At 44.9% G+C, this 68,556-nt stretch overlaps 1 protein-coding gene across 1 annotated transcript; it reads right to left on the bottom strand.

The window, feature by feature from the left end:
* Positions 1 to 23,722: 23,722 nt before the first annotated feature.
* On the bottom strand, positions 23,723 to 52,365 carry LOC115464417 (vomeronasal type-2 receptor 26-like). Its single transcript, XM_030194799.1, has 4 exons — positions 52,243 to 52,365; positions 37,018 to 37,245; positions 34,174 to 34,300; positions 23,723 to 24,621 (listed from the first exon to the last, which is right to left on the bottom strand). The coding sequence occupies exons 1-4, from the start codon at positions 52,363 to 52,365 to the stop codon at positions 23,723 to 23,725; spliced, it is 1,377 nt and encodes a 458-aa protein (XP_030050659.1).
* Positions 52,366 to 68,556: the final 16,191 nt, after the last annotated feature.

Here is a 68,556-nt window from a genome sequence, read left to right as displayed (position 1 = left end):
GATCTCCGGAGAAGAGCGCGCCAGCAGGCCACGTCCGAAGACAGCGGACAGGTGAGTATACTCTGGGCATTAGACCGACCCGGTAAAGGGTTGAAGAGGGGCTTGATCTCCCCCTTAGCCAGTGCCGAGTACGGACTAGGTCCCAAAACCCACTAGGCTCCGGGAAGAAACCGAACGGGAGGGTTTCTTGTGGCGTATGAAATTTGAGTGATTGGGCCTGCAGTTCCGGATCGGGCGACCGCACTCCGGTCAGGCCGACTGTTGACCCTTTTGTGTCCGGTGGAACGAGACCCCTTACTCCTCCACCATCCTTTTCCCCCTCTGTCTGTCTCCTATCCTTTGGCATTCAGGTTAGGATGGGCAGGGGTGGGTCCACTCCGTTAGATTTAATGACTGAGCACTTTAGTGAAGTGTTCGACCTGGAACAATGTAGTAGAGCCGGGATGATACAGCGATGCCAATTCATGTGGCCCGGTCTGGGGAGATTTGTCGACTGGCCACCGGAAGGCTCATTCGAATATGAGAAAGTAGCTGCAGTTCAGAATGTTGTTATAGTCGAGGGAAACCCAGGCTGTCCCGAGGATATTCCGTATGTGGAAGGGTGGGCTAATGTAGTCCGGGACCCGCCGTCATGGGCCCAGCATAAGGTCGAGAAGGCCACACTCATGGTAATAGCCCAGCGGAAGGGTCGCAAGACCAAGTTGAAGCCCCAACCCCCTAAACCCCTGACAACGCTTGCCGTCGCGAAGACAGTAGAGAAACCGAATATTGAGAGCGAGCCCAGTAGTACCCTTCCAAGACCCCCGAAGGGCACCCAAAGCAAGACCCCTTACCCCAAGAAGGCCCCTATACTGAGTACGACAGAGGCCTATGAGGAGGACCCAGCACCACCCCCTTACAGTCCGATATACCCCAACCTTGAAGACTTGGCCGAGGACCAGGGCACTGCCAAGGCCTCAGCCCCAGGGGCGGAACCCGATGAACCCTCTGAAACCAAACCTGCAGCCCCTGAAACTCTCAGGAAAAGCCAGAGAGCTACCAAACCAATAACTCAATTTCCCCAGTCGAGTCCACTGAGTACCACAACCACCAGAAGAGCAGGCCCCAGATGAGCCGGATGAGGAGCCCCTTTCAACTCCCGCCCACAGAGCAGAGCTCACTGCTCACCAGCTGGGGGTCAAAGCGAGACAAAGACTCATCGAAACAAGTTTTCTGTGAGAGTAAGTGCACATTTATTTCTATCACATAAGTATTTACAGCACACCACCACCACCACCCTCACCCCCCTCCCTCCCACCAACCCTCACCCTCCAGCATGTCCCATCACTTTCCCCATCCCCTCCCCCGTCCCCCCTACCCCTCCCACTGTGTTCCTTTGTAGCTGGTGCTGCAGGGGAAGTCTGTTCACACTCCTCTGATGGGCTGCTCCCACTGTCCTCCTCTGTATCCACACAGCAGCCTGCTGCCTCGGCTGCCCTGTGGAAGTCCGGCCACCTTGTGGGCTGCAACCTGTGCACAGGACCCAGAACGGGAACTGGTGGGATGGGTGCTGCAGCAGTGGCTGGGGAGGCGGACGATCTCAAGGTCCTCCTCTTAGCCGGTGGTTCCTGTGCACTGGAGGAAGTGGATGCATAGGCGCCCCGTATAAGAGGCTTGGGGAGGCTAAGCCTCCCCAGCCCAAACATTACCTTCCCCTGCCTCCTTAAATTCAGTGCAGGAAAGAAGTTCGTGGTCAGAACAATTACAAAACCTCCCCCTGTGTGATGAACTTCCTGCTGCCTTTCTGTTCCGGTGGCAGAGCCTCGCTGTGACTGTGAGCCTGCCTGACTGTTGCAGCACGTGACTCCACTATTTACAGTCAGTTACCGACCTAGACAGGGAGGGAGCGGAGGCAGCAGCAGATCAAGCAAGTGCTGAAGAAGTGGGTAAGTGTTGAGGGGGAGGAGTATTTGGGTTTCTTATTTATTGCTTTGCTGGAGGGAGAGGAGGGGAGGGCAAGACAGTGGGGCATACTCACGCCTGGCTGACAGTTTTGAGGCAGTGTGCTGCTCAGAAAGAAGAATTTTTGTTTCTCTGCTTCTGTGTGTACATAGCAAAAGGGTAGAAGGAGTCTTTTTTTCTAGCTAGTGGCTGGGAAGTTTCAAAGGTACTTTTAGTAAAGCTAGACTGCACAGCAGCAGTCTATCTGCAGGTCCTTTAAAGTTATACATTCAGGGTTGTTTTTCTCACTGTTTAGTTCAGTCACTTCTTGTTATTTATGGCCACTGAGGGCAATAAGGGGTTAAAAACTAGCTCTGCACAACCAGATAGTGATGGACCCTTTTGGATTTTTCTAGTATGGAATGATAAACTTTCTGACAAAGAATATTGTGGTCCAAAACCAAAACATCAAAGAAGTAAGGACACATAATATTGTGCAATCACTACCCACAGATCTGTATTCTGGAGTCTGAAAATTGCCCCATTCTTATTTTTTAGGGAAAACATTTTTAAAAATCACCAACCCAAATTCAAATTTTACCTAAAAAATCAAGATGTAGAGTGCACCCTAGCCTTACATTCTGATTCTACAAAGAGAAAAAGTCATTGTCATCAATGAGGACTATGCTTTCTGGCCAAATTTAGATCCCATGATACAGGATTCTAGAAAGAGCCCTATAATTGCTCCCACTCTATGGATTCTTGCTGCAGTGTCAGACTGGGGACAGTGAGAGGGAGGGGCTATTAAAACGGGGACAATCTCTGAGTAGTTGTAAATGAAGCCTTATAGCACTAGAATTCCAGCAATGCTCCTGATTGAACTGAAAGTGAAAGAAAGAAAGAAAGAAAGAAAGAAAGAAAGAAAGAAAGAAAGAAAGAAAGAAAGAAAGAAAGAAAGAAAGAAAGAAAGAAAGAAAATACATGCACATGTGGGCTAAATATTTATACGTTAACATGACTATATGGAGACACACCATGCATTATTTCAGCATGCTTCTGCTAAAGCTTCATTTGCATTTGATCTATCATCATTTAAATACACATGCATACTAATTTCAGTGCATACACATAAATGTCTTTTCAAACCACTAAGGCATAAATACATAAGCATTGTCCTAGTGGGACAGACAAAAGCTCTGTCAAGCTACTCAAGCCCAGTATGTTTCCAACAGTGGCAAGTCCAGGTGACAAGTATCTGTCAGTACCCAAAATAGTAAATGGATTCCATCCTGCTTATTCCAGTTTGTGTATAGTGTTTGCAGTGGAGAGATTGTGTGTTGGCCTTACTGAGGTGGCACCAAAACATCAGAAAGGGTTTACAGCGTAAATCATGACACATTACCTCTTGAAGGATCTACATATGGTTGTTAATAAAAGGAGCTCATTGGGAACACTATCCACCCTAAAAGGGTGATTTGTGGCTCTACATGAGAATTGTGATATTATGATCCCTTGTTTCATATTGTTGACGGTCTGCATTTTCCCTATGGGTGCTATATTGGTGTATTAGGTTCTGCCCAGTGTAATATTTATGGTACAGTAAGGTTCTGAGTGTGTTTTTGCACAAAGTTGTGCATAGTGTTTTGCAGTTGAGCGATTGTGGTTAGTATATGCTTTGAGCAACCACTTTATTCTTTGACATATGAGATATATCTAATATCTAAATTTAATAAAAGGTATTAACTGTGACTATTTTATTTTTACTTATTTTTTTTTTGGGAATGCTGAAGAAACATTAAAGGAGCAATTCTGGGCCTGAAGGATGAAGTATTACAACGAGAAGTGTCAAAAAGGAGCGAGGACAATCTGGATATGCTGTTCTCAGACCTGATGCAGAGTGCCATTCGTTGGGCTGGAGAAGAAAAGGGGTTGACTCCGTTCGAGGCTGCCCCGAAGAGAATTTTGCAAAAAACTCGAGAGGATGCTGGGGATTATAGCAGGTCTGAGGAATCGACTGCTGGTGTGATGATGCAACAGATGGCCAGCATGTTCGCTCGGTTGTGTGAGCAACAAGAAGAATGGAGCAGGCAGAGACGGGAAAGGGGTGGTGCGAGATTCACAGGCTCCAGAGGAGGGTATGCAGGGTTTAATCCACCCAGAACTAGTTTGGGTGAGTTGATATGTTTCTGCTGCCAAGAACTGGGACATATCGCTCGTAACTGTCAAAGTGAGAGGGTGAATCATTCTTACCAGACAGGAAAACAAGATCCGACTGAGAAACCAGGCACCAGTGGGAGCTTCTCAAGAGGTGCGGCAGGCCGTGATGAACAAGTGGGTCCTGATCGAGGTGATAAAACCAAGCCTGCTGTAGGGATGCAAAAACATCTGAGTGGTGATCAAATAAGTGATGACAAACTCTTTGGAGAAGAGGCAATTGGATCGAGTCCGATCCTGAAAGTTAAGATTGGAGATGTGGAGACGCTGTGTACGGTGGACACAGGCTCAAATTTGTCAACCATACTCACGAGCTTCTTTTACAAAGAGTTCGATAATACGGATCGACTTAGGGATGCTAGTCGGTTGACTCTTGTTGCTGTTAATGGCACAGAACTTCCAGTACTCGGTTACATTGAGGCAGATGTCCAATGCTTGGGGCAGCTCGTGCCGAGAAGATGTATTTTTTTGGTGAAGGATAATTTCCATGAGGGCCGTGTTGAGAACAATACCATTCAAGGGATACTGGGAATGAACGTCCTGCAACATTTGGAGGGCTTGTTTAAAGATCTCTCCTGTTTCACGTTAGAACCAGTGAGAATTTCAGGAATCCTGTCAAAAATTTCCCAAAGGCGAATCTCCAAGACTGGTGAAGCGGAAGGGCTGGTGAAGCTCCAAGGAAGAGTGAATCAGGTGGTGCCAGCCATGTCAGAGAAAATATTGCTGGGGAAGTGCCAGCAAATTCGTGGTGTTGCGGGCCCAATATTAGTGTCCGCTTCAGGAAGGATCAACTTGCCAGAGAAGATTTTAGTAGCAAACACATTGGTTACTCCTCACCATGGGAATGTGCTGGTGAGGATGATAAATGTTGGAGTGCGGGACTTAGTGATTCCCTGTCAGGCTCAGATTGCAGAAGTTCACAAGCCCACGCTGATCGTTCCTGAACGTGAACTGAGTGAATTTGAGGAAATGGAAGGTGATTGGGAGGAAGAGCTTCCAAAGGTAAAAGTGGATTGGGACCAACAGTCTAGGAAGTTAAAAGAACTGCTATGGAAGCATAGATCTGTGTTTTCGTCCTGCGATACTGATATAGGATATTCAAGTTTGGTTTCGCATAGAATCAATACCGGGGACACTAATCCAATTAGACAACCTTTCCGGCGAATCTCCCCACACATTTTTAGTCAGTTTAAAGCCCATGTGAATGATCTAGTGCACCAAGGGATTTTGCGAAAGAGCCAAAGCCCCTGGGCTTCTCCGGCAGTGGTAATCAGGAAGAAAGATGGGAGTATCTGCTTCTGCTGCGACTATAGGAAGCTGAATGCGGTGACTATCAGAGACGTTTATCCCTTGCCTAGAATAGATGAGTCCCTGGATACGCTAGGGAACTCTAAATGGTTTACCTCTCTGGACATGACTTCGGGATATTTTCAGATGGGGATGTTTCCCGGGGATATGGAGAAAACAGCAGTCACCACACCCTTAGGACTTTTTGAGTGGACTCGAATGCCATTTGGGTTGTGCAACGCTCCTGCCAGCTTCCAACAATTAATGGAGATGGTTTTCGAGGTCCTTCTGCTGTACCTGGATGACATTCTGGTCTATTCGCCAAACTTTGATCAACATCTTGAGAGGTTGGAGCTGGTGTTCGAAAGGATGCGAAAACACGGATTGAAGTTGAAACCGGCCAAGTGCAAACTTGTCTGTCGGGAAGTAAGATTTCTTGGGTATATCGTGTCCCAGCTTGGTGTGTCAGCAGATACGGAGAAAGTGAGGGCACTACGGGAATGGAAGGTCCCTACCAGCAAGACAGAAGTACGGAGTTTCCTAGGTTTTGCTAGTTTCTACAGAAGATTCGTGAAGAATTTCGCACAGACAGTGGCACCATTACACGCTCTGACAGGGAAGTCTACTCCTGAAGGGTTCAGTTTTAATTGGTCGGAAGATTGCCAACAAGCATTTGAGACGCTCAAGGAAATAATGTCCACTGCTCCGGTTCTAGCGTACCCTGTGTTCACTGAACCATTCATACTTTCCACTGATGCGAGTAACAGAGGCCTAGGTGCGATCCTCAGTCAGGTGCAAGATGGAGTGGAGAGAGTTATTGCTTTCGCCAGCAGAGGATTGAGGAAGTCGGAACGCAATGAGAGCAACTATTCGGCGTTCAAATTAGAGTTACTGGCACTTAAGTGGGCCTGTACAGAGAAATTCAGAGAATATTTGATCTATAAGAAGTTTGTGGTACGCACTGATCATAACCCTCTTAAATATCTGGATACTGGGAAGGTACATGCTGTGGAACAACGTTGGCTGGCACAGCTTGCAGAATTGGATTTCTCTGTTGAGTACAAACTGGGCAAAAACAACCTTGTGGTAGATGTACTTTCCAGACTACCGTGCACTGAAGAGCCTGAAGAAATTGAGGAAGACACTGGTAAAGATTTTCTGAAGTTGACTTGCTCATGGCTGTCGGTGCAAAGAAACAGGAAGAGAGCAAATCCTTGGAAGGAGTCTAATCAATGTGGAAAAGTGCAAATGTCTGTGCCAGATTCTGATGTCAGGAGGGCACAAAATGAGGATGAGACTTTGAAGAGTGTTATGACCTGGCTAGAGGAGGGCTGTTCACCAGAATCCGAAGAACTAAATTCTCTCGAGAAGAGGCTGCTCTGGAGGCACCGGGATCGGCTTCTAATTAAGGATGGTGTATTGTTTAGAAGGTACGAAGCTTGTCGATTTGGACATGACGAATTGCAAGTTGTGGTACCTGAGGCTTTGAAGAAGCAGCAATTGGAAATCTATCATGATCGTATGGGGCATTACGCTGCTGAGACCACATTCAAGAACCTACGAAGAACCCATTTTTGGGTATGAATGAAGAGAGATGTTGAACAGTGGGTTCAAAACTGTCAAAGATGTTGCTTCTCTAAAGACCTATTCCTGAGACAGAAGACAGAACTCAGTTGTTTTAATGTAATTAAACCTCAGGAAGTATTGGCGATAGACTTTACAATGTTAGAAAGGGACAGCAGGGGCTTCAAAAATGTGCTTGTGATGACGGACATGTTCTCCAGGTTCGTTGTGGCAGTCCCTACCAAGAATCAGACGGCGAAGACCACAGCCAAAGTCCTGGTGAATCATTGGTTTGCTGTGTATGGATTGCCGGAGAGACTGCACTCTCATCAAGGAGCCGCATTCGAGTCCCTCATTCTTAAGAACTTGTGCCAATGGTACGGCATTAAAAAGACACAGACTACTCCATATCATCCCCAGGGACACGGAAGATGCGAACGGTACAATCGGACACTACATCAGATACTTCGCATGTTCCCGGAGGAAAAGAAGAGGTGCTGGTCCCAATTTTTACCAGAGGTAAACCAGATTTATAATAGCTCTATCCATCACGCTACTGGTTATACTCCAGCATTCCTATTTCTTGGGAGGGAAAGTTTGCTGCCGCATGAGTTACTGGTTCCTGAAGCAGAGGAATCGTGGGAAGATGGGATGATCGTGTCGTTATAAGATTGGCTCAGGTCACACTAAAACAGGCTGAAATTCGCTCAGGAACAGGCCAGAAAAACTTCTGAAGAACAGGGGGAACAAATTCGAAAACAGTATAACAAGAGAGCCGGAGCGGAAACACTACAAGAGGGAGATTGGGTGTTGCTTCGGAGACGTGGATTTAGTGGGAGGCACAAGATACAGGACATTTGGGAGAGGGACCCATATAAGGTTATCCAAATTTGGGGGGAGAATTCAAGTGTCCTGAAAATACAAAATGATGAATACGGAGAGAAAGTTGTTCATCGTAACTTAGTGAAAAAATGTAATTTTGTGGTGGTGGAAACAGAAGTTCCTCAGAACCCGGTGGGGGGATTCTTTCAGGAAATGAGTACACCTTGTCCTAGGGTGGAAAAGGATAAAAGTAATCTTGGGTATATTATTTTTTCAGAAGTCACATTTAGTCCTGGGGTTTTGACAAATGAATGTGAAACTGATGGAAATGTGAGAAGTTCTAATAGAATTAATAAAGGGGTGTGTCCTTCATTTCTAACTGAAAATTACATTTTAGAATAAGTTAGATATTTGGTGTTATGATAATAATGAAGTTGGGTACTTCGTATCCCGGGAAGGGAGAGCTAAGCTGGTGAATGAGGGATGGTGAATGTAAAGAATTTTGATAAATATCAGATCAAACTTCTGTTTCCCCTCATTCACACGCATTCTGAATTATTGGGATGCTGTTGGGTATATATATAAACTAGGATACGGTTGGTGTTGGGTTAATAAATGTTGTTTGCTGTTGATAAAGGTTAGAAATAATAATAAGTGATGGAGGGTAGAGTATTTCACTTTATTGGCTTAGGTGGGATTGCAGAGTGTAAGATTGGAAGCAGGGTTGGTGCTGTGAATGTGGTGTGACAAGTGACAGTGTTGTGGTGTGAATTAGATACATTGGCGATGGAAAAGTAGAGTTGTATGGAATGTCTGTTGAATTTAGGTTGTGAGTAAGTGGAAGGAATATTGGGGACAATATTCGATCTTAAAACATGGGTGAATGTAACATAGGAACAGGGAAAGGGAAAAAATATATATAATTAAGTTTTTTTTACTCACCTGTGGATGTCCGGAGGATACAGGGCAGTGAGGGGAAGTTTGAGGCATCGTTTGGGGTTGAGGCACGAGAGGAGAGGTGCAGGACTTGTGGGAACGCTGGGGGGAGAGTGCTGGCAGTGAGGAGCACTGTGGGAGGCAGTGCCAGAAGATTTGGTGCTCCGGGGACGGTTGGGCACGTCCCCGGAGGTGGGGGAAGCAGCAGCAACATTTTTGGGGCCAGTGTTGCGCTGGGATGTCGGGCAGGAGGCAGCGCCGTAATTTTCAGGGAGAGGAGCAACGCAGCGCCGTCTTTGTGGGCCAATCAGGGAAGCCGGTGCGCCAGGACAGCGCCGTCATTTTGGGGCTCCCGGGGACGAATGGTCCCTGGGGGTGAGGAAGAGAACCGGGCACCGCCGTTGTTTTTGGTGCCTTTGGGGCCGTGTTGGGAGGTTCCGGGTCTGGTTGGGGCCGGTTCGCGGGTCCAGGACGTTTGGGCATCTCCGGGAGGGAGCAGCATTGTGGTTTGGTGTCCTCCGCGATTGTGCGAGGACACCAGAGGCGGAAGGGACGCCGGAGACAGTTCGGCGAGGAGAAGAAGATGGCCAGCAAGAAGAAGACGTCGGCGCTTGTGTGCATGAGGCGGCGCGCCTCATGCACATATTGGGAACACGCGTAGCTCCGTGTAGGCCGAAGCCGGGGCCTAAATTTTGGGCCGGCTTCGGAGCTTTTTTGTTTTTACCTCCGATTTTGGACAGTGACTTTGAGGACCGGAACCGGCGGGGGTCTTCAAGTGAGAGGAAATTCGGCAATCAAGTAAGGGGGTTTTAAACCCAAAATTTAAATGAGTTTAATTTTTAATTGTGAAAATGCGGTTATTTTTAGTAAATTAGGGGTTTATCGGATTTCGACGGGGTTTTCTGTTTTGTGATCGGGGAATTTTTTGTGATTTTTCGGGTGCGTTTGTTTTGGGGTTTAATTATTTTAAATGTTAGTTTTAGTTAAAGTGTGAAAATAGGGGTCGTAAAAGGGTTAAATTTGTTTTATTCGACGCAGCGGGTTCAGAGGGAGGTGTTTGAATTTTTGGGATGTTTTAAAATTAAATTTGGGATTTTTAAAGGGGTGTTTGAGGAGAAATTAGTGGGGCAGACAATAAATTTAGGGAATGTTAAATTTGGAAATTATAGGTTAATAGGGTTCGGAGGGGTTAATGTTTATTGAAATTTTGGGGTAATTTAAAGTTTTATGTAGTTTTTGGTTAATTAAAAATATTTCCCATTTATTTCTATGGGATTGGATTAATTAAAATGGAGCTGGAGCAGTGCTGAGCAACATTCCGCCTGTCAGCGGAATGTGGAAATAGGCTGGTGACTGGCTAAGTGGGACACGGAATGGGAAGCCAGGGTCTGGTTACCTGGGAGATGGGGCTGGTTGGCAGTTGCAGAGAGTGTCTGGCAATGAAAGCGTGTGGATGTGCTGCTGTGAGTGGGAAAATCAGAGAGAAATTTTGTGGAAAGAGAAACGTGTGAGAGAGAGAGTGATAAAAGTGTCTAAATGAGAGTGAGAGTAACGGTGTGAGAGAGCTAGTGCAGTGCTTGAATGATTCTGTGATACAGAGTGGCTGTCAGACTCTCTTGCATAGCATAGGGATATAAAAACAAAATAGCTAGGCTTGGAAGTGTTAGGGATTGTTATAGTTAATTTTATTTTGTTAGATTGTAACTGGCCACAGTATTTGTTAATATGCCCTATCAGTGAAAAGGATGTTCCAGAAAGCAGGAAAGACAGAGTTTTGCCTACTTTAAGTTGCTTAAGCATGAGGTTTAGGAGGAACCTTCGACCAGACGGGACCGGCTGGTGATCAGAAACCGACAAGGGCCCCGACGCAAGAAAGACTTCTTAGAACTGCGGCAACACCAGACAGCTAAGTGAACTGGGTTAAATAGTGCGAGGAAAAAAATACAAACTTACCTGAAAAGTCTCCCGGGAGTGAAAAAGCTAGACGAACCTGAAAGAGAAAAACACAAAGAATCAAATTCTTAATAGAAATAGTCACACCCACATAAAAATGGGAGAGGATAGAAAGGGAAAAAGAAAAACATTAAGCACTTGAACTCCTGTGGTCACATGAAGGGATACATTGAAAAGTTAGGGATAATGGTATATATGTACTTATCTGAATTTCTTTCATGGTGTTGATATTGGAAAAGAATTCTGAAACAGAAAGAGTGACAAAAGGGTTAAAAGGATATTAGTTTATTAAATGTTTTTTAAAAACGCATGCACTTCAAATGGTATAGATTAAGCTACAAAAATTATTTGACAACCCTTAGATTTAAAAATATGTTTATATAAGCAAATAAATTCAAATCTTATTAATTTTCATTAGTAAGACTGGTTTCTTCCAACATCAGGATAAATCCAATTTTAGTTTCTTTTCCCCTTCCACTCTTCGGGGGTGGAAGGTTAGGTTAGTGACCTGTAAGGCTCCCAGTTTCAGTGGTGTGAGCTCAGAATTAGGACAGGACTACAACTACAGCAAATCTGATTTCACACATTCCTACTGAAATTCAGGGGGTCCACTACATATACATGAGTCAAAAATAAATAAATAAATAAGTGAAGGACATTTGTGCATGTCTTGTTTTACTACTGACTTGCTACACTGCCCAGAACTGCTTTATGACCCAGGTTGCTTGCTCCTTTACTTTAATGCATGTGGGCCTCAGTGGCTACAGCACAGCACAGAGGTGTGGGAAGGAAATATGCAGACTGTGATGATGGGAAAAGAGGAGGGAGTGGGGAAGGTTCCCCAAGCTGTGAAACACTGGTAACCTACACACACTACTACTACTACTACTAATGAAATAGAGCTTACAATTTAATGAAGATAGGCAGACAGGACAAGTAAGAGGTAAGGGAACGACTAAAGTGGGGATAGTGAGTGAACGACTAAAGTGGGGATAGTGAGTAAAGGTACTGAGCAAGTGAGTAGTGGTTAGGAGTTAAAGGCAACATCATAAAGGTGTCCTTTTAGTGTACTCTTCAACACAGTCAGAGACACACATTGCTCAAACTCCAAACCCCACCTCCCTCCACCCCCCACCTCCTGTTCCCCACTTGTGTAAGACAGTGTATTGCAGCACAACAGATACCCCAGCTTCATAATGGTCAACCTACCTGAGCCCTCAGGCTGTCTTGAGGTGTCAAGGGCCCCGATCCCATGGATCCCCTCCTGGGGTAAGAGGCCGTGAATCCTGCGCTCCAAGGGGGTGAGGTTACCGGTGTCATCTGCTGGGGGGTTGGCACCAGCCTTCCTCCTCACATCCCGCCTCAGCTTGCGCCACTTGCGTTTGCAGTCTTCCACGTCTCGCCCACAATGAAAGACTGTATTCAGGCGGTCCCTAACCGCCTCCCATTCCCGCTGCTTTGTAGTGGCAGCGAGCCTCTGGCCTGTGGGAGCGAAGAGATTGGTGTGCTTTCTCTCGATCTCCTGGACCAGTAGCTCAACTTCGGCATCACTAAAATTACCCTTATGGGTCGGGGGCTGCAGTGGTGCCATGATATGAATAAGTTTCGAAAATACGGAGAAGAACGCCTAAATACTCGCCCATGTAGGAACCAGATAGGTGGGCCTGACATGTGCGTACTAATTTCGATTATGCACAAAATCCCTAAACGTCCGCACCTGCTCTAGCGATTTGGGCCGCGTGATTTCGATTATGGGTGGAGAGCTATGGGCGTTCACACCTGCATACCCTTTATTGATAGCCCTTTAAAACGCCATTCTCTGTGCTTGCACCTTCCCGGTTTTTCTTTACATTATGCGTTGGTATTTCAAAGCGCTTTAGCTTCACTTATAGTAACCTTTGTGTTTGCCACTGCTTTAGTACACCTGTTTAGTTTGGAGGTTCTTAATTTTGGCGGCGGCCACCACTTCCGTTTGCACTCTTCCACATCCCTTGAGCTGCTCCCTTACTGTCTCCCATTCTCTGTGCGTGGTTGTAGCAGCTAGTCTGTGGGAGCGAAGAGATTGGTACAATGGCACCAAAGCAAGCAAGGGTCAATTGACTGCTCCAGAAATCGAGTTACTGATCCGGGAGATAAAAGACACACCAATCATGTACACAATCTTGCAACAGAAGTTCAAGTTAAGCTCATACTTCTCAGCCACCTCTTCTCTTTCTGCTCATGATCAAGGACTCTCCATTCACTGTATGTACTGTGCATTCAACTGTTACCTCTCTTTTCACCAGGTTGTTCAGTGCAGTGGTTGTAGCAGTGATGGTTGGAGACCATCAGGGCTGTACTGTGTGGTTTTGCCATAAGTCCTCAATGCTGTGCTCCAGCTGTTGTAGCTGCTGTACTGCTTCCCGGTAGGTTCCATCCTTCTTTATGTGGTGAACCCCAGTCCCCATTTATGAAGTACCCACCCATTCTGAAGTGTGCTGGGAGGGGGAGGGGGCCTTAATATATGCAAGAAATATCTGTACCACATTATCAAACACAGTCCTACAATCCTCCATAGTTATGGGACAACAACATTTCTAACATGCAGCCTGCAAACTAGTTTCAAGGTGGCCACAGGTACTGCCTACTGAGCCCTGAAGTCATGGTGAGGGAGAGGGTTTGTGGTTACAGGCCCCAACCCAAATTACTTGCAGGTGGCTACAGCCTGGTGGCTGCAGTGGCCTAGTGGTTAGAGCATCAGCCTTGTAATCCAAAGGTTGCCAATTCAATTCCCACTGCTGCTCCTTGTGATCTTGGGCAAGTCACTTATCCCTCCATTGCCTCAGGTACAAACTTAGACCCATCCTGAGACAGCAAAATACCCAGAATACCTTGAGCCAGTGGTGTGCTGGTAAATTTTTAACAACAGGCTCTCTCCCCGGTCCACCTCGGTGCCCCCCATCCACATCTGCACCCCCCCCCCAAATCTGCACCCCCCAAAATTGCAGAGCTGGCTATAGCCGGGGGGGGGGGGGGGGGGGCAATGCATTACTCTCTCCAGGAAAAAAAAATTAAATGATCCCAGGTTCCAATCTAATTCATGTTTAATATGGGATAAAATGCAATAAATAAGTAAATAAATATAAACTTTTAACGTTCAGCACCTGATTCTCAAAGTGGACATATTCCAAATACTATAATGAAAATAAAATTATTTTTTCTACCTTTGTTGTCTGGTGACTTTGTTTCTCTGATCATGCTGGCCCAGTATCTGATTCTGCTGCTCTCTATCTGTTCCCTTGACTCCGTTTCCAGGGCTTCCTTTCCATTTATTTCTTTTCTTTCCTCCTTTCTTCTTCATTTCTGGTCCTCCGCAGACTTGACTGTACAGTGGATCCAGCTTCTGCCTATTTTCTCCATCCATGTGCAGTTTCTCTCCTCACTTCCTTTTCCCTCATCTAATCTCCTTCCTCTATCTTCCCTCCATGTCTAGCATTTCTTCTCTCTCCCTTCCCTCCCCTCCATCCATGTCCAGAATTTCTCTTGCCCTCTACTCCATCAATGTCCTGAAACTCTCTTCTCTCCCCTGCCCTCCTCTACCCATCCATGCCCAGCAATTCTCTCCCCTGCCCCCCTCTGCCCATCCATGTCCAGCAGTTCTCTCCCCTGCCTCCCTCTGCCCATCCATGCCCAGCAGTTCTCTCCCCTGCACCCCTCTGCCCATCCATGCCCAGCAATTCTCTCCCCTGCCCATCCATGCCCAGCAATTCTCTCCCCTGCCTCCCTCTGCCCATCCATGTCCAGCAATTCTCTCTCCTGCCTCCCTCTGGTCATCCATGTCCAGCACTTCTCTCCCCTGTCTCCCTCTGCCCATCCATGCCCAGCAATTCTCTCCCCTGCCTCCCTCTGCCCATCCATGCCCAGCAATTCTCTCCCTTGCCCCCCTCTGGCCATCCATGCCCAGCACTTCCCTCCCCTGCCCCCCTCTGCCCATCCATGCCCAGCAATTCTCTCCCCTGCCTCCCTCTGCCCATCCATGCCCAGCAATTCTCTCCCCTGCCCCCCTCTGCCCATCCATGTCCAGCAATTCTCCCTCCTGCCTCCCTCTGCCCATCCATGCCCAGCACTTCTCTCCCCTGCCTCCCTCTGCCCATCCATGCACAGCAATTCTTCTCCCTCCCCTCCCCTTCCGCTCCCATCCATGTCTGGTGATGTCCTTCGCCCCCACCCTCCCCTGCCGCTCCCATCGTCAGTTTCAATTACCTCCCTCGAAGCCCTGCATTATTTAAGGCCCTGCTGCCCGTCTCCAGCTGCCTTCCCTGCCTGCTTCTGAGGCGTTCACGCCCTTAGTCCCGCTGCAGAAAAAGGAAATGACATCAGAATGACGTCAGAAGGCGGGACTAAGGGCGCAAACACCTCAGAAGCAGGCAGGGAAGGCAGCAGGAGACGGGCAGCAGGGCTTTAAATAAGGCGGCGCTTCGAGGAAGGTAATTGAAAGTGACAGATGGGAGCAGCAGGGGAGGGTGGGGGCGAAGGACATCGCTAGACATGGATGGGAGCGGGAAGGGAGGTAAGCATGGCGCCCTCCTGCCATGCTTACCTCGTGCAATGGAGCCGGCTCGCCCCGAACAACAACTGGCTCGCAAGAGCTGTCAAAATTTAACAAGTGGCTCTTGCAAGCCGGTGCGAGCCGGCTCCAGCACACCACTGCCTTGAGCTACTACTTAAAAAGCTGTAATAAATAGAAAAAGATATATTTATGTGCCCTTCTGTACCTGTTGTATTATATTGCAATTGTGATGAAGTAAACATCCATCTAATGCTTTTACCATTGTTTTCCCTTTTCTCCTCAGCACTATATACCACTGCTGAATGTGAAAAGATGACCCAGCTGCTTGTAGATCCCTCATGGCCCCCACCAATGTGGTATGTCTGTGGATCACAGAGCAAACATCGTCTATGCGCTACCTAGGGATATCTGCAAATTTCTACTTGGCAGATCACAAGTGCTGGACAACAAATCTATTTACAGCACTCTGTGCTGTGGGGCTCTATGGTAAGGGGGAGGGAGAGAGGCTGGATGGCCATTTGTGTTCCTCAACAGTAATGGCCACACAGCCTCCCCCCCTGCACATACAGCCATGCAGTTTGGAATGAACAGGTGGCCTTCTGTAAGGCCACAATTATCACAGATATGCATCAAATTTCTCTTTCACACTTCACATTTCAAGCAATCCATATTGCTGCCTCCTCTCACATCAACACGAGCATTTGATAATATGTAATGCACAAGGTACAGACACACACACCCTGTTATATGCAATATACAAAACATATATATTTATTTAAAAATGGGGACACAATTCCCCCCCAAACCCTACAAATCCCCACCAACCCTACAAATCCCCCCAACCCCAAAGTCTTTCAAGGGCGGCCACGCCCTGTGTGTAATGCCCTTTGTAGCAGGGTAATGAGCAGTGCCAGAAGCACCCTCAGTGGCCTGTGGAGCTGCTCATTACCCTGCGTTATGGCTGCGAGCTCCTGCAACACCTGCTTCTGGCCATCTACCAGCTGCTGCAGGAGGCGCAGGGCTGGAGCTGGCTCAGGGGATGGAGCTGGCCCAGAGGATGGAGCTGGCCCAGGGGATGGAGCTGGCTCAGGGGATGGAGCTGCAGGTGGTGAGGGCTCCTCCATAATGGCCTCATCAATGATGAGGACCCTCTCCTCAGAGTCCTCCTCCTCCTCCTCTTCCTGCTGCTGGCCCTCCTCGTCCGCCTCCTCCTCCTGCTGCTGCTGGAGCCCTGTGTATGTAAAAGGATTATGGTTGAGATCAGCACATGCAACATGGCTTGCATAGTGCAGGAGCTGGGTGGCCTAAGAGATGCATCAGATGACATGACAGGGAACCCTGGAAGCTGCTCTGACACAAAACACACAGGACATGCTGGCAGACCACACTCATTGGTGACCAGAATGTTTGTATTATGATATGTGACAAGGGTTTGCTGACCTGTTTTTGTTCTTTGTATTGTTTGGGGAGGGGGTTTAACACATAACTTTAATATGAGGCAATGACATCCACTAAAAGTAGGACGTCAGGCAGGACTACCAGGAAACAGTATCCACCCACCCCAGAAAGGGGGGATACTAAAGTGAGGCATGCCATCTCATTCATCTCGGAGGAGATACGTTGGAAGTTGCAGCCACACTCATGGGAGGGCACCTGCAACCTGAGGCCTTGATCTGGGAGAGAGGTGTTATGACTTACTAGTTGCCTATTAGCCACATGGGTTTTGTAGTTCCTTGGTTCTGAATCTCTCTGGTGCTGCACTGCCTTCTGGGGTTTGTAGTTTATTTGCTCCTCACAGCATGTCCACATATTACTCATTATCCTTGAATGCAGACTGCAGTTAGTGCTTACATTGATGACGGAGCTCTTATATGTGTCGCAGGCAAGAAAGATCCCCAGTCTTGTCAGTCTGCTGCCGGCGCTGACCCTCCCCCACTGCCGGATCGCTCTTTAAAAATGGCCACCGAGACTTCCAGCGGTGGCCTCGCGACACTTTTGCTGAAGTCTTGGAGGCTGCCCTTGTAAGTCTCGGCATTCATTTTTAAGATCAATGCAGTAGTGCCGCGGGAGAGTCAGCACCGGCAGCGGGCAGGAAAGACTGGGGATCTTTCCTACCTGTCCCGAAGAATCCACTGGACAACCTGGGTGGTTTCCTTCTTCAGGTTTGACTGGGACCCTGTAGCTCGGGGGAGGGAGGGAGGGAGAATAGCCGGCTCGTTCTGAAGAACAACTGGCTCTTGCGAGCCGGCTCCAGCACAACACCGGACCTCACAAAAAAGGTGCTGGTACGCTGTACCGGCGCAAAATAAGCACTGATTATACCGATTTGGACGTCCATCTCTTTTGAAAATGAGCCTGATAGTCTCACAAACTATACATGTTTCTTAGTTTGGCTCCCTAGACAAACATATATTTGTGGGCCCCCTATCAGGGACCCCATCCCCAGAGGTGTAACCAGGTTTTGATGTCAGAGGGATCAAACTTTGGTAAATTAAGCACTGGTCGGTGTCGGACAGGCGGCAGTGCCGGTATTGTTGCTCAGGTGAAGAGATTGCAGCTGGCAATGATTAATACAGGCTGCCTCTGCTGCGTCCCACCTGCAAGGAAACTGGAAGTTGCATCAGGAGGCGGGAGGTATTAGAGGTCCCAGGACTGGCCAGGGCAGGCTGTCTTCTTAACGGTAAGTAAAATTATTAAAATTGTGACCATCACCTCATGAACACTCTTTCTACCTGTAGAAACTCTGTTTAAATCAGATGGGAGAGAGGAGAATCGCTGGAGGGGGCAGGGGAGAGGAGAGTCGCTGGACATGGGTGGCTGGAGAGGGGGGGCAGGGGAGAGAAGAGAGTTGGTGGACATAGGTGGATGGAGGGGAGGGCAGGGGGAGAGGAGAGTTCCTGGACATGGGTGGATGGAGGGGCAGGCAGGGGGAGAGGAGGGATGCTGGACATGGGTGGATGGAGGTGAAGGCAGGGGGGAGAGGAGGGTTGCTGGACATGGGCGGATGGAGGGGAGGGCAGTGGGAGAGGAGGGGTTGCTGGACATGGGTGGATGGAGGAGATTGAAGGGAGAGAGAAGAAATGTTGTACATGGGTGGATGGAGAGGAGGGCAGGGGGGAGAGGAGGGTTGCTGGACATGGGTGGATGGAGGGGAGGGCAGGGGGGATGAGGGCTGCTGGACATGGGTGGATGGAGGAGAGGGAAGGGAGAGAGAAGAAATGCTGGACATGGGTGTAGGGGAGGGAAGAGTGAGGAAGGAGATGAGATGAAGGCAAAGGAAGGGAGGAGAAAAACTACACATGGATGAAGAAAATAGGCAGAAGCTGGATCCACTGGACAGTCAAGTCTGCGGAGGACCCAGCTTTTACTTACGGATGTAGGGCAAGAAATGAAGAAGAAAGGCGGAAAGTAAAGAAATAAATGGAAAGGAAGCCCTGGAAATGGAGTTAAGAGGACAGATAGCAGCAGAATCAAATACTGGGCCAGCATGATCAGAAAAACAAAGTCACCAGACAACAAAGGTAATTTTTATTTTACTGTCTGGAATATGTCCAATTTGAGAATCTACATCTGCTGTCTTATTTTGCACTGGGTATACTGGAGCTGTAACAGCTTACAGAAATTATTTATAATGGAAAAAAATTATATTATTTTTGTTCTGCTATACTAGTATAATATTTTCAATGATTTCTGTTTATATGTGCCATGGCTGGTATAAGGGATGTGACTAATGTGGGTGTGGCTATAATAGGGGTGGAGTCATATGTGGTGATCCCGCCCACAATGAGTACAAGCACCTTTTTTTCTACAAAAAAAGCACTGGGTATAATCGAAACCCAATTTTGGACATCTTTCTCCGAAGTCCTTCAGAAGGACAAGGGGGCGCATCAGGGGCGTGTTCGAGGTGGGACTTGTGCGTTCCTAAGACTTGGACGTCTTTGAGCCATAATGGAACAAAGCAAAGACGTCCAGGACTAAAACTTCAATGTTTTCAGCTAAACCTGTTTTTATTACGAATAAGGCAAAAAAAGGTGCCCGAAATGACCAGATGATCCCTGGAGGGAATCACGGATGACCTCCCCTGACTCCCCCAGTGGTCACTAGCCCCCTCCCAACCCCAAAAATTGTGATTAAAAACATTACTTCCCAGCCTCTATGCCAGCCTCAGATGTCATACTCAGGTGCATTACAGCAGCATGCAGGTCCCTGGAGTAGTTTAATAGTAGGTGCAGTGCACTTCAGACAGGTGGACCCAGGCCCATACACCCACTACCTGTTACACTTGTGGAGGAAACTGTGAGCCTTCCAAAACCCACCAGAAACCCACTGTACCCACATATATTTATTTATTTATGGTTCATTTCTACCCCACATTTTCCCACAAATGCAGGTACAATGTGGCTTCCATGAATTACAAAAGTTAAAAGACACAACACATGAAGTTTACAGTAGAAAAGGATAATACGCTAGCAGCAATTAGGAAGGCTAATCAGCAGAGTTACGAATGGGATACACTTTTTCAAAAAGATACGTTTTCAGCAGCTTCTTGAAAGATGGTGGTCAGCTTGCATTTTCAGGAACAGGGGAAGAGCATTCCAAGTCTTCGGGCTGGAGTAGTGGAAAGCAGAGGCAAAAAGAAGCTTGTATTTAACACCCCTGCAAGATGGGTAAAGTAGTTGTAAAAAGGCACGGGCTGTAGATGCCCCCCTTCACCCGTAAGGGCTATGGTAGTAGTGTACAGTTGGGGGTAGTGGGTTTTGGGGGGCTCAGCACACATGGTAAGGGAGCAATGGTCAGATGTGAACCTGGGAGCATTTTATGAAGTCACTGCAGTGCCCCCTAGGGTGCCCGATTGCTATCCTGGCATATCAGGGGGACCAGTCTATTAGAAATGCTGGCTCCTCCCATGTCCAAATGGCTTGACTTTGGACGTTTTAGACTTGGATGTTTTTGTTTTTGAAAATGGCTGAAAATCAAAGATATTCAAATCACAAAACATCCAAATCGCAGGACGACCATGGTATTTTTGGACAGAAAATATGGACGTTCATCTTTTTCGAAAATGACCTTCTCCCCACTTCAGAATTTGGATGTCTTTGTAAAACATCCAAATTCTCACTTAGACGTTTCTTTTGAAAATGCCCCTCCACATATCCTTTTCCCCCCTCCCTCCAAATTATCAATGGTCTCTTGCCACCAGTTCCTGCTGCTGCTGTGCTACTTCTTTAGACGCATATAGCCCAGTGCCCCCACCATTTTTACCTGCTGTGAGATATAATGGGGGAATAATATTTTTAATTTTTGTGAGGAATAGGAACAGTGCTACTCTTTATTCCCCCTCAGTTTAATCGCTGATCATAATCCCTTTCAATATCAGACCTGCCAAGAGAAAGTAAGTTTTAAAAGGGAAATTTTCAATTCATGTTATTTCATGCTTCCACAACCTCCTCCCCTTTTCTCATCCTTCTAATGAAATACCATATTTACCCCAGTGACTGCAAGTTTGGAACAAAAGAACAGATACCAGCAGCTACCCAAAACCGACCCAGCTCAATTTGCAATATTATACATTCCCACCCAGTGATTCTTCGATTGTTCAATTGTGGGGAGTGGTTGATACATTCAAACCATAAGTACAAAAATCTGAAAATGATCTTTTCTTTGTTCTTGGTTTTCTCTTCCTAGTCTCGCCTTTCTGCCACTTCATCCCTCTTCTCACCCCTTAGTACAATTGACTGAAAGCTTGTTAACTGGTTCTGTTTCAGTTGTTAAGAGCATTTTCATAGATGTTCCAGGCTGCTGTACTATCAACTCGTTCCAAAGCTCAGTGTTTCAGATCTTGTTAACTGGTTCTGTTTCATATTTTAAGGAAATTTTCATGGATGTTGCAGGCAGCTGTACTTCAGTTCGGCCCACATCAACAATGACCTTACATTTTCTACTGTCACTCCCTATTTGAGTATGGCCTGAAGGAATGGGTAATAAGGAAAACAATTATTTTATTTTGTTCTGTTAAACTGTTCGTGAGCCCTTGTGCCCAGTCTGAGGCATAGGAAGGAGCTTGGCCAAGGCCCAGGGTGGATCAAACAGGCGCTAAGCAAACCCCAGCAACAAAGCCCCGCACACTCGGGACAAACTAGCACCACCAGAAAAGGGAGATAGACCACTCAGGCGGGCCTCACGGCTGAATGGGGACCCACTCGTATAGAGTCCAAGCGTGCAGGACTCACGGCCGAATTAGAACTGAGTCACACACTGGGGAAGGGAAAAGGAACAAATCTTTTTCTGCACGATGCGTCCATCCACAGAATGAGCCCCAAAGCTCTGCTGCAAGAAGGCCCCCTTTCTATTAAGCTAAAACATATCCAGGAATCTACACGAGAATTCAGTCACATGCTCTCAGTTTAGTAAACAAACCACTGGCCAGGTGGCTTATCTCCCAAACCTCAAGCATACCCCGCCTCCTTCCTGTACAAGCTGGCTTCAGAGACATTCCAACCTGTTCTTGAGATGTGCCTTATCTCATACATTGTTCTTGAGTGTGCCTTATCTCATACCAGCCTGTTCTTTGAGATATACAAGGAAAATCACTTTTGTCAAAGACAGATTTTAAAAATGTATTATGAAAAGCAAGTTTTAATATTTTCCATCACACCTGCTGTAAATGTCACCACATGCCACTGTTTACATGTGAGTTTAAAGCACAGAAACAGAGAAAAACAAGGCAGATGAAGTCCTTATGGCCTATCAAGTCTGCCCTTTCATAACATCTACTATCCCTTCCTCTCACCTAGAGATCCTATGTACCTGTCCCAAGCTTTGAATTCACCAAGAGCCCATTCTATGAATTCAACACCATTTCCATGAAGAAGTATTTTCTCAGGTTACTTCGGGATCTATCCCCTTTCATCTTCATCCTGTGCCACCACATTGAGGAGCTTGCTATCAACTGAGGCTCTCCTCCTGTGCACTTCTCTAAACTTCCCTAAACATCAATGGATATATGTCATCTGACCCCATCATTTTCTCCACCTTTAGTTAGCTCCTCTTGAACACAGTCCTCTGAAAATTGTAAAGGGTCTACCACACCTCCATTCCTATTTGTGTTTGTCTTCTGAAGTCCTGCTCCCTGCCCTTCAGCTTTGAATACAAACCACAAGTATTTGTTAAGTAATTCCACCTTATCTTTATCAGCTTCTAATATTTTCTCTCTTTCACCTTTGAGTCTCACAATGCCACTTTTATACTAACTCCTGTCACTAACATATCTAAAAAAAAATGTCTTGTCCCCCATTTTACTGTATTAGCTTTTTTTCCTTCAATTGTTTTCCTGACTACTTTACCAGCTTCTCTTAGATTTCTTACATATTGTCATCTGTCTTCTTCTTTTCCAGTCTCTTGTAGTCAGTGGTGTGCTGGTAAATTTTTATCAACAGGCTCTTTCCCCGGTCCACCTCTGCGCCCCCCGCCCCCTTCCCTAAATTGCAGAGCTGGCTATACCCGGGGAGAGAGTTGGGGGGGGGGGGGGCAATGCATTACTCTTTCCGGTAACATTTTTTTTTAATGCTCCCAGGTTCCTATCTAATTCATGTTTAACGTGGGATAAAGTGCCATAAATAAGTAAATAAATACATAGGAACGCTGAACCTTGAGTACCTTATTCCCATAACATGATGTCTGTTCTAGAAGCCCTTTACCAGGAGAAAAAAAATCTCTGCACCAGTAACAGGGTTAGGTGTTCCTTTATCCAGCCCCTCCAAATGACACACTGATTACGATTTATAACAAATTACTACTCTACCTGTGAAACGTTATTCCCTTATTATATTTCCTCAGTGTACATCGCTATGCAGAAGCCTGCAACATTTAAAAAAAATGTATCTTTTTTTTTACAGTATCCTCCTCACCTACCTATTACAGACGTTCTCCCCGCTTCCCTGAGCTGAAGGGTCCCTGGTGGTCTAGTGGATTCTTCAGGTGAGAGCCAGCTCCAGCACACCACTGCTTGTAGTTTATGATGGCTAATCTCTTTTCACTTTCCTTTTCACCTACTACTAACATTGATACCTTCATAAGAGACATTTTCCGCTTGACATCTTGCCGCGGACAGCATTTTTTAAGTGCTAACCATAGTGGGGGATGGCTGCTGGGGCTTATGCGGTTTCCGGCCAATATTAATCCAGAGCCTGCATAAAACAGTTGTGCAGACTCTGGCTGAATATTGACCAGGACCCACATTACTTTTAATGTGCTTTTAATGCCACCATCCCCCTCCTGGCACCCATCTTCCTCCCCACCCTCCCTTCCTCCAGAACAAGAAATATATATGCCAAACCACCCGGAAAGACACCAGAACCCAACTCTTCATCCCCCACCTCCAAATTAAATTAAAGATCCAAATCAAAGATAATTCCACAAATTTGAATTAGCATAGCTTTAACTTGCACTGAATTAAAAACAAACAAACAAACATTCATTTTAGTTGTTTTTTGTTACAGATTTCCTGCTATTCATATCGGGTCTTATTAGGATAATGCGACATTTGGACATAAAGATACATCCCAGCAGTCCAGCACTGGAAGCTTGTATGGCAAATATCTCCACTGCTACCATGTATTTTCCTCTTGTGCTCAGATATGTCGGGATAAAAGTTATCCAAACACTGCAGAACACCAGCATGCTGAAAGTAATATACTTCGCCTCATTGAAACTGTCAGGAAGATTTCTTGATAAGAATGCAGTGATGAAGCTGATAGAAGCCAGAAATCCTAGGAAACCCAGAACACAGTAAAATGCAATCATTGACCCTTCATTACATTCAATTAGTATTGCCCCAATCTCTGATTGCATATTATGATATGGGAATGGGGGAGCAGAAAACAACCAGATGAGACAGAGAATAAATTGAAAAAGAGAGCAGGAAAGTATTATAGTATAGGAGATCCTGGAACCCATCCACTTACGGAGCTTACTTCCAGGCTTGGTTGCATGAAAGGCCATAACCACAGTGATGGTTTTTGCCAAAATAGATGAGAGAGAGATTGAGAAAGTCATCCCGAAGGTAGTATGGCGGAGAATGCAAGTCATGGGCTCAGGACGGCCAATGAACATCAAGGAGCATAGAAAGCAGATCATAAGGGAGATAAGGAGGCTATAGCTGATGCCCCGGTTATTGGCTCTCACAATGGGTGTGTCTCTGTAATGAATGAAGATTCCCAGAATGATTGCGTTGATAAGAGAGAAGAAAATGCTGCTGATAGTCAAAGCCATCCCAAGAGCCTCTTCATAGGACAGGAAAATTATCAGTTTTGGTATACAAGTATCTCTCTTATGATTGGGCCAGTGGTCCTCTCGACATTTCACACAGTTGTCCATATCTGAGGAAGATGAACATTGTCTCAATATCTCATAAACAGCATTGATTTTGGGATAGTGCATGATCCTTTCATTAATTCTCTATACCTCAGACTTCGGCAGATAATGTTGCTCTATAATATCCTGAAGTTTAGAATGGTGAAGTAGTTTTGATGCACATCAACCAGCTACAAATCAGAATCAGTATGTACAGTATACGTGCACTTTGCAAAGAATAATTTCAACTAATCTCACTAAATGAAAAAAAAGCACATGGCTTCTATTGTTTCCTGTTTACCTCATTCCCTTTTCTTTCTTTCTTTCTTTCTGATTTTCAGTGTTATTGACTGGTTAGTGGGCCCAAAAAGGGGGGCACGGCCATGGGAGGGTCATGGGAGGTTTGTGAGTGTTCCTTTTATATATGTGTTTTGTTATTCAATAAAGGGGATCCATGCCTAGTTTAGACACTGAGATTTATAATAAGGTTTCGTTGGTGTAAATGGTCATGCCTAAATGTAGCTGTAGTTCCTGGTACGTTGGACCTGATTCCCATGACCGCAACCCCATTTTGGGTGCACAAGTTGGAATTTACGTTTGCCTTTTTATAGAATATGCATAGAAAGAAGCACGGGTATTTACTGCCATTTTGAAGGAATTCACTCAAGGCATTGTGCAGTAAGAATACATCAAACTTGAGCAATAGACGATTACAGCAATCTTCAAATAACAATACAAAGTATGGCATAGTATACTACTTAGAATGTCAAGAAAATATGTAATAGAACATTTTAATTGACAGTGTAGGGTATAAGCAAAGATGCCACATATAGATAGGTAAGAGAGTAAGAGGTGTTAGAAAGTAAGGCGATTAATTTAAAGAAAGGTACACATGAGCTTTGTCAAGAACAAAACCATTTGTTTTTCCAGAAGACACTGTGATCCTGTCATGAATTCAGCCGAGATGAGTTATGGTAAAATTATGTATAATCATACCTGATAATTTTCTTTCCATTAATCATAGCTGATCAATCCATAGACTGGTGGGTTGTGTCCATCTACCAGCAGGTGGAGATAGAGAGCAAACTTTTGCCTCCCTATATGTGGTCATGTGCTGCCGGAAACTCCTCAGTATGTCGATATCAAAGCTCCATCCGCAGGACTCAGCACTTAGAGAATTACACCCACGAAGGGACACTCTGCCCAGCTCACCACCGCCGAAACGGGGGAGGGGAATTAACCCAGCTCATCCCCACACAAGTGGGGGAGGGGAATCCGTCCAGCTCATCCCCGCGGAGCGGGGGAGGGACACCACACCCGCCGATGCGGGGGGATCTGGCTTATCCTGCAACCGCAACCGCGGGAGGAGCTGACTGACCCTAACACCGCCGAAGCGGGAGGGGTACAAAGCTGCCCTACAGCCGCACGAAGCGGGAGGGAGTGCCGGCAGAATTTAAGTCTCAATCCATCCCCGTAAAACGGAGGGGAGAGGAATGCAGCAGCTCACTGTAACACAAACTCGTCTTAACTCTTGAAGAATCCAAGTGAAAAAACTTGAACACGAAGTCTTTCTGAAGTAACTGAAGACTAAACTTGAACCTGAAATGCAACCAGAATAAAAACAGTACAGATATCTGGGAGGGGCTATGGATTGATCAGCTATGATTAATGGAAAGAAAATTATCAGGTATGATTATACATAATTTTACCTTCCATATCATCAAGCTGATCAATCCATAGACTGGTGGGATGTACCGAAGCAGTACTCACCCAGGGCGGGACATTGAAATCCCTGACCTCAACACTGAAGCTCCAAACCGGGCCTCCGCCCGTGCAGCCACAGTCAAACGGTAATGCTTGGAGAATGTATGAGCCGAAGCCCAAGTTGCCGCCTTGCATATCTCTTCCAAGGAGACGGATCCGGCCTCTGCCATCGAGGCCGCCTGAGCTCTCGTGGAGTGAGCCTTCAGCTGGATAGGCGGCACCTTCCCCGCGGCCACATAAGCCGCCGCAATGGCTTCCTTGACCCATCTTGCCACTGTAGGCTTAGCAGCCTGCAGACCCTTACGAGGACCTGCAAACAGGACAAACAGATGATCCGACTTCCGGAAATCATTGGTCACTTCCAAGTATCTGATGATGACTCGTCTCACATCCAGATATTTAAGAGCAGAGTACTCCTCTGGGTAGTCCTCCCTACGAAAGGAAGGGAGACAGAGCTGCTGATTCACATGGAAGCGAGAAACAATCTTGGGCAGGAAGGAAGGCACTGTGCGAATAGTCACTCCTGCCTCAGTGAACTGCAGAAAAGGCTCTCGACATGAGAGCGCCTGGAGCTCGGAAACTCTTCTGGCTGAAGTGATAGCCACCAAAAAGACTGCTTTCAACGTCAGGTCTTTCAGAGATGCCCTCGACAAGGGTTCAAAAGGCGGCTTCTGCAATGCTCTTAGCACCAGGTTGAGATTCCACGCAGGCACCACTGAGTGCAGAGGAGGGCGCAGTTGATTAACTCCCTTGAGAAAGCGCACCACATCTGGCTGCGAAGCCAGTGAAACACCCTTCAGGCGACCCCTGAAGCAAGCCAGAGCCGCTACCTGGACTTTAAGGGAACTGAGCGACAGGCCTTTCTCCAGGCCTTCTTGCAGGAACGCCAACACTGAAGAAATTGGAGCAGTGAAGGGAGAAAGTGAGCCTGCTTCACACCACGCTGCAAAGATACACCAAACCCTGGCGTAAGCAGTAGAAGTAGAGCGCTTCCTCGCTCTTAGCATAGTGGCGATGACCTTGTCTGAGAAGCCCTTCTTTCTCAGACGCTGCCGCTCAATAGCCAGGCCGTAAGACCAAAGGGGGAGGGATCCTCCATCACCACGGGACCCTGATGTAACAGGCCCTGCTCCACTGGCAGCCGCAGAGGATCGTCGACTGAGAGCCTGATCAAGTCCGCATACCAGGGACGTCTGGGCCAATCCGGACCCACCAGGATTACCCTGCCGGGATGCTTTGCCACCCGGTCTAGCACCCTGCCCAACATGGGCCAGGGCGGGAACACATAGAGAAGCTGTTGTGTCGGCCACTGTTGGAGAAGAGCATCTACTCCCAGGGATCGAGGGTCCCGTCCTCTGCTGAAAAAACGCGGCACTTGGCAATTGGCCGATGACGCCATCAGATCTAGGCTCGGCTGGCCCCAGCGCTTCGTGATGTCCAAGAACGCCTGAGCAGATAGCTGCCACTCTCCGGGCTCCAAGGTATGGCGACTGAGAAAGTCCGCCTTGACATTCATGACTCCGGCAATGTGGGCCGCTGAAAGCTGCTCCAGGTTCGCTTCCGCCCACTGGCAAAGATTCATAGCCTCCTTGGCTAGAGGGGCGCTCTTGGTACCTCCCTGGCGGTTGACATAGGCCACAGCCGTGGCATTGTCCGACAGGACCCGTACAGGCTTCAGCACCAGTACCGGGATGAACTCCAAAAGCGCCAACCGAATGGCTCTGAGTTCCAGGAGGTTGATAGACCACTTTGCCTCTGCAGGAGACCAGAGCCCCTGCGCTGTCCTTCCCAAGCAGTGGGCTCCCCAGCCCGACAAAGAGGCGTCCGTTGTGACGACAATCCACTCTGGGGTCACCAGAGGCATTCCCGCAGACAACTTGTCTGTCTGCATCCACCAGCTCAGCGCCTTGCGCACTGCTGGATCCAAGGGAAGGCGCACAGCATAATCCTCCGACATCGGAGTCCAGCGCTGCAGCAGAGAGTGTTGTAGTGGTCTCATATGAGCCCTGGCCCAGGGCACTACTTCCATCGTGGCCGTCATAGAGCCCAACAGCTGCACATAGTCCCAAGCCCGAAGAGGAGAGGCTACTAGGAACTGGTCCACCTGAGCCTGAAGTTTGACAATCCGATTGTCTGGCAGGAACACTCTGCCCACTTGGGTGTCGAATCGAACTCCCAGATACTCCAGGGACTGAGTCGGGCGCAGCTGGCTCTTCTCCCAGTTGATGATCCATCCCAGGGAGCTCAAAAGAGCAACTACCCGGTCCACAGCTTTGCCGCACTCTGCATAAGAGGGGGCTCGGATCAACCAGTCGTCCAGATAAGGATGGACTTGTACTCCTTCCTTTCGCAGGAAGGCCGCTATGACCACCATTACTTTGGAAAAGGTCCGCGGAGCAGTAGCCAACCCGAACGGGAGGGCTCTGAACTGGAAGTGTCGGCCCAGGACTGCAAAACGCAGAAAGCGTTGATGAGGAGGCCAGATGGGAATATGCAGGTACGCTTCCTTGATGTCCAAGGATGCCAGGTACTCCCCTGCCTTCACTGCCGCTATAACAGAGCGGAGAGTCTCCATGCGAAAGTGCCGCACTTTCAAGGCCCGATTGACCCCTTTGAGGTCGAGGACAGGCCGGACAGAACCTCCTTTCTTTGGTACCACAAAGTAAATGGAGTAACGCCCCTTGCCAAGCTGACTTTCTGGCACCGGAACGACCGCACCCAGGCGGATCAGATTGTCCAAAGTCTGCTGCACTGCCACAGCTTTGACCGGAGACTTGCAGGGAGAGAGTACAAACCCGTCTCTTAAGGGTCGGCAGAACTCTAGCTTGTAGCCGTCTCTGATGACTTCCAGCACCCAAGCGTCTGAAGTTATTGTGGTCCACTCGCCCAGAAACGAGGACAGCCGTCCTCCAATCTGCACTGGGGCGTGGACCAAGACCCCGTCATTGGGTACGAGACCCTGGGGGAGGACCGGAGGGAGCACCTCCGGGACGGCGGTCTCTGCGAAAGGAATGCTGCTTGGGGGAGAAATTCCTCTTAAAGGAAGAGGGGGCAGAAGAACCCGACCTGCCCGGGCGGTACCGACGGGCTTCCTGAAACCGTCCTCTGGAGGTACCGGGACGAGCACTAGCCCGAGCCCTGACCTCTGGTAACTTCTTGCCCTTAGACGTGCCGAGATCGGTCACGATTTTGTCCAGCTCGACCCCAAAGAGCAGCTTGCCTTTAAAAGGCAATCTAGCCAGGCGGGATTTAGAGTCGTGGTCAGCAGACCAATGTTTCAGCCAAAGCCACCGCCGCGCAGAGACTGTCTGAGCCATGCCTTTAGCTGAGGCTCTCAAGACATCATACAGCAAGTCTGCCAAATAGGCTAAGCCCGATTCCAGGGCTGGCCAATCAGCCCTCAAGGAATGATCCGAGGGGGAAGCCCGCTGCACCATAGTCAGGCACGCCCTGGCCACATAGGAGCCGCAAACTGAGGCCTGCAAACTTAAAGCAGCCGCCTCAAAGGACGACCTTAAGGCCGCCTCCAGTCTCCTGTCTTGGGCGTCCTTTAGGGCCGTGCCACCTTCCACCGGCAATGCCGTTTTCTTAGTCACCGCAGTGATTAAAGAATCCACGGTAGGCCACAGATAGGCCTCACGTTCACTCACAGCCAAAGGATAGAGGCGGGACATAGCCCTAGCCACTTTAAGGCTCGCTTCTGGGACATCCCATTGAGCCGAAATTAAGGTGTGCATGGCATCATGCACGTGGAAGGTTCTAGGCGGGCGCTTCGTCCCCAGCATAATGGCAGAGCCAACAGGGGCTGAGGGAGAGACGTCCTCCGGAGAGGATATCTGCAAAGTGTCCATGGCCTGTAACAACAGGTTGGGCAAATCCTCTGGGCGAAAAAGCCGCGCTGCAGAGGGGTCATCCGCTCCATCCGAGCGGGGATCCGTCTCCTCCAAGGACTCCGCAAAGGACCGTTGGGAGACCTCAGACACGCTGCCCTCATCTACATCGGAGGAGACAAATTCCTCCAAGGCCTGGGAATCAACCCGAGGGCGTTTACCTCTGGGAACCTCAACCTCTTTACCAGACGAGGGAGCGGGGGCAGCGTTGTGCATGAGGAAGGCCTGATGCAGCAGCAAAACAAACTCGGGGGAGAAACCCCCCAGACTGTGCACTTCCGCAGCCTGGGCAACAGCCCTAGGCGCGCTCTCAACCGGCGCTCGCAACAGCGGGGGAGAGACATGCTGCGCATCCAAAATGGCGTCCGGCGCGAAACTCCGCGAAGGAGCCGCGCGGGAAGAACGGCTCTTAACTTTAGCCGCTTCTGTGCCGTCGCCCAAATTAAGGGCGTTCATGGCATTAATGTCTCCAACCTCAAGGGCGGCCCAAGAAGAAGCCGTCCGAGCCGCGTGGCCGGCCAAGATGGCGGAGGCGAGGAGCGGGGGATGGGCGTTTATGGCGGGAAAAACCGCCACGCCGGAGGAATGACTGGGACATTCATCGGTCACGAAACTGTCACCCAACAAGGGCGAATCAGGCTTTAAGACCCCCGCATCCCCTCTAGAAGCGCTCAAGCGACCTGGGGAGCGACCCTTTGCGCCCTCGCCCTCCGACGCCATGTGCCACGAGGAGAAGAATCGGGGAACCCCCGCCCGCTATAAAAAGGTAAAATTACCTGCTGTCCGCTCCGAGTTGTAACGACCTGGTGTCCCAGTGAGTAGCTGCAATAGACGCTTAAATAAACGTCGAAATAAACGCCTTTAAGGCCGTTCAAAATTTTTTTTTTTTTTTTTTTTAACGGAGCCAGCGGGAGGGGGGAGAAAAGGAGGGACCTGGCACCACCAGGTTTGCACTTGCTCAAAAGAGCCCTCAACCCCAGGCACTCAACAAAACCTAAAGATTAGGCTTGGAGGCCTAGCCAGAGCTGCTGCTGTGTGTGACCACCACCTGCTGAGATAGAGAACATACTGAGGAGTTTCCGGCAGCACATGACCACATATAGGGAGGCAAAAGTTTGCTCTCTATCTCCACCTGCTGGTAGATGGACACAACCCACCAGTCTATGGATTGATCAGCTTGATGATATGGAATGAAGCTTTTAGAAGATGAGGCCTTTTTTTAATGAATTCTGGTAGTTTTGGAGTTTATTAGGTATAGTTGCGATAAATGTGACGGGGTGTTGGTAGTACAATTATTTAAATTGATCGTTGATTACATTTTTGGCTGTAAACAGCTGTGATATTTCCCTTGAATTGAGGTATATCTAGTTTTGTAAATAGATAAATTAAAAATAAATAAAGCAGAGTACTGCAGTTGACTTTAAACAGCACTGTTCAATATTACTGTTTGAGTTCTCTGGCATTAGGAGCTTCTATGACTAAGCAATGTTTGATTCAAAAGACAGTGACTGCCTCTTGCTATTGTTGACAGGGTTTCAGATCTGTTAGCATTTGTCTGCCATCTATCCTCTGATGCAGATACTCATTCTCATCGGCTTTGACTTGTTATAGACTCCAGTTGAGTTCTGAATTATCTCTGTGCATATCTTATGCTTCTTGAGTATCTATCATTTTTGCTATTAGATGGCTGCTTTATGCTTTCAAAATTATTTCCATTAAGAACATTTTCTTGTGTTATTTCCATTTTTATCCCACTAGAGCTTCATGTTATGATCCTCAAATTTAATTTCCAATGAAAAGTTAATAAACAGAAATAAAACAAAGATTAGAAAAGAAAATAAGATGACAGTTTTTGTCTTGAACTAACAATACATTTTTTTATTAGATTTCAAAGATAACCCTTCTCCTTTAGATCAGAAATAAGCAAATGTTGACAAATATCAGAATATGTAAGTGAAACACAAAAGCATTTCAATGAGTGTCTCATAAGAAGAGGATGGGGTGGATTAGGTGAGAAATAAGGAAAGCTGGGTGGGTGAGAGACAGGGAGAGAAGGCTGGGTGATAAGAGGGTGACAAAGCAGTAGAATTTTATGGTTTATAGTAAGCTAGAAAACCCAGAACTTTGTTAGGTCCTGTCTAGTGGGTGTCAAAGTACTTCATTGTGTTGACTTCAAAGGTCTTACGTTCCCTGATGCAGTGTTCTGTTTTTCTAAAGGTATTTCTCAAAGACGTGACATCCTGGTTGGCACTGTAATGTTTTATATGATGTCTACATAGATTAAGTCGCGTCTTTAGCATCTGTCTTGTTTCTCCAATATAGCACCCTTCTTCACACTTTTTGCATTGGATGAGCATATGAAGGATCCCCTAATGCTGAACGTTTTGCCCATGTGAATAACTGAGATCCTGTGCTGGTATACTGCAGGGATGCATGCCATGCTCTTCTTTTTGAGCTTGTGTTGGGAGCTTGCTTTTCACTAATTTGGTTTTTTTATTGGGTGAATGTTGGAAGTTCAGCAGTGGTGGGGCAAGGAATAGTGGCTGCAGGGGCGTAGCCAGACTTCGGCGGGTCCAGAGCCCGAGCTGAGGAGGCACATTTTAGCCCCACCCTCCCCAGCACCACTGCTCCCCCACCATTGCCGACCTCGTCGCCGCCGCTGCCACCACCAACTTTGCCCCCCTGCCGAAGACCCTTTCGATCCCCCCTCCCGACGCCAACCAGCCGTCGCCTACCTTTGCTGGCAGGGGACCCCAACCCCCGCCAGCCGAGGTCCTCTTCTTCCTGCAGAAGGCTTCCTTCTGTTTCTGATCTGCAAGGCTTCGTTCTGTGAGTCTGAAACAGGATGAAGCCTGTTGCGGGAAGAAGAGGACCTCTGCTGGCGGGGATTGGGGGTCTTCTGCCAGCAAAGGCAGGCGACGGCGGGAGGGGGGTCAAGAGGGTCATCGGCAGGGGGGTCCAGGGCCAAATCTAAAGGGGCCCAGGCCCCCCTGGCCCCACGTAGCTACATCACCGAGTGGCTGTAGATCTTTTATGGTTCTTCTCAATTTTCTTTCTAGCCCTGGAGTCTATCAATGGCTTTCTTTTCCTTGTACTGCAATAGATTTTTCCTAGGTATTTTAAAGAGAGAATATTTTTGCTAATTATTTTATGGCTATAGCCTTTTTGTTTGAAGGATTCAGTTGGGATTTTGAGGTGTTTATCCTTGTTTTATTTAAATGTGTGTGTGTGTGTGTTTGTACACATATATGCAGGAGGAATTTCTATGTTCCAGAGAACTCCCATATTTGCACTGAAATTAAATAGTTAAACTGGAAATTGAACCTGGGTCTCATAGTTCACTGTCCACCGCACCGACCAGAAGGCTACTCAATGCACTTATATGCTGTTGTGTTAGGAATGACCATAATATCTGGAGCTGTCATAGAGCCTGGTATTTGTTGTCACTGTTGAATCTTTAGATGATGGGAGTGGGTCAGTGACCACTGTGGGATTAAGGGGGAGTCATGCCTTCATCTGTCCACTGTTAGTTGATCAGTTAGGGTGCCTTTTTCAGACTTAGCTGTGACTAGAACAAGTCTAGATACAAACATATTTCTTTTCTGCCTTGGACCATTTTTTCTGTTCCATTATAGCAGAAAAATATACAGATTTAAATACCTCCCAAATATCACCCAAAACGCACCTCCCACATGCCCCCTTGCAATTTAGATGAACTGCAGAATAAAACGTCCCAATTCTGAGTTTTGAAAATTGTGATTATTTTTTGTTACATTTGTACCCCGCGCTTTTTCCCACTCATGGGATTTAGTGAGAAAAACGTCCATCTGCCGCTTTGTGCTGCTTTTGAGACATTTTTTCTCTTATGAAAATGAGCACCAGAGCAAATAACCCATAGTCATCATGCCATATGATATCACTCACCACTTTGGTTTGAGATCTCTCCCTGTGGACAGGGAATACAGTCGAAGCAGCAGATAGGCTCACTTTCCCTTGTTAATTTTCTGAAGCCAGGAGGGCAACTCTCACTGCATTTGGCTTGAGGAGGTGTCTAAATATTGAAAGAAAAATCTGGGTAATTTGATATAACAATCACACTGTTTTTTAATTTTGTTTTTATATTATTCACCTGTGATTGTTAAAATGCAGTTTTCCATTTCTGACCACCCATGGGACAACTCCTACTATCAAGCCTCTGGAATGTGAAATTCAGCTTGAAATGGAAATATCATGTGCACTGTTCTTATTTTACAGGTTACTTTTAAAATTAAGGCCCCTCCTTACTAAGCTGTTCATATTCACTCATGCTCTATCTTTCTTGCTTTCAATAATTCAGTACAGTCCCAAGTTAGAGTTCTGAACCAGCAACCTTACTTAATTTTTCTCTCATTCAGCAATAAAGGATAGTAATTATAACAGGAACACGAATTAGGCAGAGGCTAACAGCAACAGGTTATTTACATGATATTCTCCTCCTCCTCCCCTTCAACTGTCTTGGTTTAGAAATAGGGATGGACAGCACAAAAATGTCTGTTTTGTGATTCATTTCCCATATTGTTTGCATCGTTGTTTATTATGTTTTGGTTTGGGTGATGTCATTAATAGTGTGCTTGCTTTTGAGATAGTGCACTATTTGCAAAGAGGACAGACTATTTCAGAAAGAATGTAACTGTTTCCTGATAATATGTTACATGTGCAGTTGTTGACGTATGCACCACGGCGCATGTATGCACACGCTATTGTCAAATAATGTACAATCTTTCTGAAAGAGGTCCTCTAACAACTTCATCTAGCACAGCACAATGGGCTGCTCTCTCAGGGCTCCATTTAAAGTAAATAATTTCTTCCCTATTCCTCATGAGTTGCCTGTGTGAGAGTGTAGAGAGCTGCTGCATGCACAGGGCTTTTTCCCCAATTTTTCCATGGCTCATATTTTGGCTTTTCCTCATGAAGGTCTGATAATGGGATTAGCTCTGGCCTCCTTGAATATCCAGCTGGCAGCACTTGCTTGTTTCACAAGTAAGATGCAAAATTCTTCCGTAGCTGCTCACCTGGATGATGTTTATTTTTTGAAAGGAATTACTTATCTCTATCGTCCCTTGCAGATTGTTTGTATGGAATGGAATCTTAATCTGGCACGCAAATTCTTGCAGTGTGTGCTGTATGAACAGCTTACAAGATTTACACTTAAGGAACTTACTATTAAAAATAGTCTTCTGGTAGCCATTGCATTTGCCAGGAGAGTTTCTGAGGTTCAGACACTCTTGCAGGTATCCTTACTTTTTATGGAATCAGATTGGCTCAATCACTGACAGGAAAGTTTACTTCTAAAGCATACTGTGGCATTAATCAGCCCCTGAATGCCTAAGCTCCCATCAGGGCAGGACAGATACACATCTCTTTACTTCAATCTCTAGGAGGCCAAAGGAAAGAAATCCACAGGCACACCATCAATAAAAAATATAGATCAAAGGCCTTTGGGAGAGAGAACAGAGAGTCTCACATAATGGCAGTGAGGCCACCCAGAACTGTCTCAAAATCCCCCCCCCCCCCCCCCCCCCCCCCGGTCTTGTGCTCTTTTATTAAGAATGCAGTAAGTCACAAACTAACTGGTTACATCACAAATAATGGGACAGAAACTTTTAAAAAATCATTAGGTAGATTATATTCTACTTACATCTGCAAGTTCAGGGTACTTTCCAAAACTGCTTGTAGTGGTCCCAGTAAAAATCTAACATTTTATGGAATGTGGAACTATCATACATTATTTCATGCATCATCATCTGTATGCTCAGACATCTGCATGCATCGCATTCACTTCCCTGTTGTATTTAAACATGTTTATTTCTAATAAAACTTTCCCTGCATATGGTAAAGACAGCATTTAGTAATTTTCCATCTTATTTACTATACTAACATTTAACCTCTAATATTCCTCTCTATGAATGGGGGGGACCATTATTTTCAAACTTAACCTTAATATCACCCCTTCCCTCCAATCATATACCGCTTATCGCCCCACCATACATATCTCTGGTGTTTAACAGCACCCACCCCTCTCCCACGTATCCAACCCCCTCCTCTTCATATTAAAAAAAAGCACTGTGGTGGTTGAGTGGCCCCCTACCTCCCTTCCACCCCTCTCCCACATTTCCTGGTAGTCTAGTAGTCCTCTTCCTTCTCACTAAGTCCCTCCCAAAATCTCTGGTTGTGGAAGGAGGGTTAGATTAGGTAAGGTTAGGTTGGGGCATCGTCAAGCTGTGAAGTGTTTAAATAGTGTTGGGAATGGTACACGAAGTAGTCCAGGGCATGGTGGTCAGGTTGTAGAGAGAGACGTAGGTATATCTAGTGAAGGGGGTCTTTTACTAAGGTGTGCTATCATTATATTCCTAGGGGCATCTCAGCGTTTAGCAGCAACTGATTTGTTGCATGAGCTACAAACGCTAGTGCCCCTAAGTAAAAGACCCTGTCAGCCTTTACTTAGACAACTAAATCAGTTTGAAAATTGGCCGCCTTCTTTCTTATGAAGTCTCTTTTTGGCCATTTCTAATATCTTCTTCCAGAATAGTTCTTCTTCTCACCTTTCTCTAAACATATACATTCATGCTTTTATCAATTAAAACGTATTTGCAAGGTCTACTACTCTGTTATTTTTGCATCGTGTAAAATTGTGATAATCCAGTTTCACAGCTGGAGTTAAAAAAAAACATGCATGATTCAACATGGTCCAGTGCCTTCCCTCATTCTCTATTGTTTCTTAAATCTGACCTGGGTGAATGTACTCTCCCATACAATCGCCTTCTCATTGATGATGAAATTCTGCCCTTGGGAAGCATAAGGATTATAACTTCCAACAATTTCACGATGCAGTACTCCATTGGGTAAATAGACGAGATTGATAATATTGTAGCCAGTATTCAGGTCTCTGTTCTCATTAAAATAGATCTCTTCATCCAGATTGTTCTTAAAGTGGACGTTCTTCAGATAATGATGAAGCTGAAAATTAGAATTTCAATAGTAAGCTTATCTGTCAAGTTAACTGCCAAATTCAAACATATTTCTGCTTAACTTTATTATTATTATGCAATTCTATACACAGTCTACCAGATTTTAGAGACTGGATGTTGATATCTAAGTATTGGATCAAAGAAGAGCAACCAACATGATAAAGAGAAGAGAAGTCCTTTCATGTCAGGAAAGGCTACAGTGGATAGGATGGAAAAGAGACAGCTGAGGGGAGATATGCTTAATACAAAGTCCTGAATGGTGTAGAACGAGTAGAAGTGAATCGATTTTTCTTTTACTCTTAGAAGAACAAAGACTAGAAGATACTCAACGAAGTTACATGGAAATACATTTAAAACAAATAGGAGGAAATATTTTTTCACTCAAAGAATAGTTCTGGAACTCGCTGCCGGAGTATGTGGTCACAGTGGTTAGGGTATCTGGTTTAAAAAAGGTTTAGAAAAGTTCCTGGAGAAAAAGTTCATAGTCTATTATTGAGACAGACATGGAAAAGCCTCTGGTTGCTCTAGGAATGCTTGCTTGGACTATTGCTACTATTTAGGTTTCTGCCAAGTACTTGTGACCTGGATTGGCCACAGGATACTGGGCTACATGGAACATTGGTCTGACCCAGTATGGCTATTCTTATGTTTTTAGGTATCACCATAGGATATGATTTGTGTGACAAGGTGCAGAAGATCAACCTCGAATTCACTACCAAGCCACCTCTTCCTCTTCACCCTTTATCCCACTCCCTCAACCAACCAACCCAGGCCTCCTCCTCTTTTCCTGATATCACCAAGGAGGAAACCGCCCACCTTCTTTCCTCCTCGAAATGCAACACCTGTCCCTCTGATCCCATCCCCACTAACTTACTAAACACCATCTCTCCTACTGTCATCTCCACCCCCCCCATCTGTCATATCCTCAACCTCTCTCTCTCCACTGTCCCTGACTCCTTCAAGCATGCTGTAGTCACACCACTCCTCAAAAAACCATCACTAGACCCTACCTGCACTTCCAACTACCGCCCCATCTCCCTCCTACCCTTCCTCTCCAAGAACGCGCCGATCACAGCCGCTGCCTTGATTTTCTCTTCTTTCATGCCATCCTCGACCCGCTTCAATCCGGTTTTCGCCCTCTACACTCTACAGAAACGGCACTCACTAAAGTCTATAATGACCTGTTCCTCGCCAAATCCAAAGGTCACTACTCCATCCTCATCCTCCTCGACCTATCCACAGCTTTTTACACTGTCAATCATAATTTACTTCTTGCTACACTATCCTCATTTGGGTTCCAGGGCTCTGTCCTCTCCTGGTTCTCCTCTTATCTCTCCCACCGTACCTTCAGAGTACATTCTCATGGATCTTTCTTCACCCCCATCCCACTCTCCGTTGGAGTTCCTCAGGGATCTGTCCTTGGACCCCCTTCTTTTTTCAATCTACACCTCTTCCCTGGGCTCGCTGATCTCATCTCATGGTTTCCAATATCATCTTTATGCTGATGACACCCAGTTTTATCTCTCCACACCAGACATCACTACGGAAACTCAGGCCAAAATATTGGCCTGCTTATCCGACATTGCTGCCTGGATGTCCAACCGCCACCTGAAACTGAACATGGCCAAGACCGAGCTCATTGTATTTCCACCCAAACCCACTTCTCCTCTCCCTCCACTCTCTATTTCAGTCGATAACACCCTCATCCTCCCTGTCTCATCTGCCCGCAACCTCAGAGTCATCTTTGACTCCTCCCTCTCCTTCTCTGCCCATATCCAGCAGACAGCCAAGACCTGTCGCTTCTTTCTCTATAACATCAGCAAAATTTGCCCTTTCCTCTCTGAGCACACCACCCGAACTCTCATCCACTCTCTCATTACCTCTCGACTTGACTACTGCAACCTACTCCTCACTGGCCTCCCACTTAACCATCTATCCCCCCTTCAATCCATTCAGAACTCTGCTGCGTGTCTTATCTTCCGCCTAGACCGATATGCTCATATCACCCCTCTCCTCAAGTCACTTCACTGGCTTCCGATCAGGTACCGCATACAGTTAAAGCTTCTCCTACTAACCTACAAATGCACTCAATCTGCAGCCCCTCACTACTTCTCTACCCTCATCTCCCCTCACACTCCTACCCGTAACCTCCGCTCACAGGACAAATCCCTCCTCTCAGTACCGTTCTCCACCACTGCCAACTCCAGACTCCGCCCTTTCTGCCTCGCTTCACCCTATGCGTGGAATAAACTCCCTGAGCCCATACACCAAGCCCCCTCCCTACCCATCTTCAAATCCTTGCTCAAAGCCCACCTCTTCAATGTCGCTTTCGGCACCTAACCATTGTACCTCTATCCAGGAAATCTAGACTGCCTCAATCTTAATTGACTGCACTTTTTGTCCTTTAGATTGTAAGCTCTTTTGAGCAGGGACTGTCCTTCTTTGTTAATTGTACAGCGCTGCGCAACCCTTGTAGCGCTTTAGAAATGTTAAATAGTAGTAGTAGTAGAAGTAAGTAGTGCTGCTTTTTGAAGTTGACAGCTCAAAATTGTATCAATACTTAACACAAAGGAGGACAACCACATTCCTCAAGGTCCACAACCCAGTCGGGTTCTCAAGATCTCCACAATGAATATGGATGAGACTGATTTGCATGTACTGGTTCCATTGTATGCAAATAGATATTATGCATATTTGTTGTAGAAATCTTGAAAATCTGACTGGGATGTGGTCCTCGAGGAACATGGTTGAGAACTCCTGTGAACAGAGACCATTTTGCTAGAAAATTGCTGGATTTGGTATGCTTGTGAGTTATGCTAACAAAGCTACCTCTATGTAGATCCAGAAAACATACAAAAGTATATAGACAAACATAAGATGAAATGTGCTAGACATCTATATTGCAATGCTTTTTCTACTTTTTCTGTGGCAATTTCTTCATTTGGGTCAGTTTTGTGCATACCATGACAAGAATAAACCTCATTCCTAAGCCAGGGCATGTGGAGTATGATCTCAGTCTCTCAAATTTACTGCTAACGGTCGCCATAGTATTTGCCTTGTGCCAAAGAAAGCTACTTTCTAGAGTTCATAAGATGCAACACGTATAGGCAACTTCTCCAGGTGCGTTTAGAAGTTCGTTTTGATCAAGCATGTGGCTCCCAAACCGATGAGAAATATTTCTGTATTTTTCTGCCGCATTTTCTTAATTTCAGACTGCATGTTTTGGTACTTGAGGATCCTCCCTCTCTCCATGTGATTCACTGAGTAATCGCTTGGAAGTGGCACATCTATAATCAATGCCATTCTGATGTTTTTCACTTTTACTACTATATCCGGTTTTCAGGCATCCATTTCACTGCCATTAGGATGCAACAACATGCATTATTGGTATGATGGCAACTATCTCAGGAGAGAATCATTTCTAGCAGTCTAAGAAGAGCACTCGTACTCAACATGATTAAGTTTTTTGAATAGGTGGACTTTATTTTTTCAGTGATATATGACCCTATATACCAGCAACTCAAACTAGAGGTCTCTGTGAATCTTTACAAGGATTATCTATCTTGCTTTGGAACTGACTGATATAAAATACTGTTAACCTATTGCAACACTGAGATTTACATTATCACAATATTCTGTACTTGAGCATTCATTGAAGACTTTGGAAAACTTTCCTTGACTACTGTTGGTTCACAATGGCTCAAGCAGCTCTCCTCTAAATCATTAATGTGTGTCATGGTGCCGAGAGGATTTCTTTTGGATATCATTCCTCTACTATTAATTCAATCATCATTTCTTCCTCTAGTAACACACAAAAAAAAGCACAAAAGGGCCCAAGAACTGGAAACAATGATGTTATCTTCAATGGAATGGACCCAGTCCATGATTACATCATTTTTTTCAATTCTTGGGCCCTTTTGTGCTTTTTGTGTGTACTACTTTGCTTTGTGTACGTTTGGACTATCTCTGTTTTTCTGCTGCTGTTCCTCTAGTAACACTCAGACGTAAATAAAGGACTATGCCACTTTATATCATCTTTGTCTTATTTTCATTTAGAGTTGTATTTTCAACTTGTTGAAGATGGAGACTGATTAGGATAATTATATTATCTGAAATCAAGCCTCCTGTTTTGTAAAATTGGCTTACTGCATCATTACTGCCATTGATTCCTCAATTATTCTACTTATATTCGGTTTCATCAATACAATCAAAAGGATACTATAAGAACTGTCTATGTATTTTATAACTGAATACAATCAAGCTTCTCATGTTTCTATCTTCTAGCTACTGGCCACTATGCTGGATTGCACTATGATAGACTTAGCTGTCTAGCTTTCTATGTGAATACTGGACTTAAAGCAGGGCCTTAGGAAAAGTAAATTCAGTCTAATTATGTTCTAATAATTCTCTATATAATGTGGTTTAAATTAATGCAGCTTGCTATACACCATCAGACAAACTAAAAGGTCATTCTATAAATCCAAAATTGGACCACATTACAAAGATTTACACAAGTTATTCCAATCTGTTCATAACCTACTAGATGTTACACTGGTCACCTCAACTAATTCTGATACGCCATCAGCAAATGATCTAGCCACTTATTTCAATCAAAAAATCATCAAATTAAGATCCACCTTATCAACTAACTCTTCTAATTATGAAACATTTATTGATTACTTTAGACCCAATTACTGGCAAATATCCAGCTGACTGAATATGGACAAATTTCAACTCCCTAATTGAGGATACAGTCACCCAAACGATCAATAGACTTACCAAATCCCATTGTAAACTAAATGCTTGCCCTAGTCATTTAATAAAATCTGCTCCTCAACGTGTTTTAATTGATCTCACCTCCTATTTAAACCATATGTTCCAACATGGATCCTTTCCTGCTAACAAAGGTAATATATTACTTAATCCAACCCCCAAAGACCAGAAGAAAAAATTAAATGATGTAACTAACTATCGCCCAGTTGCATCTATCTCTCTTGTAGTCAAATTAATGGAAAGCTTAGTAACTAAACAACTTAATGATTACTTGAGTAAATTCTCAGTATTACATGCATCCCAATCTGGATTTCGTGCTAATCACAGCACTGAAACAGTTCTTATAACACTCCTAACTAAATTCAAACAAATTATTGCAGCTGGCAATAATGTTTTACTCCTCCAATTCGACATGTCTAGTGCGTTTGACATGGTTAACCATGGTGTTCTATTAAACATCCTTGAATACTTTGGACTGGGTGGAAATGTATTGAACTGGTTCTACAAATTTCTAACTTTAAGATCTTATCAAGTGATAACTAAGTTGACCATTTTCTCACCATGGAGACCTGGATGTGGAGTGCCTCAGGGCTCACCGCTTTCATCAATTCTCTTTAATTTAATGATGTTGTCACTAGCCAAATCACTATCCAATCAAAGCCTAAACCCATATATTTACGCTGACGACATCACAATATACATTCCATTTAAGAGCAACTTATTAGAAATTACAGATAAAATTAATACCACCTTCCAAATCATTAACTCATGGGCTGATGCTTTCCTACTTAAACTCAATGCAGAAAAGACTCAATGTCTTATCTTATCATCGCAGTTTAACAAGACTAATTACGCCAATATTAATACACCATGCCACACTCTCCCTATTGTGAATAACTTAAAACTCCTGGGTGTTACTATTGATCGAAATCTCACCCTTGATTGCCATGTGAAGAATGTGACAAAGAAAATGTTTTTTGCTATGTGGAAGCTGAAAAGAGTGAAACCTTTTTTCCCAAGAGAAGTATTCCGCAAACTAGTGCAATTGCTAGTACTGAGCCACCTGGATTACTGTAACTCCATTTTCGCAGGATGCAATGAAAAAACTATTAAGAAACTCCAGACTACAGGTTCAATATGTCTTATTATTGGATCATAAATTGAGAACTTGAGAGTACTTAAATCTGGTAATTATAACTTTAAAATGATATGAATGTATTTTATTTTTGTTCTTTTTCTTGATGAAGTACCTTTCTGTTCAAGTGGAATGCTTGAAAAATAATGTAAAATAATTATAAATAAATAAATAAAAAAGAAACTCCAGACTGCCCAAAATATCGCAGCTAGACTCATATTCGGAAAGGCGAAGTATGAGAGCGCCAAACCGTTCAGACAAAAATTACATTGGCTTCCACTAAAAGATCGAATTGCATTCAAGGTTTGCACCTTAACCCATAAAATCATCCATGGAGAAGCGCCATCATATATGTCAGACCTAATTGACTTACCTGCACAAAACATCAAAAGTTCATCATGTACCTTCTTAAACCTCCACTACCCCAATTGTAGAGGACTCAAATACAAATCACTACACACACTTACCTTCACATACCTCTGCACAAAATCATGGAATAAACTACCGAATGCTATAAAAACAACGCATGACTTGACAACCTTCTGGAAGTTATTGAAGACACACCTGTTCGAAGAGACTTACAATAAAATTCCTCCTTAATGACTTGATCCCATTCTACATCTAAACCAACTAATACTGATCCCTTCTAATTTGATTATGTTAATCACATTATCACTATTGGTCATTATATCTTACCTGTTTTATTTTGTGTTATGTAAATAATTCTACTGACCTATCTACCTAATTTCTTACACAGTAATATGTTAAATTAGACCATACCTCTTACTCTGTTTATGATTATACCTTTTGCAACATAGTGTAAGCCACATTGAGCCTGCAAATAGGTGGGAAAACGTGGGGTACAAATGCAGCAAATAAATAAGTATCTGTAATACATGGAGGGGCATAATCGAACGCGAACGCCTATCTCCATGGGCGTCTATGTCCGAAAACGGGTACATGAAGAGGCAGGACAGACAGTATTTTTGAAAAAATGGACGTTTTTCAGCTGGGTGTTTGTTTTTTTTAGCGATAATGGAAACTAAAAACGCCCAGCTCAAAAACGTCCTAATCCGAGCCATTTGGTCATGGGAGGGGCCCCGATTCGTAGTACACTCGCCCCCCTGACATGCCAGGACACCAACTGGGCACCCTAGAGGTCGGTGTGGTGGACTTCAGACAACGCTCCCACATGCATAGCTCCCTTACCACGGGTGCTGAGCACCCAACCCCCTCCCCCAAAACCCACTACCCACAATTGTACAACACTACCATAGCTCTTAGGGGTGAAGGGGGCACCTACATGTGGGTACAGTGGGTTTTGGAGGCCTCCCATTTACCAGCACAAGTGTTACAGGTAGGGGGGATGGGCCTGGGTCCACCTGGCTGAAGTGCACTGCGGTACCCACTAAAAGTGCTCCAGGGACCTGCATACACGCAGGCCTCTAGGACTGGTTGCTGCTATATAACATTGGCACACCAGTTGACACCTGAAGACTAATCTCTCCAAAAATGTCCTTTATTGGAATAAGCACGCTTACTCACAGTTAACTGCAGATCAGAGGTTGTGCCCCACTGGCAAAGAGTCTCCCTGGTACTGAGATGAGCAGTAGGTCAGAGCTGGCAGAATGCTGTACAATGCCCTCTTTCAGCCACATTCAAGGGAAGAACTATGTTCTGTAACATGGCTAACACGTGAAAGGGATCTAAATCTGGCTTACAAAAATGGCCACTACCTCATGGACTACCGGAAACAAAGCAGGGCACACTCTGACCCAGTAAGCAGGGGGGAAAACACCATGGGAGTAGAGCCTACCAACTACCAACATCGTGAGCATTTGCCACAAGCTAGTGGAATCACGGAGCCCAATACCCTACACCCACAACAATGCATTGCTGATGTGACTCTGCAGTGCGCATAACAGAAAAGGTGTCACACTCACCCGAGAGCCACATCAGAATCAGGGAAAGGCTATCACAGGATAGAACACATTCTGCTGTCATAGAGGTGGGTACGGCATTTGAGGCTGGCATAGAGGCTGGAATAAAAGTTTGTAAAGTGGTTTTTATTGGTGGGAGGGGGTTAGTGACCACTGGGGAGTCCGGGGAGGTCTTCCCCGATTCCCTCCAGTGGTCATCTGGTCAGTTGGGGCACTTTTTTGGGACCTGTTCGTGAAAACAAAGGGTCCAATAAAAGTGACCCAAAATCCTGGTTAAAATGCCTTTTTTTTTGATTATCAGCTAAAGACGCCCATCTCTTCTCGGCCGATAACCACGCCCCAGTTCTGCCTTCACCATGCCTCCAACACACCACCGTCAACTTTACCCTTTTCTGTGACGGATTGCAGTTGGAAACGCCCAAAATCGGCTTTCGATTATACCGATTTGGGTGCCCACGGGAGAAAGACGCCCATTTCCCGATTTGGGTCGCAATATAGGCATTTTTCTCTTTCGATTATAAGCTGGATAGACAATTTTTCTCATAATTTCTACCAACAGATGAGAAAAGGATTATTTGCTAGAAATGTAAGTGAACTGGTGTTTTTGATTAAGTAACCTATTGCTACATTTTCTTTCATGGACCTCTTTCTATGATCTCCAACATTGATGCTGGACTACCACAATACTGTTGCCTTTTTCCTCTACAGACATTTCTCATCAATTCTACTGTTATTAAATGATTCACACTTGTTTTTTTCGCATCTTAAATCCACTAAATCATGTTTAATATGTGCAAGATGCTTGTCCATTTGTATCCTAAAATCCCTTAGCACATAATATATCAGACTGAACAGTGGTTGAAAAGAAGGTCAAGCAGGTGTGAATCACTGACCTATCAATACTAGGTGTCAGTATGATGATTATTATGAATACATAAAAAAACAGAGAGGACTATACAAGATCAGATATTTAAAAATTTGATGTCTAATTCATGCTTATTTTAGCTTCATAGTGTAAACCCGCACTATGATGTCATAAGTGCGCTCACTTGAAGGAACAGGCTCTGTAAGATATCACAGTGTTTTCCTTGCAAAATGATCAGAGCCTTTGCCAAACCAAGGAAATTGTTACAAATCAAAATTTATTTAAACTAATTTCAAATTATTTCAGCATTTCAATTTCTTTCAGGTGTTAACAGAAATTCTATTTCTTTTCTTTAATAGCAATCAATAACAGCTTGGAACTACTTTCAAACAATACATCAGATAAGTATTCACCTTTTTTTACCTAAAATATTGAACAATAATGTTAAATTATTTTTTCTATGTAAAGGACTGATTCTTTGTGTTGTTTTCCCAGGTCTCACAGTCAAGAGCCCAAAGGTAAGTATGCATGTAATCTTTTAATTGAATTAAATCTTTTGTCCAAAGCTCATGCTGGTAAGTACTTAGCTGCAAGACAGCTGCAAACCTTCCTCAGCCTTCTTCTCTTTCTTGCGTTGGAGCTCGCTTTCCGGGTCCAGGTTATTATGGAGTGGATGATACCTGATCTTTAATTAAATAAAAAGGACCAAAAACCCTGACTCCCTGATGAATATAAGCAGAAATTCTGGGAATTTAAGTCAAAAACTGGTGGCCAATTCACTAATTTCAAAGTAACAGGTAAGTATTATTCCCTTTCTCTACTCTGATCTCACTGTGTTTCCCTCACTAATAATGAGAAGGCTATTGTTGACTTTAATTGCTCTCTCATAGCCAGGTCCACTCACTCTCAAAACCATACATCTTTCTCTCCTTTACACTACCCACATCTGCAGATTCTTTCACCCTTTAGCACTCAAATCTTCCACACCCCTGCAGCACCACTGTCATACAGGTCTGACTCCCTCAGTGACACAAGCTCTTCTCACACTCTAAATCTCAAACCTTTCACACACCTGAAGCACCCCTAGCATACAGGTCTGTCTCTTCCAGTGTCACAAGCTCTTCTCACACTCTAAACTCCTAATTCTCTCATACCCCTGCAGCACCACTGTCATACAGGTCTGACTCCCTCAGTGACACAAGCTCTTCTCACACTCTAAATCTCAAACCTTTCACACACCTGAAGCACCCTTAGCATACAGGTCTGTCTCTTCCAGTGTCACAAGCTCTTCTCACACTCTAAACTCCTAATTCTCTCACACACCTGAAGCACCACTATCATACAGGTCTGACTCCTTCAGACAAGCACTTCTCACTCATTAAATCTCAAACCTCTCACACACCTGCAGCACCCCTCGCATACAGGTCTATCTCTTCCAGTGACACAAGCTCTTCTCCACACACCTGCAGCACCACTGTCATACAGGTCTGACTCCCTCCATGCCACAAGCTCTTCTCACTGTCTTACAGACTCGTCTCCCCTAGCAACAGCATCACAGCTTGACCATCTGACCCACACGGACCAATCAGCTGCTGGCTTTCAAAATGTCAGCTAACTTTTTCAGTTGAGAATCTAGGCACATTCTCCATCTTGAAATACATTTTTCCCATTAAAGTATATGGGAAAAATGAATTTCCATACAAAATACATAATAAATCACATTATACTTTAACAAAAATTGTACCACCATCCCAGTCACATTTTTCTGAATCCAGTCCATGTTTTCTTTTTGTTAAACCATTAATATACACCATTTTAACATATTTTCACCCAAAAACCCCATAAAAGTTTTACCAAAAATTACCAAAATTTCCACATGTATAAAGTCACACGTGCGCTCTCAAACCCCTTCGTCGGAATTTTAAAAAACACTTCCAGAGCAGCGCACGACGCTCCGCACTGGAAAAACCTAAAAAATCCCTTTAAATTTACTTTTAAAAATTTTAAAGTACACAACTTATCTAAACAGATCCCCCAGACCCCCCAACCATTAAAATAATAATTTTAAAAAATTTAGGGAAGGCCCGACAACAAAACACCTCAAAAAGCTAAAAATTAACCCAAATTAAATTAAAGTAAGGCCATAGGACCTCTTACCTGACCCCTCTAACGTCCATCCTGGGGTCCTTTGAACTTTCCCGAGCCCCGACGGTCCTCCGACGCTCCTCCACATTTTCTTCGGGCCAAAAATCAAAATCGAGGCCCAGGCTCCATTTTGCGGCCTACCGGGAGCTCCAGGCCCTGATCACGCATGCGCGCGCACCAGAACCAGCCGGTTTTTCCCTCTCCCCAGCTCCTGCTGAAATCGCGGTGGCGCGCCACTCGCGCCAACCGCGTTTTGGGCTCTCCTGCTGTCTCCGGCTCCTCCTTAGCCCCAGGACTTGCTCCGGTCCCGAAACGGGACTCAAGAACGCCGGAGCAAGCCTGGGACAGCTCAAAATGCCGGCCACCATCCCCGACGGGCCCAAAACAGCCCGAATTACAATCGGACCCTCCTGAGGGTCACAAAACGAATGGGGCACAATGAAAAGACCCCGAAAATCATCAGACCCAAACGAGGGTCAGAAGAAAAACTGGGGCACAACCAAAGAGAGCCCCCAGCAGCCCCAGGTAAGCCCCTTAAAGGGGACACACATCAATTTTATATATTTTTTAACCCTTTACAATAGTCTGAAAAAATGGGGAGAATGAAGAAAAGAAAAACAGAGAAATGAGAAAGAAAGGGAAAGAAAGAGAAAGACCAAAGCTAGTGATATGGAGGGTAATTGTCAAATTAATTTTCCTAGATAAATACTCAATTACCTGGGTAAAATAACTGAGCTAATAATTACCGTTCTCTGCCTTGCTAAAACTTCATGAAGAGGATGACGTGAAGGGGCATAATCGAAAGAGGCGCTCAAGTTTTCCTGAGGGCGTCCTCGCAGGATGTCCCCATGAAGAGGCGGGGAAACCCGTATTATCGAAAAAAGATGGGCAGCAATCTTTCGTTTCGATAATACGGTTGGGGTCGCCCTTAGAGATGGTCATCTTTAGAGATGGTAGTCCCTGGTTTTTGGAGATAATGGAAACCGGGGATGCCCATCTCAGAAACGACGAAATCCAAGCCATTTGGTCATGGGAGCAGCCAGCATTTGTAGTGCACTGGTCCCCCCTGACATGCCAGTACACCAACTGGGCACCCTAGGGGATACTGCGGTGGACTTCAGAAAAGGTTCCCAGGTGCATAGCTCCCTTAACTTGTGTGCTGAGCCCCCCCAAATCCCACTCCCCACAACTGTACACCACTACCATAGCCCTTAGGGATGAAGGGGGGCACCTACATGTGGATACAGTGGGTTTCTGGTGGGTGTTGGAGGGCTCACATTTACCACCATAAGTGTAACAGGTAGGGGAGGGATGGTCCTGGGTCCACCTGCCTGAAGTGCACTGCAGTACCCACTAAAACTGCTCCAGGGACCTGCATACTACTGTCATGGAGCTGGGTATAACATTCGAGGCTGATATAGAGGCTGGCAAAAAAAATTTTTTTTGAGAATAGGAGGGGTTTACTGACCATTGGGGCAGTAAGAGGAGGTCATCCACAATTCCCTCTGGTGGTCATCTGGTCAGTTCGGGCAACTTTTTGAGACTTGGTCGTAAAAAAAAAAGTACCAAGTAAAGTTGACCAAGTGTTTGTCAGGGACACCCTTCTTTTTTCCATTAATGGCCAAGGACGCCCATGTGTTAAGCACGCCCTCGTGAACTTTGGTCGTCCCCATGACGGAAAGTAGTTGAGGACGCCCAAAATTGGCTTTCGATTAAGCTGATTTGGGCGACCCTGGGAGAAGGACATCCATCTTCCAATTTGTGTCAAAAGATGGGTGCTCTTCTCCTTTGAAAATAAGCCTGCTAGGGAGCTTGACATGTACTGAAGCTTGGTGTGAGAGCAACTCTGAACAGAGACCATTTTGCTAGAAAATTGCTGTATTTCTTTTCACCAAACAAACTAACAAATAATATACCATCTTCTCTATCATGGTTGAGTCCAAGAAATCTATGGGGCCCTTTTACTAAGCCGCGTAAGCATTTATGTGCTCCCAACATGCGCAAAAATGGAGTTACCGCCTGCCTACTGCATGGCTCTTGCATAACTTCATTTTAGGCACATGTCCGATGTGTGCATCTGAAAAATTATTTGACGCGCGCCAAGTGGCACTTGACGCATGTAGGTCATTACTGCCTGGTTACCAAGTGAGTCTCTGCAACAATTTCTCCAAGTGGGTTAGTTTAGTATAATTGGCTTAATCTATCATTACTACCATTGATTCTGCAATTGTTCTACTTTATATTCAGTTCCATTGATGCAATCAATAGGATATTATAAGAACTATCTTTAATTTCATAACTGAATACAATCAAGCTTCTCACATTTCCATCTTCTATCTCCTGGCCATTTTGCTGAACTGCACTGCGCTAGACTCAGCATTCTGATACAATCTATGTTAACAGTAGACAAAGCTGGGCCTTTCGAAAAGCAAATCTAGTCTAATTATGTTCCAATTCTTCTCTTTATAAGGTGGTTTAAATTATTTACTAAGAACGTTAGTGAACTGGTGGTTTTGATTTAGTAATCTATTGCTACATTTTCTTTCATGGGCCTCTTTTATGATCTCTAATATTGACACTGAACTACCACATTTGATTCTGTTTCTTGACAGATTTAAAGTTGTTTTCACTATAATTGGGTGTCCATTGTCATACCTATCCCCACATTGGGGTAAATTCTATAAGGGTGTCCTAAAAATCATTGCAAGTAATATGACGTGCTTAGCATGATTCTCTAAAGAGTGCACCCAAATTAGTTTGTACATCGTTAGCCACCATTTACAGAATTTGGGGATTATGACTTCAGGGGGTGGTGTAGGGCATAAAACTCCGTTTTTTTGCACGTACTATTTACCTATTTACTTAAAATATGGAAAGTCTGCATTATTTGTGTTTTTCTCAAAGATGCCATTCGCTACGATCATACTTCACCTCTTCTGAAACAATATCATTGTCTGCCCGTTAAGCAAAGGATCACTTATAAAATTGCCACCTTCACTTGGCATCCCCAACTACCTCTCTCTCTTTGGGTCCTGTTTACTAAGCCACGTTATAGGCGTGTTAGCATTTTTCACACACGTTAACCATGTATGTTCCTACAATATCCCTATAGACGCCTACATGGTTAGCGCGTACGTTAATTATAGGCATCGTTAAAAACATTAGTCAACAGGGCCCTTGTTTAATTATTCCTTATTGTCCTTCCACAATCCTCCATTCATTAAACGATCACCGCTTAGTTGTACGTTTTCCAAAATGTGCCCACTTGAATCAACACAGCGCATTCTTCATGTCTCCTCATCACACCTGGAACAATCTTTTGCTTTCTCTCCATAGCTATTCTTCTTTTAAGGATTTTTAAACTGAGCTGAAAACCAGGCTTTTCCCTTTGCTTTCAGTGAAACAGTTTGCTGAAATTACCAGTGATACCCTTCAGCCCTGTCGTCCTTTTGTATGTTTGCTTTACCCTCTTTTTGTAATGCTTATATCTCTTAACAGCCTGCTTTCCTATACATTACTGGAATTCTTTTCATGTTTCCTACTTTTTAGCTTGTACACTGCTCTGTTCTGCCTGGTATAGAAAGTTATTACAAATAAATATATAAAAATTCAAATAAAAGTTTGATTATTAAGTCTAAACGTCTATTTTTTCAGGAAAATGGCTGAATTTAGAATGTTGTTACTCAATGGAAATGGTACTACTCCAAGGGTAGCCCAGAACCAGGATAGCATGAAGCAGATAGAAAGGCAATGTTGAAAATATTACACCAGTTCCTAGAAACCCAACACATCTCTTACTGGTAAAACATAACAAATAGGATTTTTTACACAGTACTACTACTACTACTATTTAGCATTTCTATAGCGCTACAAGGCATACGCAGCGCTGCACAAACATAGAAACTATATATCAGCAGAATTCTGCACCTCAGTCACATATACACAGAACAGTGCTAAAGCCTCACCAAATACCAAATAAGTGACCACAAATTACTTTATGCTGCTATTGCCATTATAGATACATAGTTCAATGCATCCCATCCCATATCATGAATAGGGCAGTTATAAAAGGGGAGGCATGGGACTGAAATGACTACATAAATCCAGAGTAATTTTGAATATACATACCTTTCGCCAAGTTTCAGAAGAAGCTCCAGTTCTGAGTAATACCATGAGCTGGTTCGGGTCCAGCGTCTGAATTTTGTTAGTCTGGCTTGTGTCATCCCTCCCCTTCACCCCATTATCTAGCATGTTTTCCTCTCTCTTTTGTCCCACGCTTTCACCCCATGATCCAATATCTCACATCCTACTGTTCCATTTTTCAATGTTTCACCTTGCTCTCCACCTCTGCCCCTGATCCAGTATCTCTCCCTGTTCTTTGCCCCCTCTTCCCCCATTGTCCACCATGTTTCTTCCTCCCCCCCTTGCCCAGGTAGGGTAAATATTTCACCATGCAACATCCCCCACCCCCACAATCCAGCATGTTTCCCTCTCTATTTCCTCCCGCCTCTTCACCCCATGATCTAACATCTCACCATCCTATCCTCCCATTTTCCAGGATCTCACCTTCCCCTCCACCTCTGCCCTGGGGCCAATATCTGTCCCTATTTTTCGCTCTCCCTTCCCCTCATTGTCCTGCAGGTGTCTCTCCTGCCCTCCTTCTTCCGTGCCCGGGTTGGCTAAACATTTCCCTATATATGGTGAAAATACCAGTGGAGCGGAACCCCCATATTCTGTAATTTCAAATGTAACTCAAATCCATGACCATGCTCAGCCCTGACCCTACCATTTTTGCACCCCATTTTCCAGGACGTGCATAAAATTTAGGCACAGATCACATGTCTAAATTTATGTGCACACATCTTAATTGATTCCAATTAGCACCAATCATTACTTATTAGCCATTTATTGGCACTAATTGGCTCATTATTCAATTAAGATGCACACACAATTTCAGAGCATGCCCAACTTTGCACATGCATCTCAAAGCAGCCTTTTATGGTTTTATGCGATATATGTGTAGAAAAGGTGAAAAGAATTCCATTAGCCATGCTTTGTAGGCTTTTCTCACTTCTTTAGCTATTCTTCTTATGAAGAATCTTATCATGAAAAACATTCTGTGATCATTTTTGGTTCAGTTTAGATCAGTTTGGTTTAGATCAGAAAGTCTCCAGTACACCCGGCCTCCTTTTCCTCATAGTCTTTTCTTTCACATTTTGCTTTATCTCACTTTCACTTTCTTCTGAATAACGCAAGATAACACATGAAGTTACCTTCCAAGGCAAATAATCAGATAATTTCAACATTTCTCTACTCCATGTAGTGTTGTTTCTAGAGCCAGACATGAAAATGTCATGCAGTGCGTGTGCCAAGGCGTACACAGCGTTATATACATTGTTGTTCATCCCAATGTTATCAATGTTACAAGGTAGAATATATAATTTTTCATCAGAACTGCAGAATCTTTTGATGTATTTTGGACACTGGCTGTCACATAGGCCCCTCCACCACTGCTTAGTGAAATGATCAGTTGGAAGTAAGGTAAAGTTCACCTCCTGGATAAATTTTATAAAGCTTGGGATTTTCCTCTTAACAATTACAAATGATAAGGTGTTGTTCTTTATATCAATTTTTCCTTCAACTTTATAGCGCAAATTCAGTTCAGTTTTGGTGATCCAGACCTTGCCAGGGAACAGCACAGGACTGGGTAGATAGAACATACTCTCTGCATTATTATAGAGAATGATCACTTTATTTGATGGCATAAAGATTTTCCTTACTATTTTAGCTATTTTCTCTGTTGGTATGATATTACTCTGAGTGTGACCGACAGTTTCTATGAACGCAATGCAGCCACCATTCTTCTCAATCCCTTCTCTCAGGATCTGAATCGCCTTCAGGCTGTTTTCATCATCGAATGCAATGATACCAACCCAGGTCCAGCCAAAATGCTTCAGTAACCTGATAATCCCAGCACAGAGGTGCAGTTCACTGGGGACAGTCCGGTAGAAAAAAGGAAACTTAGCTGTGTCACTCATTAGAAGACTCTGCGAGATGAAACTGATCTGTTCAATAATAACAATAATAATAATAATCTATCATCATCATTGTCACTGTAAGATTACACCTTAAACAAGTTCTCTACAATTTTTAAGCTCCTACATTTAGATGATTTTTCAACAGAAAATGTAGGTCTCCTTTTATAAAACGGTCCTACAGGTTAGTGAAGAAACGTCAGTGCCCAAAAGTGAGGTGCAGGATCCACACCAAATGCAAATCTACAAATGGTGTGCTCCCTGTATAGAATGGAGCTTAGTTCTCAATTTTTCAGTGCAAATTTTGAATTACTTCCTTACTGATTAACACACGAATTGCATGTGAACTCTTATCGTCTAATTTTCTCCATGGACGCACACTAATGGCAACATTAATTTATGGTCATTAATGCAAAAATTTGGAAAGGCCATTTTTATGACCGTGGTAAAATGCAGGTTAAATCGACGCAGCTTAGTAAACAGGCCCCTTGGTAAGCCAAACATAGGCACTGAAAAGAAGACCTAAATGCAGTTGGCTCCACTACCCCCTTCCAATGGTCTTTTTAATTTAAACTTGTGCATCACAGTATTCCCCATCCTTCACTCTTTCTGAATGGATTATACATTGAAACAAAACAAAAACAGTCCCTTTACCTGTGGAAAGTGGTACATCCTGAAGATATTGGACATCTGACTTGATTCCTCTGGTTGAAGACCTTCAATGATAGCAGCCAGCGTGCCAGATGTTTTACAGCGGTAGTTAGGAACCCAGGAGTCCATACCGGTAAATATGCTTATGCTATCCCCAAATACAAAGAATGGATGGAAGTAAGATTCATAAAGATGAAACCCTAGTGTGATGTTGGGTAAGAGCTCTGAGCTATTGTTAATCTCCTCCACTGCAAAAACAAAGGCCAGGTAGTCGAAATAGTTTTTTTGATAGTAACTGTAAGAACAATGAAGATCAGAGAATTAATCAGTCACTAAAAGATGGAAAGAAAACTGTGGAACTATTTTCCAAGCCAATAGTCTGTGTGTGTGGTTTTGAAAGCTAGCTGCAGAATTTGAAAAAATAAATATATTAAGCACTGCTTAATGGATATACATATTAATCTCAGGCTCTCACCCATTATCCACCTAAACTTAAATACACAGGCTATTTGTATACAGGCTGAATATCACCATTTTGGGACCAATTCAATTAATAAGTAAAGAAAAACAGAACCTTTATATAGTCGCCTACCCTCCTTTATAGAAAAGTAGCATAAGTGGCAGTGGCGTAGCAAGGGGGGGCGGGAGGGGCGGTCTGCCCCGAGAGTCAGCTCGGGGGGTGCTCCCTGCCAGCTCCTCCCACCCTGGGTGCAGCACAATGACACCCCCCCCGACCCAGTGCCTACCCTCCTCAGCTCCGTCCAACCAGCTGCACCCTACCTTTAAAGACATTTCAGAAGTGGTGGAGAGGCAGGTAGGGTGCTCAGCTGGTTGGAGGGAGCTGAGGAGGGTAGGCACTGTGTTGGGGGGGGGGGGTGTTTATGTGCTGGGAGGGGAGGGTGTCATCGTGCTGCTCCCGGGGGGGGGGGGGGGGGGTGCAACGGCGAACCACCCCTGGTGGCAGCCTTCCTGCTACGCCACTGTTAAGTGGGTATTCACCTGTTTGTGTATATAGATGTTGAGTTGATTTCAGAGACTTTTTCCTTTTCCTATTTTAAAGCTTGATGCACTTCACAGAACTGTAGTCTTTCTTAAGCACTAATTTTGACGTTCGTAGTAGAGAGAATTTTTGTGTAATACCACTATAGATGTGAGTACATACATCAGTCATAGAATTGGGGTAAATGCTTACATCTAAATTCTGCAGATATACACAGTATTTTACAAGTTTGGGCTACTATTAGGATGGGTAATTTTACTGCCAACTTCTATTGTTTCAACAGAGGTCCCACTTTATGCAATAGTAGCTAATAACCTGGATTAACTAAAATAACCTGCCTTTATTATTGTATGAATTTTTGTTTGTTTGTGACATTGATATCCCACATTATCCCAGGCAAGTTTGAGTTCAGTATGTTTTCCAATAAACAGTATAGGATACATAACAGAATAATGCATAAGAAAGTAACTTGTAAGAATCCAATTTACAATACAATATCATAAACATACTGGGATAGCTATCGATGTTTAACATTTAGAAAATCTATTATGAATGAGAAATTGTACATGAAGCAAAGAGAAAATTAATGGTAAATAGAGTAATAACCAATTCAGATAATAATTAGTTTTTTGAGATATGGTTGTTCTTTGTGAGGGTTTGTTTGAATAGGAACGATTTGAGGATTTTGCAGAATCTAGTATATTCCTGTATATTTCTTATTTTGGGTGGTAAGGAGTTGCACCATTTGGTTCCTAGGTAAGTGAAGTCTGCAGAGTGGACAGTTTTGTAGATCACTTTTTTGAAATTTGGGAAGTGTAGTCTGAGATAGTTTCTTGCCTCATATTCACTGTTTCTTTGAGGTAAGTTTATTAATGGTACCATATAGTCTGGAGCTGTGCCATTTAGGATTTGAAAGATAAAGGTAGATAATTAGATGGTGATTCTCGCTTTGATGGGAAACCAGTGTAATTTGATTAATAAAAGGGATGCACTTTCAGAACGAGAGTTTTTTAATATGAACCTGGCTACAGTGTTTTGAGCTGTTTGGAGTTTTTTCAACAGGTGCTCCTTACAGCCAGCATATATGGCATTACATTAATTGAATTGGGATAATGTTAATGATTTTTCCAATAGTCTGAATGATTCTGATGAGAAATAGTTTTTAGTTTCCAAAGAGACCTGAATGATTTATGGTAGCCCATATTATTTGTTGCATTTGTACCCCACATGTTCCCACCTATTTGCAGGCTCAATGTGGCTTACATAGTACCGTCAGAAGCGTTTTCCCAGTCGTTGGATAATAAATACAAAGTTGTATAGTGATCGTATGAGGTATAAGTGGAGGGTCGGAATGGATGAAGATTGCGCGTTGTCCTGTTCGATCATAGTCATGCATTGTTGGTAGGTGAAGAAGGTTACATGGGGTCATTGGGGTAGGCCTTTTTGAAGAGGTTGGTTTATTAATAACTTCCACCTAAACTCCGCAAAGTAGAAGCCAAAAAAAAGTCACATGTCTATTGGTATCAAGATACATTGATGATGGTGCAGGTATGAAAAATCACAAGAAATTTGTTGAACCCTAAAGATGGGAAGATGAGTATGGAATGATTAATTTAGCCAACTAGGAATAGATGCTGGTAGAGACTACTCTATGGGCCACAGTTTGAACAGGATGAGTGGTGGCTCAAAGGACATTGTCCTGCCCTATGTTAAAGAGGTCATGGGTTCAAATCTCTTTCTTCCAGGATGCCCCCCCCCCCCTTATTACTCTGCCATTGAGACAGACATGAGAAGCAACTGCTTGCCCTGGAATTTGTAGTATGGAGTGTTGCCACAATTTTGGTTTCTGCTAGTTATTTGTGACCTGGCTTGGCCACTGTTTGCAAAACAGGATAATGGTTAGATGGACCATTGGTCTGACCCAGTATGGCTACTCTTATGTTCTGAATTTGCAACATAATTGGAAATCAGTCATGGCAACAGAGGAGTGGCATGGAAGAGAAGTCAGATTGTGATATTTTGTACTCATAAAGACATTGAATAAATAGCTCTGGAAAGCTGACACACTCATTGCTACATTGATCCAGCTGAGATATGAAGTGAACATGTAGGAACATAATCTGAGATTCTTGGTCAATATAAACTAGATTTATCTGAACTGCTACAATGATCATGTGCAAATATGAACCAGATGAGAGATCTGATGTTCAAAAGAGAGGTGCTGATTGATGTCAACACCAAGGTATTTAAATTAGTCAACTCTAAGGTGATTGGGTATCCCAGCAAAGTCAGGGAAAATGAGAGACAGTCCTTTGCACCTTTCACTCAACAGGTGACAATTGTAGAAACATTCAAGATTAAGTGATTAGATTGAAAACAAAGAGAAATTGAGTTGAGATAATATTGAATCTAGGAAAGATCATGGGTAAGATAGTCTTGCAGAACAAATAAGAATGTCATCAGCATAGAAGTGAAATAAGACACATTCTTTCTGAAGAACAGTGACAAGAGGACTAAGAAATATGCTGAAAAGGAGGCATGACAGCACCGAATCCTGAGGGACATCACAGGTAAGAGGGAGAGATTGGACAGAGTAGAGTAGAATGTGCACAGACTGAGAAAGAATTTAATACTGTGCAAGAGAGCTCATAATTCAAAAGACGGCATTCATTTGAGTATTTATATACCGCTTAGACTTATGCAGTTCGCAGGTTTACTTTCAGGTAGTGGGTCTGTCCTAGTGGGCTCACAGTCTAATTCAGTACTACTGTTGTACCTGAAGCAGTGGAGGGTTAATTGACTTGCCCCAGTTCACACTGAGCTGCAGAGGGAATTGATTCTGGTTCCCCAGGATCTCAACCCACTGTCAACCATCAGGCAGCAGCAGGAATTGAACCCAGCTCCCCAGGTTCATATCCCACTGCACTAACCATTAGGCCACTCCTCCACTGTATTAGATCAAAAGCTGATGATAAATCCAAAGAGTTGCGTACAATCAGACACTTATCAAGGACAGAGTAAATTTGACTCAAGAAACTGCAGTGGTTTACACAAAAGCCAATCTGGAAGAAAGCTATTTTTTAAATCACATTAGAAAGGAAGGACAGGCCTATAGTTTGCTGAAATTTAAGGGTCAACTGAGGGTCTCTTCAAAAGAGAGTTAAACAAGACATAGATGGAACCAAATGAGTTTTCATGATTCAAATGCAAATGAAAGAAACCAAACAGAACATTGTCTTTGTGCACATCCCTACAAGGTCCTGGAGATAAGTTGAAGTGGACACACAGTAGAATCTTATATGAAGAGAAGGAATGTAATGCTCATGATCAGTTGAACATCTGGAAATGAAAATCTGCAGATACAGATTTATAATATGCAACATCATTAGTTAGATAAAAAGGAAATTCCATGTATTTCTATAAGGTGATTTTTATATATGCCTTCGTAACTAAACACTGCACAGGTAAACATGACTACATTTTAGAAATAAAATGGAAACTTTAACTTAGATCTGCTGCCGCCAATTAGAAATCACTTGCATTTCGTATACTACTACTACTACCACTTATCATTTTTATAGCACTACTCGACATACACAGCACTGTACGCTGAACATGTAAGAGACAGTCCCTGCTTGACAGAGCTTACAATCTAAGCAAAGACAGACAAATAGGACAAATAAGGCGTAAGGGAATTACTTAATGTAGTAGAGCATAATATCCTACTAAACATACTAGACAGCTTTGGCATATGTGGCACAGTCCACAAATGGTTTCAAGGATTTCTGAAATCAAGATCTTACGGAGTGAAAATGAAAGGAACCTTATCCTCTCCAAGTTTACTGGACTAGGGCGTCCCTCAGTGCTCTCCACTATCACCCATACTGTTTAATGTAATGATGTCACCACTAGGTAACAGACTAGAAACAGCAGGATTCAGAATTCATATATGCTGATAATGTTACCATATACATAACCTTCAAAAAGAACATTCAAGACATCTTACAAAAGGCAAAACTTGGCTTAAATTTGATGGAAAATTGAGGTCTCATAATCCAAATTAAACCTAAATAAAGAAAAATACTAAATTCATGGTCATTACCAACCTGTTTGACCAAAATGTCTAAAACAGTTTCACAACTGACAACACTTCATTCCCCATTGACAATAATCTGAAAATTCTAGGTATAATTATATACAAACATTTAACACTTGATACTCAATGTGCCTCAGTAATCACAAAATCTTTCAGGTTTCTTTAGAAAATCAAATGGATCAGACCCTATTTCTCATCAGAAACATTCAGACTATTGGTACAATCATTAACATTATCCCAGTTCAATTAATGTAATGCCACATATGCTGGCTGTAAGGAGTTCCTGTTGAAAAAACTCTGCAGCCAGGTTCATATACAAAAGCTCTCATTCAGAAAGTGCCTCCCCTTTATTAATCAAATTACACTGGCTTCCCATCAAAGTGAGAATCACCATCAAGTTATCTACTTTTATCTTTCAAATCCTGAATGGCACAGCTCCAGACTACATGGTACCATTAATAAACTTACCTCAAAGAAACAGTAAATCGGAGGCAAGAAACTATCTCAGACTACACTCCCCAAATTTCAAAAAAGTGATCTACAAAACTGTCTACTTTGCAGACTTCACTTACCTAGGAACCAAATGATGGAACTCCTTACAACACAAAATAAGAAATATACAGGAATATATTAGATTCTGCAAAATCCTCAAATCATTTCTACTCAAATAAACCTTCATAAAGAACAACCATATCTAAAAAAAACCTAATTATTACCGGAATTGGTTATTACTCTATTTACAATTAGCCTTCTGCTTTCTTCATGTACAATTTCTCATTTATAATAGGTTTTCTAAATGTTAAACATCCACAGCTATTCCAGTACATTTATGATACTGTATTATAAAATTGGATTCTTACAACTGTTTATTGTAAACCACATTGATCTCAAACTTGTCTAGGATAATGTGGGATATAATTCTCAGAAATAAATATATAAATGTGGGAAAGGTAAAACAGACATGGGCACTGAACAAGTTAAAAGCAACCTCCAAAAGAAGGATTTTTAGCCTAGATTTGAAGACGGCCAGAGATGGAGCTTGATGTACTGATTCAGGAAGTCTATTCCAGGCATATGCTGCAGCAAGATAAAAGGAACATAGACTGGAGTAGTCAGTGGAGGAGAAGGGTACAGATAAGAGAGATTTACCATCTAGTAAATGTAGGAGAGCAGAAAATATAAAACATACTGAATGGCAAAATCTATGAGGAAAGTGTTCCATTGATAAACTAAATTTAGGAGCAGTTGATGTGGCCAGGGTACATAGAGCCACAATGGAAACTGACCACAGTTCTCTTGGTTTTCAGACCACTGCACTAACCATTACACTACTCCTCTACTCACTGGGTATTTGTTTGACAGGGATTTGGCACAAGATAATCAGTATAGGTCAGTGGTGAGACCCTGGCTAGAGTGCTGGGAAGACCACAGGTGGAACAAGAGATTATAATACAGATGAGTACAGATGAAATTCAAAGGAAAATGAGCAAAATGGTATATAGACATGATAATCCATGTTTAGTGAGTCTTGAGAAGCTAATAATGTATTCTCAAGAAGAAAAAAGGCAAGAGGAGAAAGGATAAATTGGCAGTTCAAGACAGAGACCATCTATGAATCATAAGTGAGTCTCCGATAGGAACTAAGCCACTGTTCTACTTACTAGTACTTATATCTCAATGTGGGAAAAGTTATATAGGACAGTGGTTCTGGGATTATTACATTTCTCATTGTAACAAATCCCCCAATCATGATGTCTCCATCCTTGTGGTATCCTGGTTTTACGCTTTTATATTTCATTGGTGGAAGCTGGCCCTCACTGGCTTTCCATCCGATGTAGCAAAGTATGAAAATCAGGATCAGAGGAGCTGCCATCTTTCAGGATGAGAAACAGCTTTTCCTATGAAACAAACTCCTGCTTGCCCTGCTCTGCAATTGTGGTATGAAGGAGGAAGTTTCAGAGGTGTTGGATATTAAAATAATGTCAGGAAAAGTTATGTTAAGACCAAGAATTTTCAAACTGCACACCAGTAAATGTGTGCAAAGACACACAGGAGGTTGAGGGAAGACAGCACAAGTCTCATACTGATGTCACCCAGATCTCTGTATTATTAGCAGTGATTCAGCAGCTGGTGAGGGCACTGCTAAATCTTTATAGAGTCCTGCTCCTCAAAGATTCACACTCAAGGGATGTCTTCTTTTGATATGTGTTTGAAATTAAATAAAAGTTGTTTTCTTTTCTTTCTTAATATAATCCTATAGAAATTGCACATTCATTAACCAGCAATTATTAATTATATAGAGAGTCTTGGTGAGATGAAAATAATTGTAATCACTAATAGTGTACTCATGTCTACCATCAATAGTACTTTCCTGTTTTTACATTTTTCTTCCTCTACATATTACTTCATATTTTTATAATGTAATGTGGTTGTCATGGTCATACTGTTAAACAAAAGAAAATGTGATTAATAAAACCATAGACACAGTTAAAATCACAACTTTCCAGCATGGGTTTGCTATTGACCAAATGTGTGTTAAAGCAGGTTAGATGTGTTCACAGGAGATCTCTATTCTTTGAATGGCTCATTTCTTGACTAAAGTGTGGTTATCATTAGAGTGTCATGTCCCTTATCCTGCATTAAATTGCTGTGTGGTCTGACAGCAATTTTAATTTTTGATGTCATTGGTATGTACGTAGGTGCATGATTTACAAATATAGGGCCCTGTTTATTAAGGTGGTCTAGCGTTTCTAGCGTATTCTAAAAATGAGCACACTAACCTTGTAGATTCCCATAGGAATATTATGGGCATCAACAAGGTTAGCACGCATTATAAACGCTAATGTGCCTCTAGCGTGGCTTAGTAAACAGGGCCCATAGTGAGGGATAAGGTTGCCTTGACATTTGCTGAGATTCTACCACAGTGAAGGGTGGATACTGGTAATCACTTTTGGGAATGAGGCGAGCTCTAGATACCGTGTCAACCAAAGATATGCATGTGGGCACAACTGCAATAAGGCCTGAGAACTCCCTGAGCATGACATTCCCTGTTGTTTCCCTCATTATCTATATGGCCACCTACCTGCTCCCCTAACCTTTCCAATTGTGTAGGCTTCACAACCTGTGCATACCAAATGGATGGTTGGCTGTGGGACCCCCTGGAGTTTGTATATTGCATTCTGCTACAGAAAGTGGGTTACCTCTCAATGATTGTATTTGCACCTTGATCATAAGGAAGCTGTGTTGGGATGGTGTGGACTGTTTAGGATTGTCATTTCACTGATTTTGTCCTATGTAGCCAATCAAGGAGGCATACAGTGTCCGTTGGTCTTTTAACTGTTATAATGTGTACTAGATTGCTATATGCTGTGATGCTGAGTCACTTATGTTAACCCAAAGACGTATTTGGGAGAGGGAGGATTCACATGACAAAGTCCAAGATACCACAAATAAAAATAAAACAGCTGTTATTCAGCCCACTGAAGGCAGGCCTTCTAAGTGCCGCAATCAACTCTCAGTTTGGATAATAGATGCCAAGACATTTCCGATGTCTGGCATTGAATATCCAGGGTTTTGATTGCCTGGTTAAACATAACCGGCCAAGTCAATATTCAGCACTGGCCAGTTAAGATTATGGTGGCCCAATCTGGCCGCCAAACATAGCCGGCCAAGTGCTGAATATTCATGGCTAGTCAGTTATATCGTGCAATATATCCAGTTAGCTGCTTTGTGCTAAGCGCTAGTATTCAGCGGAGATAACCATTTATCTTGCAGTGAATATTAGTGCTTAGCCATATTAACGTTATTTAACTAGTCAGGAGTTATTCGGGCCACTTAAATAGCGTTTCATATCATCCGGAAAGTATCTAAATGGTTTACATATTATAAATATTAGGGTTGAAATGAGAAGATGGAGAGAAAATGTAAGTTGGGTTACATGATAAAAGTAATAAAATCTAAGAGAATGCACTGGGCAGAGATTGGACACCACCATTTTAAAACAGGCGGCTCAGAGGCAGGAGGGAGTAGGCTGTCCTCCTGCCTTCAATGTTAGGGTACCTTGAGGGGTCTGGGGGGTGAAGTAGAATCCACTAGACCATCAAGGCTTTTAGTGGCCCCTAGAGGGTCTGGCCCATTAGTATTGGTGGGGGTTGGGGAGTCCACTAGACCACCAACAATGTTCTTAGGTGTGTGTGTGTGTGTGTGGGGGGGTGACCACTGGACCACCTGGGATGTTTTGGTTGCAGGAGGGTTCCACTGATCCACCGGGGAATTATGTTGGGGGGATTGGGAGGGTACGATCAACAACGGATATACACACAAGAGATGTGCCTACCAGACACTTCTTGTGGGCATGTGCCAGAAGTGCTCGGACTCCTTTACTGATCAATGCTGGAAACCAACAGTGTGCGTATAATGTGCACGCTACTAATGTTAAGCATTGATTGGAAATCTGATTCGCTATTGAGCCAGTGTTTTTCAAGCAATACTGCCTGCTGTGCCAGAGTTCTGTACATCTGCCCCTAAGTCTTTAACAATTTCTTAAATTTAACACAGGAATGCTCCATTTAGATTAAACTTGGGACTTTGTTCCACAAACTAGGAACATACCAAAAGAACGCACCCCTATGGGTAATATCCCAACGTGTCTTGGTCACTAGTGGGAGGGTCATGTGGTGATCATTTTCAGATTGCAAAGACTTCCTAAGAATGCAGGAGACACTTGAGGCCAAGTAAGAAAGCTTTATGGGCTTGCATCAACAACTTAATATCCTAACATGAATCAGTAACCAATAATAATGAATGTAAAGAGATGCCATTGTATCATATTTGTGAGCACTGCCTAACACTCTGAATGTTTTGTTAAATGTAATAGCAACTCCTCCTTTTTTGCCATTCGATGGAGAGAGATAACAGTTACCCAACCAATTACCTTTACCTTTGATGCGGGATTACTACTTTTCACCAATCATGCTGTTTGCTCTCAGTGGCGTACCAAGGGGGGGGGGGGCGGTCCGCCCTGGTGGCACGCCGCTGTGGGGGTGCCGCGCGCCTCTCGGCTCTTTGTTTTCATGCTCCTTTTGCCCCGGAACAGGTTACTTCCTGTTCCGGGGCAGAGGGAGCATGAAAACGAAGAGCCGGCAGGCGCGCGGCACCCCCCCCACAGCGGCGTGCACCCAGGGGGGGGGTTATTTTGCCCGGGGATCAGGGGGGTTTTCGCCAGTGGGGGGGCGTCGCGCTGTTCCAGAGTGGCGCTGCACCTGGGGGGCGGGGCGCATCGGCGATCCGCCCCGGATGTCAGCCCCCCTAGGAACGCCACTGTTTGCTCTTTTGCTGACAAGGGAAGAGACCAACTAGATCAAAGGTAAAACAGTTTTATTAGAAGAGCAGGGTGTGGAATTCCAAGGAGGTTTAATAAACGGGAGTGAAAGTGAGCCTATTTAGTCCACTGTAAGCAATTAGAATAGTCTGTTTCCCCTTCCCATCGCAGCCATCATCCTCGTTCACTCAAAACAAAGCAAGCCAAACGTTATGAGCTTCTGCATCCACATAGTTGTTTTTTTATTGTTGATCTATCTGTAACAAGTCTAAAGCTGTTTCAGTTGGATAGGCAGTGTCTTAAAAGGTGGAGGAGAAAAGTTTTTTTTTTTTTTATACTTAATGGGCTACTTTGTAATTTTATTGAAAGCTTCCCATATCTAAAAAGCACCTCCAACGTTCTGAAGCTGACCGTGGCACACTGGAGTGAAGTCTGTCACCATCTCTCTCTGTCCCGCCCTCGCGTCAAAACGTGATGACGTCGAGGGCGGAACAGTGACAGGGAAGGGAAATCTGCAGAGTTGCCACGCAAAGGAACAAGATGTCACACGTATGAGGGTGTCGTCATCCATCCCTCCCTCCCTTCCATTTCCATGTTCCCTCCCTCTGAATTTTAAAACTAATCTTCACTTACCAAATCGGGGTTACGGCGGCCGCCAACAGCTGTAAAAGGAGTGCGGGCTCGGCCCTTCTCGCTCTCTGAGCTGTTGTCCTGCCCTTGCGGAAACAGGAAATGAGGGCGGGACCAGAGCTCAAAGAGAGAGAAGGGCATAGCCTGCACGCTTTTTACCGCTGCTGCCGGCTGCCGTAACCCCGATGAGATAAGTCAAGATGACTTTTAAAATTCTTAGGGAGGGGGCTGGGGCCTGGAATTGGAAGGGAGGGATGACGGCCGTGGAACTGGGAGGGAGGGGGGACTCTGGAACTGGGAGGGAAGGAGGAGGGAGGACCCTGGATCTGAGTGGGAGGGAGGGGGACCCTGAAACTTGGAGGGGGGACCCTGGAACTGCGTGGAGGGAGGGGGACCCTGAAACTCGGAGGGAGGGAGGGGGACGACCATGGAACTGGGAAAGAGGGAAGGAGGGGGGTCCCCTGGCCCACACTCTCATTCTCACACACACACTCTCTCTCACACAGACACACTCGCACCCAGTCTCACTCTCTCTCTGTCACACACTCGCACTCACACATTCACTCTCTCTCTCTCACACAGTCACTTTCACGCACACTCTCTCAAACATACACACTCCGAGGAAAACCTTGCTAGCGCCCGTTTCATTTGTGGCAGAAATGGGCCTTTTTACTAGTGTAGATATAAATATCATGAAATAACAATTGAATATCACTAAAACAGCTTAAAAATTATTATAGCTGGTAGAAACATCAATTATAAACCCTGTATTTTGTGCTCATTTTTCTACACAAAAAAACTAAATAAATACACTGTATACAATACAAATGAACAAATTTCAGTGATGATATCCTGTTTCCTGCTGGGTTCATCTTAAATGTTCTCCGAGGACAAGCAGGCTGCTTGTTCTCACGACTGGGTTGACGTCCGCGGCAGCCCCCACCAACCGGAAAAAGCTTCGCGGGACGGTCGGCACGCAGGGCACGCCCACCGCGCATGCGCGGCCGTCTTCCCGCCCGTGCGCGACCGCTCCCGCCAGTTACTTTTTTCCCGCGACTGAGAGAGTCGTGTTTTTGCAACTCTCTCGTTTCAGCCGCCGGAATTTTCGACCGCGTTTACGCGGGTCGTCGCTCTTGGCCCTTTTGGCCTCTTCTTCTTTCAGTTTCGTTTGTTATCCAAAAAAAAAAAAAAAAAAAAAAAGAATTTTGCGCGTGTGGAGCACGCGCTCCTCCTTTTTCCCTCGCTTTCTAGCGGGGACGCCTCGTTGCGGCCTAGTGGCCGCTCGGTCGGTTTCAATTTTCGTGGTGTGATTTTAGCCACCATTGCCGACTTTGACTTCGCCGACGCGATTTTCCGTCGATGTCCTCGAAGGTCCCGAGTGGATTTAAAAAGTGTGGTCGCTGCGGCCGGCCGATCTCGCAGACCGACACCCACGCTTGGTGCCTCCAGTGCCTCGGGCCGGAGCACAATCTCAAGTCGTGTGCTTTGTGTCTCGGTCTCCGGAAACGGACTCAGGTTGCGAGGCAAGTTCTGCGGGACCGTCTTTTGGAACTTGCGCCGGCCCCTCGACGTCGACCTCGACGGCATCGGTATCGAAGGCCGGTTCTTCGGTACCGGTATCGATGCCCGAGACATCGGCACCGATGGCAGCGACCCCAGGAGAACAGGTCCCGTCGGCCCGCCGGTCCGCCGGCGAGAGTGGGGTAGAGAGACCGCGTGGGCAGTCGGCCCCGGTCACTCCCTCAACTCGTGAGCCACGGGACCGAACCCTGTCGGACCCGGTACCTCGAGACCGAGGGGGATCGACCTCCTCCTCCTCCATGCCCTCCGGCACCGGTGACGTGCACCGGAAGAAGGACAAGAAGCGCCGTCACCGGGAGCCCTCGGTGCCTGAGGAGGTGTCGACGCCGAAGCGTCATCACAGAGAGGAGAGATCTCCGTCGGTGGTGGAGGTACCGACGCGTCGGGGTTCCGGCACCTCGGTGCCGTCTCCTGGCCCCCAGCAGCTTCTGGCACCGACACCCTTGCCGGCCCCACCGCCTTTCTCGGCAGCGGGCCTGGACGAGTGCCTCAGAGCCATCCTTCCGGGGCTCCTGGAAGGGCTGATGCGCCAGGCTGTGCCGGCGCCGGGGGTGCTTGCGCCCTCGGCGCCGATGACTGTGGCGCCGGCGAGCTCTAGCCCGGCGCCGGGGCAGTCGACACCGCCGCCGCTTGCGGTGCCGGTCTCGACAGCCACGCAGGTGGAGTCCCCGTCGACGTCGATGGAGGGAGCTCCGTCCCCGCCGGCGCGGGAGTCCACCGCTCGACGACACCGAGGCCTCGGTGCCTCGACGTCGAGCCGGGCCCGGTACCGGACTCAGCTACATGAGCTAATGTCCGATACCGAGGATGAGGACTCGTGGGGGGAAGAGGAGGACCCGAGATATTTCTCCTCAGAGGAGTCTACGGGCCTTCCCTCGGACCCCACGCCGTCACCGGAGAGGAAGCTCTCACCTCCTGAGAGTCTCTCCTTTGCCTCCTTTGTGCGGGATATGTCTATAAGCATTCCCTTTCCCGTGGTCTCTGTGGAAGAGCCGAGGGCCGAGATGCTCGAGGTCCTCGACTATCCATCACCACCTAGAGAGTCCTCCACGGTACCGCTGCACAATGTCCTGAAGGAGACGCTGCTCCGGAACTGGGTGCGACCATTAACTAATCCCACCATTCCCAA

Source organism: Microcaecilia unicolor, chromosome 3, assembly GCF_901765095.1.
Source record: "Microcaecilia unicolor chromosome 3, aMicUni1.1, whole genome shotgun sequence".
NCBI classification, from domain to species: Eukaryota; Metazoa; Chordata; class Amphibia; order Gymnophiona; family Siphonopidae; genus Microcaecilia; species Microcaecilia unicolor.
Note: the sequence above shows the minus strand (reverse complement) of the source record. Positions and strands in the feature narration are given on the sequence as shown.

Coding starts and splice junctions, on each gene's coding strand:
- LOC115464417 (XM_030194799.1), bottom strand. CDS start 52,365: ATGCTAGATAATGGGGTGAAGGGGAGGGATGACACAAGCCAGACTAAC. Junction 37,246..52,242: donor CTTCTGAAACTTGGCGAAAG/GTATGTATATTC, acceptor TCTAATTTTCAG/CTTCATCATTATCTGAAGAA. Junction 34,301..37,017: donor GGGAGAGTACATTCACCCAG/GTCAGATTTAAG, acceptor TTCAATATTTAG/ACACCTCCTCAAGCCAAATG.